The 60,151-nt window shown below is 43.7% G+C and overlaps 1 protein-coding gene and 2 pseudogenes across 2 annotated transcripts; all 3 read right to left on the bottom strand.

Moving 5' to 3' along the window:
- Positions 1-1,503: 1,503 nt before the first annotated feature.
- LOC100588324 (zinc finger protein 562) lies at positions 1,504-28,044 on the bottom strand. 2 transcript variants are annotated; one of them, XM_003275713.4, is made up of 6 exons: positions 27,958-28,044; positions 13,380-13,534; positions 12,065-12,153; positions 10,704-10,830; positions 9,260-9,366; positions 1,504-6,628 (listed from the first exon to the last, which is right to left on the bottom strand). In XM_003275713.4, the coding sequence occupies exons 2-6, from the start codon at positions 13,402-13,404 to the stop codon at positions 5,696-5,698; spliced, it is 1,281 nt and encodes a 426-aa protein (XP_003275761.1). In that variant the 5' UTR covers positions 13,405-13,534; positions 27,958-28,044; the 3' UTR covers positions 1,504-5,695. The 2 variants fall into 2 exon arrangements, with proteins under 2 accessions (XP_003275761.1, XP_012365026.1); XM_012509572.2 differs by having other exon boundaries at positions 1,504-6,625.
- A 6,880-nt stretch (positions 28,045-34,924) lies between these two features.
- LOC100584439 lies at positions 34,925-35,717 on the bottom strand (annotated as a pseudogene).
- A 5,920-nt stretch (positions 35,718-41,637) lies between these two features.
- Positions 41,638-45,339, bottom strand: LOC100584775 (annotated as a pseudogene).
- Between the last annotated feature and the right edge of the window lie 14,812 nt (positions 45,340-60,151).

Genomic DNA, 60,151 nt, shown 5'->3' with positions numbered 1-60,151 from the left:
CGGATTCTCCCTCTGTCGCCAGGCTGGAGTGCAGTGGTGCGATCTAGGCCCATTGAAACCTCCACTTCAGGGGTTCAAGAGATTCTCCTGCCTCAGCCTCCTGAGTAGCTGGGATTACAGGGGCACACAACCATGCCCAGCTAATTTTTATATTTTTAGTAAAGACGAGGTTTCAACATGTTGGCCAGGATGGTCTTGACCTCTTGACCTAGTAATCCACCTGCCTCAGCCTCCCAAAGTGGTGGGATTACAGGCATGAGCCACCATACCCAGCCTGATAACTTCTATTTTTGGCGGGGGAGAGATGGGGTCTATGTTGCCGAGATTGATCTTGAACTCCTGGCCTCAAGGAATACTTCTGACTGAGCTTCCCAATGTGCTGGGATTAAAAGTGTGAGCCACTATGACCAGCCAGAAGAGATAATTTTAACTTTTTAAAATATTACGTAGTATTGGCCAGGCATGGTGGCTCACGCCTGTAATCCCAGTACTTTGGGAGTATGAGGCATGCGGATCACCTGAGGTCAGGACTTTGAGACCAGCCTGGCCAACTTGACGAAACCGTCTCTACTAAAAATACAAAAATTAGCCAGGCAAGGTGGAGGCTGCCTGTAATCCCAGCTACTCGGGAGGCTGAGGCAGGAGAATCACTGAAACCCAGGAGGTGGAATTTGCAGTAAGTTGAGATCGCACCATTGCACTCCAGCCTGGGCAATGAGTGAAACGCCAACTCAAAAACAAAGAAACAAACCAAAAAAACGAAAATATCTTGTAGTATTTTAAAATAGAGATGTGGTCTCGCTATGTTGCCCAGGCTGGTTTGAACTCCTTGGCTCAAGGGATCCTTTTGCCTCAGCCTCCAAAAGTGCTGGGATTACAGGCCTGAGCCACTATTCCCAGCCTAGATGATTCTTATAAATTAAGAATTTAGAAAAAGTAGGAACATGCCCCACTACAGTATATGACAGTCATTATATATAAATATCACTAAGGGACAATTTAAAAAAAATCACAATGTTATTCAAACATAGCTCCATAACATATTAGTAAAGGTAATCAAGTCTTTTTAAGTGATCCATTATGTCAGTCGAGCTTATCCAGGAATACAAGGTTGATGTAACATTGGAAAAGCAATAAATACAAATACCACATTTATTTAATTTAATTTATTTATTTTTGACAGTCTCTGTCACCCAGCATGGAGTGCAGTGGTGCAATCTCGGCTCAATGCAACCTCCACCTCCCGGGTTCAAGCAATTCTGCTTCAGCCTCCCAAGTAGCTGGGATTACAGGTGCATGTCACCACACCCAGCTAATTTTTGTATTGTTAGTAGAGATGGGGTTTCACCATGTTGGCCGGGCTGGTCTCGAACTCGTGACCTCAAATGATCTGCCCATGCCCACCTCCCAAATTGCTGGGATTACAGGCATTACCCCCACACCCAGCCTGACCACATTTATTTTAGAAAAGCGCCCTTCCATGCATTCACTTCTTCAAGTTTTTTTTTTTTTTTGAGATGGGGTCTTGCTATGTTGCCTAAGCTGGTCTAGAACTCCTGGGCTCAGGCCATCCTCCCAAGTAGCTAAAACTATAGGCATGCATCACCACATCATTTCATTGAAGTATTTATTAGGTACCATCATGAGCTAGGTGCAGTTCTAGGTATTGAGTTTTATCAGTAAATAAACATGATCATCACAGAGGATGCACAGGAAGTATTTAATAAATTCAAGAGGAATTCAGCCTCATAAATTATGAAATATTGGGAAATCATTCATCATGTAAAAACTGGATATAAAGAAAAAACTTTTCCTGCAGGACATTGTTGCGGGAAGTCAGGGACCCCAAACGGAGGGACCGGCTGAAGCCATGGCAGAAGAACGTGGATTTGAAGATTTCATGGACATTCATTAGTTCCCCAAATTAATACCTTTATAATTTCTTATGCCTGTCTTTACTGCAATCTCCAAACATAAATTGTAAAGATTTCATGGACACTTATCACTTCCCCAATCACTTCCCTTGTGATTTCCTATGCCTCTCTTTAATCTCTTAATCCTGTCAGCTGAGGAGGATGTATATTGCCTCAGGACCCTGTAATAATTGCATTAACTGCACAAATTGTACAGCATGTGTTTGAGCAATATGAAATCTGGGCACCTTGAAAAAAGAACAGGATTTAACAGCAATGTTTAGGAAACAAGACAGATAACCTTAAACTCTGACCGCCGGTGAGCCGGGTGGAACAGAGCCATATTTCTCTTCTTTCACAAGCAAATGGCAGAAATATCACTGAATTCTTTTTCTCAGTGAGCAACATCCCTGAGAAAGAGAATGCGCACCTGGGTGTGGGTCTCTGAACTGGCCCCCCGGGCATAGCCGTCTCTTATGCTCCAGACTGCAGGGGTGAAACAGACCCCAGTCTTCCATAGCGCTCCCAGGCTTATCAGGAAGAGGAAATTCCCGCCTAATAAATTTTGGTCAGACTGGTTGATCTCAAAACCCTGTCTCCTGATAAGATGTTATCAATGACAATAGTGCCCAAAACTTCATTAGCAATTTTAATTTCGCCTCGGTCCTGTGATCTCACCCTGCCTCCACTTGCCTTGTGATATTCTATTAGCTTGTAAAGTACTTGATGTCTGTGACCCATACCTATTTGCACACTCCCTCCCCTTTTGAAAATCCCTAATAAAAACTAGCTGGATTTTGCAGCTTGGGGGGCATCACAGAAACTACTGACATGTGATGTCTCCTCCGGACGCACAGCTTTAAAATTTCTCTCTTTTGTACTCTGTCCCTTTATTTCTCAAGCTGGCCAACACTTAGGGAAAATAGAAAAGAACCTACATGAATATTGGGGCAGGTTCCCTGATAGGACATAACCTCTTCAAAAAATAAAAAAGAAATAAAAACCTATAGCCAAGCCAATAAAACGGAGTGCATATCTCACCAGAACTGAAAAGACAAGTATGCTGGTATTACTAATTTTAGATGGTGTGCACTGCAGGTTGAAATCAGTCCAGTAAAGCAAGAAAATATTCAGAGAGAGCTTCATCATTACATGAGTTTTGGGGGTCATTGTACAGTCCAAAGTACTTAATATGATCCTTTTCTCTTTCCACATAGAGAATTAGATAATCTGTAAATAATGACTTAGTTTTCCACTTTAGGAGTTGGGTGTATATATATATACACACATATATATATAGCGACCCCCCAAATTTCATATGAAGCTCCAAACCCCAATGTGACTGTATGTGAAAAGAGAAGGGGGTGGGGAGGGGGGAGACGGACTGACCTATTTGTTGGTCTCCATTGTGTGAAGACATGAGGAAGTGGGCACTTACATGCCAGGAAGAGAGCTCTCACTAGAGGTTGACAATGCTGGTACTCTGATCTCAGACTTCCAGCCTCCAGATATGTGAGAATATAAATTTGTGTTTTGGGCCAGATATGGTGGCTCAGGCCTGTAATCCCAGCACTTTGGGAGGCCAAGGCAGGTGGATCACCTAAGGTCAGATCTGACCAACATGGAGAAACCCTGTCTCTAATAAAAACACAAACTAAGCCAAGGTTTGTGGTGCATGCCAATAATCCCAGCTACTGAGGGTGAGGCAGGAGAATTGCTGGAACTCGGAGGCGGAGGTTGCAGTGAGCCAAGATCATCCCATTGCACTCCAGCCCAGGCAACAAGAGCGAAACTCCATCTCAAAAAAAAAAAAAAAATCTGTGTTTTTTACCTCATTGATTTAAAATTTAATTTGTAGGCCATTTGGTCTGTGGTATTCTATTATGGTTGCCTGAGCTGACTAAGGCAGATTTTGGTACTGAGAAGTGAGGTACTGCAATTAAAAACAAACAAAAAAACTAAAAATGTTAAGCAGCTTTGAAACTGACAAATGAGTAGAGGCTGGAAAAATTCTGATGTGCAAGCTGGAAATAAGGTTGGTAAGGGTGATTCTGGTGAGATGTCATTGGGGAACAAGGAACATTCTATTGAGAAATGAAGAAAAGACAACCCTTGATATAAAGTGGTGAAAAACTTGGCAGAACTGTATTCTAGCACTTTGTGGAAGATAGAGCTTGAGAGAGATAAAACTCGGTATGCATCACTAAGATCTGTAATTAAAGTGTTAAAGGACACAGGAAGCTTCATTCTTCTTGACTGCTTACAGAAAAATGTGCTGGGAACAGGCCCCCCAAATCTGGCCATAAACAGGCCATGAGAAACTGGCCATAAATAAAATCTCTGCAGCACTGTGACATGTTCGTGATGGCTATGACACCCATGCTGGAGGTTGCTGGTTTACCAGAATGAGGGCAAGGAACATCTGGCCCACCCAGGGCAGAAAACTGGAAAACTGCTCAAGGCATTCCTAAACCACAAACAATAGCATGAGTGATTTGTGCCTTAAGGACATGTTCCTGCTGCAGATAACAAGCCAGAGCCTGTCCCTTTCTTTCCTGTAAGGAATACTTTTAGCTAATCAATAATCTATAGAAATAATGCTCATCACAGGCTTACTGTCAATAAATATGTGGGTCAAACTCTGTTCAAGCTCAGCTCTGAAGGCTGTCAGCCCCGATTCCCACTCTGCACTCTATTTCTGTGTCTTTGTCTTAATTCCTCTAGAGCGGCTGGGTTAGGGTCTCCACGACCCAGCTGGTCTCGGCAAAAATGCAAAAGAGGAAACCTGAATTGCAGAAGAAATTGTTAAGGAAAAAGGAACCAGAACTTGGAGATTTGGAAAATTCTCAGCCTATCCATACTGCAAAAATTAGAAAACTTGTACTGAAGAGAATCCTCAAAGTGTGGCTGAACAATCATTTGATAAAGAGATCATGAGTGGGATTCATGGACTATATCAGCCATCTTAACAGAAATGAGAAGAGAGACTGGATTATACCAGAAGGGACACTGCCACTTACATTGTGCCACCTAAAATGGACAGAGAAGACAGAACAGAACAGGCAAGGTTGTCACACTTCTTATTTTACAAGAAGGGGACACAGAAATACTCAGCTGTGAAAGGGCATTGGCAGTTATGGATGGTTTCATTCCTGACATGCTCTGCAGGATCCATGGGAACAGAAGAGAACCTTGGAGGAGCATCTTTTTAACAATCCACCTCTGGGGCCTACATAATCTTGGCTTCTGGTAAATTTTGACATGAATGTGCCACACTGGCAGCTACTAACTAACGGGCTAGGATCAATCTGCATGATTTATCTCATGCAGAACTTGTTAATGCTAAGATCTTAGGAATCTAATCACCAAGGTGAGGCAGCCTGCAGTACCGACCTCACCATCCATGACCCTTCTTCACAGATGCCCAGACTCAGGCAACCATGAAGCTGTATTCAGAACCTGTAGGCTTAATTTCAGATGCCTCGGGATGGCATCTAAGGCCAATCCATGAGCCATTATAACCTCCGAAAGGCATTTAGGACAAATCTGATGATCTTTGCACTGCCAATAATTAAAGATGGCAACGAATGGGCTAAATGGTAACAACACGTGTATCCTTACATTCATGGGATTTCTCCCCAGTGTGAATTCTTTCATACATACTTAGGCACGAGGAAACAGCAAATGCTTTCCCACATTCTTTACATACAAAGGGTTTCTGTCTGGTATGAGTTCACAGGTGGGGTGAGGAATACAGAAATTCTTTCCCACATATCTTGCATTTACCTTTCTCCACTGTGAGTTTTCAAATGTTTACTACGATGGGAAGAAGTAATGAAGGTCTTCCCACATTCAACACATTCATAAGGCTTCTCTCCTGTGTGAATTCTTCTATGTTGAGTAAGGGTTGAGGATCTATTGAAGGCTTTCCCACATTCCTTACACTGATAGGGTTTCTCTCCAGTGTGATTTCGTATGTGTATAGCAAGGCCCGTGTATTGAGTGAAGGCTTGGCCACATTCCTTACATTCATAGGGTTTTATTCCAGTGTGAGTTCTTACATGTTGAGTAAGGTGAGTTGATCTAGTGAAGGCTTTCCCACATTCCGTACATTTGTGTGGTTTTATTCCAGTGTGAATTTGAATGTGAACATTAAAGGATGAGGAATTTCTAAAGGATCTTCCACATTCTTTACATTCAAAGGACTTCTCTCCTTTATGAGTTTTTGCATGTGCAGAAAGTTGAGAAAAATTAGTGAAGGATTTCCCACAGTTCTTAGTCTTTTCGGATTTCTTTCCAGTATGAACTGTTACATACTGCTTTAGGTGTGAGGAAGGTGTGATGGCGCTCTCACATTCCTGAAATTCACAGAGTTTCTCTCCAATGTGGATTCCCATGTGATTATCAAGGCTTGCAAAATACTTAAAGCCTTTTCCACATTCCTTACATTTGTAGGGTTGTCTTCCATTGAGAATTTCAAGATGTACACCAAGGCCTGGAGTTAAGGTGAAGACTTTTCCACATGGATTAAATTTGGAAAGTTCCTGTGCAATAGAGGCTTCCTTGTGCACACTGAGGATGTCTTTTCCATAACAATTACCCTCAAAAGTGTTCCCTCCATTCTGAGCTCTCATGTGTGTCTTAAGGCAAAACTGTTCACTGAAGACCTCACCACAATTCTCACAGAGTTTCCATCCACTGTAGCTTCTTGTCTGCTGATGAGGGGATAAAATATTTAAAATGTTTTCAGACATATTAAGAGATTTCACCCATATGAACACAAAAACATTATTCTGATGACAATTATTTTACTTTTTAATGTTTAATTTTTTTATTTTTTGAGACAGCGTCTTGTTCTATCTCCCAGTCCACAGGGCAGTGGCACAATCTCTGCTAACTGCAACCTCCACCTCCCAGGTTCAAGTGATTCTCCTGCCTCAGCCTCCCAAGTAGCTGGAAATAACAGGTGTGCGCTACCACACCAGGGAATTTTTCTATTTCTTTGTAGACACAAGTTTTGCCAAGTTGCCCAGGCTGGTATCAAACTCCTGAGTTCAGATGAACTGCCTGCCTTGGCCTCCCAAAGTGGTAAGATTACAGGCATGACCCGCCATGCACAGCATGTTTTACTTTTTTCAGAGCTAGGGTTTCACTCCATTGCCTGGTCTATAGTGCACTGCAGTGATCATGGCTCACTGTAACCACAAACGCCTGGCTGGGTTCAAGTGATCATCCTAGCTAAAAGCTGTGTAGCTAGGATGATAGGCATGCATCATCGTACCTGGCCAATCTTTTGATTTATTTATTTTATTTTTGAGATGGAGTCTCACTTTGGCTGGAGTGCAGTGTCACGTTTTTAGCTCACTGCAACCTCCGCCTCCTGGGTTCAAGCAGTTCTTCTGCCTCAGCCTGCCGAGTAGCATGTACAACCAGATCTAGCTTTTTGTATTTTTACTACAGATGGGATTTCACCATGTTGGCCAGGGTGTTCTCAAACTCCTGACCTCCTCATCCACCTGCCTAGGCCTCCCAAAGTGCTGGAATTACAGGCGTGAGCCACCGCACCCGGCCTCAATTTACTTTTATAGAGACAGGGTCTTGGTATGTAGCCTAGGCTGGCCTCGAACTCTTCAAGAAACCCCGCCTCAGCCTCCCAAACTGCTGGGATTACAGCCATGAGCTACCAAGTCAGCCTACTTTGATAACTATAATTTTTACAATTTTTCTTCCATGGTTTCATTTCCTACCTTCTTGATTTCTTGCCAGAATTCTATGCCACTGGCTCTAATTGTTCAAAAAAAACAAAAACTGTCTCTTTTTGATTGTCGGGCTGGTTTGAGACAGGGTCTCACTGTCACCCAGGCTGGGTACCATGGCACAATCACAGCTCACTGTGGCCTTAAACACCCAGGCTCAAGCCATCATCCTCCCTTAGTCTCCCGAGGAGCTTGGATTACAGGTGCATGCCAACGTGCCCGGCTAATTTTTTATTTTTTTGTAGAGACAGGGTCTCCCTGTTGCCCAGGCTGGTCTTGATCTCCTAGACTCAAACAATTCTCCTGCCTCAGCTTCCCAAAGTGCTGGGATTACAGGTGTCAGCCATTGAACCCAGCCAAATTTTGCAGATTTTCATGAAACTGTTTAAATCATCAATGTCTAGTTACATATGTGGGAATATGTACTTTTGGGTATTTTGCAGTGACAAGTTATACAAGTATGGAACATCACAAAATTCATCACATTCAGACTATCTTTGCAGAGAACCTGCTCTCTCAAGGATACAGGCTACTTCTCTCTCAAGTATCTCTCATTTGTGCTGTTTCTTTTTCACTGCCAACTCCACCTCCCGTGTTTAAGCAATTCTGCCTCAGCCTCCCATGTAACTGGGATTACAGGTGCCCACCACCAAGCCTGGCTAATTTTGTATTTTTAGTAGAGATAGAGTTTCACCATGTTGGTCAGGCTGGTCTCAAAGTGCTAACCTCAAGTGATCCACACACCTCGGCATCCCAAAGTGCTGGGATTACAGGACCCACTTTCTTTTTTTTTGAGATGGAGTCTCACTTGGTCGCCTAGGCTGGAATGCAGTGGTGCAGTGCTGGCTCACTCAGCAACCTTGGCCTCTGGGTAAGCAATTGTCCTGCCTCAGCCTCCCGAGTAACTAGGATAACAGGTGCCCACCACCACACACAGCTAATTTTGTATTTTTAGTAGAGACAGAGTTTTCACCATGTTGGCCAGGCCTGTCTCACCTGACCTCAAGTGATCCACCTATCTTTGCCTCCTAAAGTGTTAGGATTACAGGCATGAGCCACCACATCCAGCCTCTTTTTAAAATCAGAGATGGGATCTTGCTATACTGCCTAGGCTGGTCTTGAATTCCTGGGCTCAAATGATGCTCCCACCTCAGCCTCCCAAGTAGCTGGGATTACAGACGTAAACCACACCACTAACTGGGCTGATTTTTTAGAATGGAATTCTCAATCTTTTCAGAGAAGAAATTAAGAAATATCCGTCATGGCCTGGCACAGTGGCTCACCCCTGTAATCCCAGCACTTTGGGAGGTTGAGTCAGGTGGATCATGAGGTCAGGAGATGGAGACGATCCTGGCTAACACGGTGAAACCCTGTCTCTACTATAAATACAATAAATTAGCTGGGCATGGTGGCAGGTGCCTGTAGTCCCAGCTACTTGGGAGGCTGAGGCAAAAGAATCGCTTGAACCTGGGACTTGGAGGTTGTGGTGAGCTGAGATGGTGCCACTGCACTTCAGCCTGGCAGAGCAAGACTCCATCTCAAAAAAAAAAAAAAAAAGAAGAAAAAATAAATATCCCTCATGAATCTTACCATTTGTATCCCAGTGAATATCTGATTCTTCAAAAAACCCTGCTGAAGTGATGACCGTTTGGTTCTAGGTTGTATTTCCCATTCTGAAGTTAAGCAGAAAAAGAAATCTAAGGGTTTAGAGAAGAAATGTGTTAGTTTAAAATGAGTCATTTGTCCTTGTTTTCAAATTAAACACAGTATTAAAATAAAAGCCACAGGCCAGGCACGGTGGCTCAAGCCTGTAATCCCAGGACTTTGGGAGGCTGAGGCGGGTGGATCATAAGTTCAGGAGATCAAGACCATCCTGACCAACATGGTGAAACCCTATCTCTACTAAAATACAAAAAAAAAAAAAAAAAAATTAGCCAGGTGTGTTGGCATGTGCCTGTAGTCTCAGCTACTTGGGAGGCTGAGGCAGGGGAATCACTTGAACCCAAGAGGTGGAGGTTGCAGTGAACCGAAATCACACCACTGCACTCCAGCCTGGGCAACAGAACGAGACTCCATCTCAAAAAAAGAGAAAAAGAAAAAGAAAATAAAAGCAAGAGAACCTTGAGGATTTTGGTATGTCAAAAATTTGGCCATAAGGATGTGGGGCTTATTACACAACTGATGTGTTTAATAGTTTATTACAAACTGCTTCTGTGAAAATTACAACTGATGGGGAACAGAAGAGAAGATTATCAGGAAAGGAAAGTAGGAAAGATTAGGATAAAGAGCATATATCAAAATGATAAACTTAACAAAAAAACAGAACAGCTTCAGGAAGCTGTGGCAGGAGAATGGAAAGAACCCAGGAGGTGGAGCTTGCAGTGAGCAGAGATCGCACCACTGCACCCCAGCCTGGGTGACAAGAGTGAGACTCTGTCTAAAAAAAAAAAAAAAAACACACAACAAGTAGTTTTGTTTGACTAGACAGAAAATAAAAGTCAGAGATATCTGACATTCTGAGAAAAATAACTTAAATCTTCTCAGGCAAATTGGATCTTTAAAAATCTTTTTATCTTCTTTTTTTGAGTCGAAGTCTCACTCTGTCACCCAGGCTGGAGTGCAGTGGCACAATCTTGGTTCACTGCAACCTCCGCCTCCCGGATTCAAGTGATTCTACTGCCTCAGCCTCCCGAGTAACTGGGACTACAGGTGTGTGCCACCATGCCTGGCTAATTTTTTCGCACTTTTAGTAGAGACAGGGTTTCACCGTGTTAGCCAGGCTGGTCTTGATTTCCTGACCTTGTGATCTGCCTGCCTCAGCCTTCCAAAGTGCTGGGATTACAGGCGTGAACCACTGTGACCGGCCTAGTCTTTATTTTTAGAATTTTTTTTTTTTTTTAGAGATGAGGCTTCACAATGTTGCCAATGCGAGTATCAAACTCCCAGGCTCCAGCGATTCTCTCACCTCAGCCTCCCAAGTATCTGGGACTACAGGTGCAGGCCACCATGCCAAGCAAAGTGATGTTACTCTTACCCACAGAGGCCAGGTTCATGTAGTTTTCCAGCATCACATCTCTGTAGAGGTATTTCTGAGTTGTGTCCAGTAAAGCCCACTCCTCTGGGGTGAACTCCACAGCCACATCATCAAACGTCACTGAATCCTAAGTCATCAAACACATGCTGGTTTGAGCCAATGAACACTTCCACCAATATTCACTGGAGAATGAGGAAAGGGGAACCTTATACTCACTTATACGTGGTTCTCAGGTCTCCCATGATCTACTCCAGGGTTTAAAGTCTCAGGAGCTCTTGTGTCTAAACAATCAAGGTTGACCTCCTACAGGCATATGCCTTTAACAGCACTTTTTTTCTTGTGTGTGTGTGTGTGACAGAGTTTTGCTCTTTTTGCCCAGGCTGGAGTGCAATGGCACGATCTCGGCTCACTGCAACCTCCACCTCCTAAGTTCAAGTGATTCTCATGCCTCAGCCTCCCAAGTAGATGGGATTACAGGCATCCAACACCACACCCGGCTAATTTTTGTATTTTTAGTAGAAATGGGGTTTCACCATGTTGGCCAGGATGGTCTCAAACTTCTGACCTCATGTGATCCACCCACCTCGGCCTCCCAAGGTGCTGGGATTATAGGTGTGAGCCACCACACCCATCCAAACAGTACTTTTAAAAAATTTCTTAAAATCTTTTTTGTCTGATCTACTTATTTTTAATTTTCTAGTATTTTTTTAAATTTAAAGTTTTTATTTTTGATTAGAACAGTACTTCCTAAACATGAATTTTTATCTATCTAGCATCTATCTATCTATCCAATCTTTTTATTTATTTATTTATATATAAAGACAGGGACCCACTGTGTCACACAGGCACAATCACTGCTTACTGCAGCTTCGATCTCCTGGGCTGAAGTGCTCCTCCACCCCAGCCTCCTGAGTAGCTGGAATTATAGGGATGAGCCACTGCACACTGCTTACATTATCTCAGCACAACCAGGCTAGAAGCTCTTTCTGTCCCATTGGTGTCTATGCAGCACACTCCTGAGCACACTTCAGATACCTGATAAATGGTGATGAGTGAATAAATTATTTGATAAAAGGACACTTTCATCTGCTTTATCATCTGTCACCCCACCCAGCGATGAAGAAAGATGCAGTTGGCACCAAGCTTAATTAGTAATTACCGAGTTACTGGGATGATTTTCAAGTTAACACTTTATGCATAGGAGACTTCATTCCCTGGGGAAATTCATCTGGGGGCTCAGTCATTGAGTAAGACTTCATTTGCACTAAGAAAACTCTGGAGATGAGTCTGCCTAGAAGGAAATGTGTCTACCTATTGGATGTAAGTATGTCATTTTGTACAACAGTACATTTTCTGTTTACCTGGTAAGAATTTGACCGGTGGTCCTCCACCATCGTTCCTATCTTTGTCTTTTCTTCAAAAGGGCAGATTGGTTCCCTGGAAAAAAACCCTAGTGGAAAAGTAAGAAGGCATGAGAAGCCAGAGCTGCCCACATTCTCATGCCTAGAAGTCATTCCATCCTAGCTTGAAATTCCCATATGCTCCTGCACACTCGAGAAAACCGCACACACACAACACTTCCATGAAATGCCATAGTAGTCCTGCTGTGTCACCTAGACCCAGAAAAGCAGATGTGGGCTGAGCTGCCTGTTGTGTAAAGGGTGATAGTTTCATTTTTCAAGGAAACTTACACCCTGAAAAATGTGACTCTCTATCTGCCCATACTACTAACACTCATGAAGCTTATGTAGCATTTCCTAAGGCACACAAACCAGGGCTGAATTCTAAAACAGCATTCTGGCTGGGCACAGTGGCTCATGCCTGTAATCCCAACATTTTGGGAGGCCAAGGCAGGCAAATCACTCGAGGTCAGGCATTCAAGACAGCCTGGCCAACATGGGAAAACCTCACCTCTACTAAAAAAAAAAAAAAAAAAAAAAAAAAAAAAAAAAAAAAAATTACAGGATGCTGAGGCAGAGAATTGCTTGAACCTGGGAAGTGGAGGTTGCAATGAGTCAAGATCATGCAACTGCACTTCAGCCTGGCTGACAGAGTGAGACTCCGTCTCAAAAAAATAAGGATTAGCCAAACCTGGTGACGCATGCTTGTGTACTTGGGAAGCTGAGGCAAGAGAATTGCTTGAACCCAGGAGGCGGAGGTTGCAGTGAGCCGAGCTTACACCACTGCACTCCAGCCTGGGTGACAGAGCAAGATTCTGTCTCAAAAAATAAATAAATAAAAATATAAATAAAATAAAACAGCATTCTGTGTCTCACTTGAATTCCTCCTAAAAGAACTAGCAGCAGCCGGGCGCAGTGGCTCACGCCTGTAATTCCAACACTCTGGGAGGCCGAGGTGGGCAAATCACCTGAGGTAGGGAGTTCAAGACCAGCCTGACCAACATGGAGAAACCCGTCTCTACTAAAAATACAAAATTAGCCTGTGGTCCCAGTGACTTGGGCGGGTGAGGCAGCAGAATCACTTGAACCCAGGAGGTGGAATTTGCAGTGAGCTGAGATCGCGCCATTGCACCCCAGCCTGGGCAATAAGAGCAAAACTTCATCTAAAAGAAAAAAAAAAGCAGCATGCCTGTTCAGGCCCAGCTCACTGGACTCTTATGTTGTGGAGGGCGACCTAAAGCAGAATCTCTGAAAAGGAGCATCAACAAGGACTTACCAAAGGACAAGTCAATGGCTGACATCCTCTGAAGCTGATTGTGAGATGTGCCTCAATGCTCTCTTTCTTGATGCCAAGATCACCTCAAGGCAGCTTATGAATCTAGGTGGATAGAGGCAATCTGCATTCCTCTTTGTACAGGGTTATCTGAGGTCCTGTTCATACCAATCATCAAAAAACAAGCATCAAACATCAGTCATTGAACATTATGCATGAGCTTCCTCTCTGCAGGTGACAGATGTGAAGGCCACCGAAAACTGTATACTCAGTATCGCCACTAAGTAATGACAGTATTAATAACAGCAACTGACATTTACTGAGGACTAGTATGTCAGAAGTAGCTTTATATATACATGCTCACTTAATTATCATAACCATCCTTCCCAATAGCTATCATTACCTGTATCTACCTATGTATCTATCCATCTATCTATTTATTGAGATAAGGTCTCACTCTGTTGCCCAGGTTTAAGTACAATGGCACAATCATAGCTCTCTGTAGCCTAGACCTCCCGGGCTCAAGTGATCCTCCCACCTCAGCTTCCTGAATAGCTGGGACCACAGGTGTGCATCATCAAGCCTTATTATTATATTATTATTATTATTTTGAGACAGAGTCTCACTCTGTTGCCGAGGCTGAAGTGCAGTGGTATGATCTTGACTCACTGCAACCTCCACCTCCTGTGTTCAAGCGATTATCAGGCCTCAGCCTCCAGAGTAGCTGGGATTACAGGTATGCACCACCATGCCTGGCTAATTTTTATATTTTTAGTAAGGATGGGGTTGGTCAGGCACGGTGGCTCATGCCTGTAATCCCAACACTTTGGGAGGCCAAGGCAGGTGGATCACGAGGTTAGGAGTTCGAGACCAGCCTGGCCATCGCAATGAAACCCCATCTCTACTAAAAATATAAAAAATTAACTGGGTGTGGTGGTGGGCGCCTGTAATCCCAGCTACTCAGGAGGCTGAGGCAGGAGAATCGCTTGACCCCGGGAGGTGGAAGTTGCAGTGAGCCGAGATTGTGCCAATGCACTCCAGCTCAGGCAACGGTGCGAGACTCCATCTCAAACAACAACAACAAAAAAGAAATGTGTAAGGATGGGGTTTCGCCATATTGGCCAGGCTGGTCTCAAACTTTCAGCCCCCAAAGTGGCTGGGACTACAGGCGCACACCACTGGATCTAATTTTTCGCATTTTTAGTAGAAACAAGGTTTCACCAGGTTGCCCAGGCTGGTCTCAAACTCCTGGGCTCAAACAATCCTCCCGCCTTGGCCTCCCAAAGTGCTGGGATAATAAGCATGAGCCACCATGCCTGGCCCATTACCTCTATTTAATACTGAAAAGAACCTACATTCAAATAATCCTAGTAATTGGTCTGATATTTGACCCTAGAGCCTGATCTCCTGTATATGCTGTTACCCCCCAGTATGACCAGAAGACAGCCCAGACCTGCACAGAACAACTCAGTAGTCACTAGCCACATGTGTTATTGATAACTTCATTGTGTACCTAAGATGACTGAAGAACAGAATTTAAAATATTCAAAAAAAGGCCAGGCGCGGTGGCTCACACTTGTAATCTCTACTTTGGGAGGCTGAGGCAGGCAGATCACCTGAGGTCAGGAGTTCAAGACCAGCCTGGCCAACATGGCAAAACCCTGTCTCTACTAAAAGTACAAAAATTAGCCGGGCATGGTGGCACATGACTGTAATCCCAGCTACTCAGGAGGCTGAGGCAGGAGAACTGCTTGATCCCAGGAGGCAGAGGTTGCAGTGAGCTGAGATCATGCCACCGCACTGTAGCCAGGAAGACAGAGCGAGACTCCATCTCAAAAAAAAAAAAAAAAGAGAAAGAAAATATAGACAATAGGCTGGGCGAAGTGGCTCACGCCTGTAATCCCAGCACTCTGGGAGTGCCAAGGCAGGCAGATCACAAGGTTAGGAGATCGAGACCATCCTGGCTAACGTGGTGAAACCCTGTCTCTACAGGCTGGGCACGGTGGCTCACGCTTGTAATCCCAGCACTGTGGGAGGCCGAGGCGGGCGGATCACGAGGTCAGGAGATGGAGACCACGGTGAAACCCCATCTCTACTAAAAAAATACAAAAAAAATTAGCCGGGCGTGGTGGCGGGCGCCTGTGGTCCCAGCTACTCGGAGAGGCTGAGGCAGGAGAATGGCGTGAACCCCGGGGGACGGAGCCTGCAGTGAGCCAAGATCGCGCCACTGCACTCCAGCCTGGGTGAAAGAGCGAGACTCCTTCTCAAAAAAAAAAAAAAAAAAAAAAGAAACCCTGTCTCTACTAAAATACAAAAAATTAGCCAGGCATGGTGGTGGGCGCCTGTAGTCCCAGCTCCTCGGGAGGCTGAGGCAGGAGAATGGCGTGAACTTGAGGTCAGGAGTTCAAGACCAGCCTAGCCCATATGGTGAAACCTCATCTCTACTAAAAATAGAAAACTTAGCCACTCGTGGTGGCACACGCTGCAGTCCCACCTACTCAGGAGGCTAAGGCAGGAGAATCACTCGAACCCGGGAGGTGCCCGCCTTGGCCTCCCAAGGTGCTGGGATTACAGATGTGAGCCACCGCACCTGGCCAGCTGTTGTTCTAAATGTAGTATCTTTACTGAAAAGAATGAACACAACAGTTGGCACTTGGTATACAACTAATGTAGATAATGGCCTTATCTCTATGCCAATTTGAAAAAACAGCCAGAATTGGCCAGGCGTGGTGGCTCACACCTGTAATCCCAGCACTTTGGGAGGCTGAGGTGGGCGGATCACGAGGTCAGGAGATTGAGACCATCTGGCTAACGCAGTGAACCTCATCTCTACTAAAAATACAAAAAAAAAAAAAAAAATTAGCCAGGCATGGTGGCAGGCGCCTATAGTCCCAGGTACTCAGGAGGCTGAGGCAGGAGAATGGCGTGAACCCAGGAGGTGGAGCTTGCAGTAAGCGAGATTGCACCACTGCACTCCAGCCTGGGTGACAGAGTGAGACTCCATCTCAAAAAAAAAAAAAAAGGAAAAAGAAAAAAGAAAAGAAACAGCCAGAATCACTCCACACCATTGCCTCCAGACTGCATAAATTTTCCTTCCTGTTCACTTCCAAAATATAGTCCTCAAGGGTCCTGACATTCCAAAAATCATCACACTGGTTGACTGTGTAGATAGTTTTGTTTTTTTTTTGAGGTGGAGTGTTGCTCTTATCGCCCAGGCTAGACTGCAGTAGCACGATCTCCACCACTGTAGCTATTGTTCTTTTTTTTTCTTTTTTTTTTTTTTTGAGACGGAGTCTCGCTCTGTCTCCCAGGCTGGAGTGCAGTGGCGCGATCTTGGCTCACTGCAGCCGCCGCCACCGCCTCCCAGGTTCAAGCAATTTTCCTGCCTCAGCCTCTCGAGTAGCTGGGACTACAGGACTCCAGAGTAGCTGGGACTCCCTAGTTCAAGTGATTCTCCTGCCACAGCCTCCCAAGTAGCTGGGATTACAGGTGCCCGCCACCATTCCCAGCTAATTTTTTTTTTGTATTTTTAGTAGAGATGGGGTTTCACAATGACGGCCAGGCTGGTCTTGAACTCCTGACCTCAGGTGATCTGCCCACCTCGGCCTCCCAAAGTGCTGAGATTACAGGTGTGAGCCACCACACCTGGCCTATGAATTTGTTTGTTTGTTTTTAAGATGGAGTTTCACTCTTGTTGCCCAGCCAGGAGTGCAATGGTGTGATCTCAGCTCACTGCAACCTCCGCCTCTTGGTTCAAGCTATTCTCCTGCCTCAGCCTCCCGAGTAGCTGGGATTACAGGCATACATCACCACACCTGGCTAATTTTTGTGTTTTTAGTAGAGACTGGGTTTCTCCATGTTGGTCTGGCTGGTCTCGAACTCCTGACCACAGGTGGTCCACACACCCCAGCCTACAAAAGTGCTGGAATTATAGTTCACTTGTTTTAACGTTCCTTAAAGATTAATTTTCCCCAAGGAGGGACTGCACATTTTGGGTTGGATTTATTATCAGTACTTATAAAAACTATTACGTTATGGTTAAGTTGTTCCACCACTGGCCAGTGGACTGTCTTCAAGATGGCTCCTTTCCTTTTGACAAGACCCTAACAGTCACTGATTGTTTTCATACAGGGTATGTGTTCCAACATTATCTTGTACATTTCTTGCACGGTTTAGCTTATGGATGTAATCATATATGTGATCTGAGGACTTTTGGGTTTCTGCCGTTTTTGAAAAGTTTCTCAGGGCTGGATGCGGTAGCTCACACCTATAATCCCAACACTTTGGGAGGCTGATGCAGGTGGATCACCTGAGGGCAGAAGTTCGAGACCAGCCGGGCACGGTGGCTCACGCCTGTAATCCCAGCACTCTGGGAGGCCAAGGTGGGTGGATCATGAGGTCCAGCCTGGGCGACAGAGACTCTGTCACAAAAAAAGAAAAGAAAATCTCTCAAATACCACCGTTTATATAACATATTTCTATATATGCACACGTGTGCTTTATAAAACAGCTCTAGGCCAGGAGTAGCCTGTAATCCCAGCATTTTGGGAGGCCAAGGCAGGTGGATCACCTGAGGTCAGGAGTTTGAGACCAGCCTGGCCAACATGGTGAAACCCTGTCTCTACTGAAAATACAAACATTAGTCGGGTGTGGTGGCACACGCCTGAAGTCCCAGCTATTCAGGATACTGAGGTTGAAGAATCGCTTGAATCTGGGAGGTGGAGGTTGCAGTGAGCCAAGATCGTGCCACTGCACTCCAGCCTGGGGACAGAGCAAGACTCTGTCTTAAAAAAAAAAGTAGTTTCTGTGGCTACAAAGAAGTGAAAAAAACTCCAAGGAGATGGTAAGAGAATCAAATTTCCATATCCACAACACCCTTCTCCTTAATCCAGCACCAAGAATGTGGAAAATTTCTACCAATTCAGTTTCTACACTGGAAAAAACTGAGATCAAGGTGGACAACCACCTTCTCCACCATCCTTGGTTCCCTGGTAAAAGATCAGTCCTTCCCTGTCTCAACCCACAGGAAGCATCACAAGAGCCTGAAGGGAGAAATACCCTGAGGACATCCAGGGACGAAGAGGGGAGGCAGGACTACCATCCCCAGCCCTGGGAGCACCATCCTGTACGGGTATGCTACACAGGTCCCCTGGGCAGAACACACAGCCAGCCTTCCCACATTGCTGGAATATGCCCTTTAGGACTCCCCAATTCTGGATGGGCAGTATTCTTGATTGTTTGCTAGAGCAGAGGCAAACATGGGTTTAAGATTTCATCTAGTGCTGAAAAGGAGGCAGTGACCTAGGGAAATTTTAAAGAAAGGAAATCATTTCGGGAGGCCAACACAGGCGGATGGCTTGAGCTCAGGAGTTCAAGACCTGCCTGGGAAACATGATGAAAACCCATCTCTACTAAAAAGTACGAAAAGTAGCCAGGTGTGATGGCATGCACCTCACCTACGTAGGAGACAGAGGTGGGAGAATTGCTTCAGCATGGGAGGTAGAGGCTGCAGTGAGCCATGATCACACCACTGCACTCCAGGCTAGGTGACAGAGAGAGACCTTGTCTTAAAAAAAAAAAAAATCAAAAGAATTTAAGAGGCTGGGTGCTATGGCTCATGCCTATAGTCCCAACACTTTGGGAGGCTGAGGCAGGTGGATCACCTGAGGTCAGGAGTTCAAGACCAGCCTGACCAACATGGAGAAACACCATCTCTACTAAAAATACAAAATTAGCTAGACATGGTGGTGCATGCCTGTAATCCCACTGCTCGGGAGGCTGAGGCAGGAGAATCGCTTGAACCCGGGAAGCAGAGGTTGTGGTGAGCCGAGATCATGCTATTGCACTCCAGCCTGGGCAACAAGAATAAAGCTCCGTCTCAAAAAAAAAAAAAAAAAAAAATTACACAATGGAACATTGTTTTGGTTTTGGTATGCTGACAAACCAAAATCTATGGGATAAAAGCAGTACTAAGGGAGAATTTTACAGCAGTAAACGCGTACATCAAAAAAGCAGAAAAATTTAAAATAAACCTAATTATACCCCTTAAGATACTAGAAAAGCAAAAACAAACCAGATTCAAAATTAGTAGAACAAAAGAATAAAGACCAGAGCCAAAATAAACAAAATTGAAAATAAAAAACAATACAGAAGATCAATAAAACATAAAGTTGATTACTTGAAAAGATAAACAAAATTAACCTTCGGCTAGACTAAGGGAAAAAAAATGACCCAAATAAAATAAAAAATGAAAAAGAAAACGGAACAGAAACTACAGAAATACAACCAATCATTAGAAACTATTATGAAAAACTATATGCCAACAAACTGAAAAGCCTGGAAGAAATGGACAAATTCTTGGGCGCATACAACCTACCAAGACTGAACCATGAAGAAACAGAAAAAATCAACACACCAATAACAAGATTGAAGTGATAACAAAATGAATCCCGTCAAAGAAAAGCCCAGGACCTGATGACTTCACTGCTAAATCCTACCAAAAACTTAAAGAAATAATACCAATACTACTTGAACTCCTCAAACAAAATTGAAGAGGAGAGAATATTTCCAAACTTAGTCTACAAGGTGAGCATTATTCTCATATCAAAATCAGACAAGAGAACAACAACAACAACAAAATAACAGGCCAGTATCACTGATGAACATACCTGCAAAAATTCTCACCAAAATATTAGCAAACCAAATTCAACACATTAAGAAAATCATTCACCACAATCAAGTGAAATTCATCCTAGAAATACAACGATGGTTCAACATATGCAAATCAATAAATGTGATCTACCAAATTAACAGAACCAAGAATAAAAACCGTATGAGATTTCCACAGATGCCGAAACACCATTCGATAAAATTCAATATCCCTTTTTTACAAAAGTCCCCAACAAACTGTGTATAGAATGAATATACCTCAAAATAATAAAGGCCATATATGACACACCCACATCCAACATCATACCGAACAGGGAAAAATTGAAAGTCTTTCCTCTGAGATCTTGAACAGAACAAGGATGTCCACTTTTACCACTTTTATTCAACATAATACTATAAGTTCTGACCAGAGCAATTAGGCAAGAGAAACAAATAAAGGTCATCTCAACTAAAAAAGAAGTCAAATTACCCTTGTTTGCCAATGACATGACCTTTTTCTCTTTAGAAACAGGGTCTCCCTCTGTTGCCCAGGCTGGAATGCAGTTGTGATCACAGCTCACTGCAGCCTTGATCTCCTGGGCTCAAGCGATACTCCTGCTCAGCCTCCCGAGTAGCTAGAACCACAGGCATGTGTGACAATGCTAACTTTTTTTTTTTTTTTTTAGAGACTAGGGGCAGAGGGGCCCTCAGTATATTACCCAGGCTGGCCTTGAACTCCTGATTTCAAGTGATCCTCTTGCTTTGGTCTCCTAAAATGCTGGGATTACAGGCATGAGCCACCATGCTCAGCTGACATAATCTTATATTTAGAAAAACCTAAAGACTCCACCAAAAACCTGTTAGAACTGATAAACGAATTCAGTAAACGTTCAGGACACAAAATCAACATACAAATATCAGTTGCATTTATATATGCCAACGGTGAACAATCTGAAAAAGAAATTAAGGAAGTAATCACATTTACAATAGCTGCAAAGACTATAAAATGCCAGCACCAGGCATGATGACTCACAATTGTAATCCCAGAATTTTGGGAGGCTGAGGTGGGAGGATTGCTTAAGCCCAACAGTTCAAGACCAGCCTGGGCAACGTGGCATGGCTCAGTCTCTATTAAAAAAAATTAGCCAGGCATGATGGCACACACCTGTAGTCCCGGCTACTCAAAAGAGGCTGAGACAGGAGGATTCCTTGAGCCCAGGAGTTCAAGGCTGCTGCATGAGCTACAACTGCACCACTGTACTCCAGCCTGGGCAACAAAGTGAGACCCCACTTCAGAAAAAAAGAGAAAAGAAAAAGTAACCAAAAGATTGAAGGAACTATACAAGGAAAACTATAAAACACTGATGAAACAAACTGTAGAGGATACAGGAAAAAAATGGAAAGATATTCCATGCTCATGGATTAGAAGAATATTATTAAAATGACAATACCACCCAAAGCAATTTACAATTAAGAGCAACCCTTATCAAAATAGCAATGACATTCATCACAAAAATAGAAAAAAATCCTAAAATTTATATGCAACCACAAAAGACTTCAAACAGCCAAAGAAATACTGACCAAAAAGAACAAAGCTGGAATCATCACACCGCCTGACTTCAAAATGTAGTACAAAGCTATCATAACCAAATCAGCATGGTACTGACATGAAAAAAACACATAGATCAATGGAAGAGAACAGAGAACCTAAACACAAATCTACACATTTACAGACAGCTCATTTTCAACAAAGGCACCAAAAGCATACAATGGGAAAATAACAGTCTTTTCAATAAATGCTGCTGGGAAAACTGGATAACCATATGCAGAATAGAACTAGATGCCATCTCTCAGCATAAAAAAAATAAAGTCAAAACAGATTAAAGACTTACATCTAACACCTGAAACTATAAAACTAGTAGAGGAAGACACTGGGGAAACAATCCAAGACACTGGTCTGGGTAAAGATTTCTTGGGAAGACCTCAAAAGCACAGGCAACAAGAGCAAAAATAAACATATGAGATTACATCAAGCTAAAAAGCTTCTCCACAGCAAGAGAAACAATCAACAAAGTGAAGAGACAATCGACAGTATGGGAGAAAATATTTACAAACTATCCACGTGGGATTAATAATCAGAATATATAAGGAACTCAAATTTGGTAACAAAAAAAATCCAATAAAAAATTGGCAAAAGGTCAGAATAGATGTTTCTCAAAAAAAAAGACATACGAATGGCCAACAGGTGTACAAAAAACTGCTCAACATCACTAATCATCAGAGAAATACAAATCACACATAACCACAATGAGATATCATCTCACCTCATTTAGAGTGGCTTTTATAAAAAAGACAGGGAATAACAAATGCTGATGAGGATGTGGTGAAAAGATAATCCTTGTATGCAGTTGGTGGGAATATAAATTAGTACAGCCACTGTAGAGAACAATATTCAGGTGTCATGGCTCATGCCTGTAATCCCAAAACTTGAGGCTGCGGTGGGAGATCACTTGAGCCCAGGAGTTCCAGACCAGGCTGGGCAACACAGCAAGACCTGTCTGTACACACATGCACACACAAAACCTGTCTGAACCTGGCAAGACCTGTGTGCGTGCGTACACACACACACACACACACACACAACCAGTCAGGGACAGTGGCTCATGCCTGTAATCCCAGCTTTTTAGGAGGCCAAGACAGGCAGATCACTTGAGGTCAGGAGTTTGAGACCAGCCTGGTCAACATGGTGAAACTCTGTCTCTACTGAAAATTCAAAAATTAGCTGGGCATGGTGGTGTGCACTTGTAGTCCCAGCTACTCGGGAGGCTGAGGTAGGAGAATTGCTTGAACCCGGGAGGCGGACGTTGCAGTGAACCAAGATCGTGACACTGCACTCCAGCCTGAGTGACAGAGTGAGACTCTGTCTCAAAAAATCAAAAAAACAAAACAAAAAAACTTAGCCAGGTGTATTAGTGGAGGCCTCTAGTCCTGGCTACTCAGGAAGCTGAGGTGGGAGGATCACCTGAGCCCAGGAAGTCAAGGCTGCAGTGAGCCATGATTATGCCATGGTGCTCTAGCCTGGGTGACACAGCAAGACTATCTCAAAAAAAAAAAAAAAAAAAAAAAAAAAAAGCCAGTATGGGGGTTTCTCAAAAAATTAAAAATAGAACTACCATATGATCTGGAATCCCATTGGGTATATATCCAAAAGAAAGGAAATCAATATATTTGAAAAGATATATATACACTCCCTTGTTTACCACAGCACTACTCATAATAGCCAAAATACAGAATCAACCTAAGTGTCCAACAATGAAAGAATGAATAAAGAAAATATGGTATATATAGACAGTAGATTATTATTCAGCCATAAAGAAAAATGGAATTCTGTCATTTGCAGCAACTGGATAGAACTGGAGGTCATCATGGAAGTGAAATAAGCCAAGCACAGCAGACAAATACCCCATATTCTCACATGTGGGAGTTAAAAAGTGGATCTCATGAGCATAGAGTACGGATTGGTGGTTACTAGAGGCCAGAAGGGTAGGAAGGAAACGGAGATAAAGAGAGGTTGATTAGGCTGAGGTGGCTCATGCCTGTAATCCTAGCACTTTGGGAGGCCAAGGCGGGTGGATCACCTGAGATCAGGAGTTCGAGACCAACCCGTCCAATATGGTAAAACCCCGTCTCTACTAAAACTACAAAAATTAGCCGGGTGTGGTGGTGCACCCCTTAATCCTAGCTACTCGGGAGGCTGAGGCAGGAGAATCACTTGAACCCAGGAGGAGGCAGAGGTTGCAGTGAGCCAAGATCATGCCACTGCATTCCAGCCTGGGTGACAGCAAAACTCCATCTCTCAAAAAAAAAAAAAAAAAAAAAAAAAAGAGGTTGATTCAGGGGTAAAATACACAGTTAGAAGAAATAAGAACTGGTATTCAATAGATCAGTAGGGTGACTACACTTTATATGCATCTATTATACATTTCAACACAGCTAAGAGAATAACTTGATGTTCCTACAATAAAGAAAAGATAAATATTTAAGGTGACAGATATGCTACTTACTCTGATTATGTGAATGTATCAAATTATCACATGTACTCTGAAAATATGTTCATCTATTGTGAATCAAAAAAAATTTTCTGGATTGTAAAATAGGGAGTGGGAGATTCTGGGGCTTGTCTAGATCACGTAAAGACATCCCTGCAAGATGTCACTCCAAGTTACTGCACCTAATACAACCTACCACTAACAAGGAGCAATGAGCCATGATTATGCCATTGCTCTCTAGCCTCGGTGATCCGCAAGACTTTGTCTTAAAAAAAAGAAAAAAAACCCAGTATGGAAATTTCTTAAAAACTACCATCCGTAGACCTCTTGAATTTTGGAGGCAACTATACATTTGCATGTACTTTAACACCCCACACAGTTACGTGTAAGGATTCTAGTTTCAACTGTAGACAAGAGCAATTTCAGGCTGCAGTGCAAGCTTCCCAAGCACTTGGTCCACCTGATCCAGCAGACCCAGTGATACTCAACATGTCCATGTTAAATGGCATGTTATTTATTGGAAGCCTCTGGCATGCACCAACAGAAGATGTAGAGTACAGCCCTCCGGTATGGCAGAGTCAATTCATGCCCTCTTGTGCAGATTAACTGTTTTTCTTTTGAGAAACAGGCTGTGGTTTGCCACTAGCACATGACAGAGAATGAACAACTAGTCATGGGACATGAAGTAACTAAGGCAGAACTGAGTAATTTGAGACTTTCTGGTCCCCAAAGCATGAAGTACACACTGTCACCCATTATCAAACAATGGTTGTCAGCTTCTCCTCTGGACCCAAATCCAAGTTTGTAGGAAATCGCATGAAATAAAGGAATATCTACACACACCATGAGAATCCAATCAGAAATATCTGATTGTACGACTTTCTAAGAGAATGAGTGTGACTCTCTGAAAGTCAATTTAACAGACAATAATAACTGTTATAGGCAAAAAGACACTGAAGACACTAACAATTGCAATGCAAAAATCTTGAATGGATCTTAGATCCAAAAACACCCAAGAGCATACGTTGAATCAATGAGGAGAATTTTAGTTATTACGCAAAGTAGACATTAGATGACATTATTATTTTTTATTTAAGTGAAATACTAGTATTGTGGTTTTAATATGACAATGCCTTTTTTTAGGAGGTGCATTACGAAGTATTTAAAGGTCAAGCATCACGTGTACAATTTATGCTCAATTTACACTCAAATTGTTCACCATAAGATTTACCTGAGGAGAAAGAAAAAAAATGCTAAAAAAAATTAGGTAAATCTACTAGACTGGGTGTGTTAGATGTTCAAGTTTTCCTTAGGATCAACTTTTTCAGAAAAAAATGTACAAACTACACTTAGTCCAAACATGCTCTTAATAATAAGATAAATTGTACAGATACTAGATATTTTATTACACTGATACTAGAATAATATTCTGATTTTAATAGTAAATAATTCTAGTGTCAGTGTAATAAAGCCTCCATCCTTTCTTCCTGGTTCCTGGAGGCCCCTGTTTTGAAGCTCTGTGGGGAAGTACAGACCTAAGAACTTCAGACGAAGAGAATAGTTGAGTATTATTGCCTTTCTTTCTTTTTTTTTTTTTTTTTTTTTTTGAGACAGTTTCACTCTTGTCGCCCAGGCTGGAGTGCAGTGGCGGAATCTCGGCTCAATGCAACCTCCACCTCCCAGGTTAAAGTGATTCTCCTGCGTCAGCCTCTGGAGTGGCTGTGTAAGATACAATATATTTCTCTGAATTTCTCTTCAAAAGTTCAGCCTATTAACTTCCTTGTTCTTTGTTCTCAAACTCAACTTTCCTGTTCTCCATGCCTCCTTGCCTCTAGTTACTGTAAACAAACTTCCCATCAGCTCTAATCAATAACACATCTGTTCCCTTGGCTACCCATTCTGCAGCTATGCCACTCTTTGAAACTGCACATCCCACCAGCGTGACTCACACATCCCCCTACTCTTCCTTTTTTGGGGAAAATATTCACAGATAGCCAATAGGGTCAGTTTAGATTCTGTGGTCCGACTCTAACCCACCAGGGAGTGACACAGAGGTAGGGACCCAGGGTTAAAAATAAAAATCCCTTCCCCTCCCTTATTCAGTGTACTCTCACCATCACTCCATCCGCGAGACTCACCCTTCTATAGAAATAAATTGCATTGCTGAGAAAACTTTTGCCTGAGTGCTAGTTCCACTTTGCAGCACCAAGCGTTTTATTTTTTTATCTCCAACAGCTGGGATTACAGGGGCCCGCCACCAAGCCTGGCTACTTTTTGTATTTTTAGTAGAGACAGGGTTTTACCATGTTGGCTAGACTAGTCTCGAACTCCTGACCTCAGGTGATCCACCTGCCTCTGCCTCCCAAAGTGCTGGGATTACAGGTGTGAGCCAGAGCATCTGGCCTGGCTTTCTTAAGTAGAAAGGCTTGCAGCTGGTAACAATTAGAAAAAAAATAATCTGCAAGAAAATAAAAATAAAAAACTAAAGGCTTAGTCTACACGTGTTCATATTTACATACAAAAACGGGCACACCCTAAACAACTATATGTTTTTTCCATTTGAATGTAATGTGTCAAAAATAAGTGGTGGGTGGATCACTTGAGGTCAGGAGTTCGAGACCAGCCTGGCCAACATGGTGAAACCCCATCTCTACCAAAAATATAAAAAATTAGCCAGGTGTGGTGGTCCACGCCTGGAATCCCAGCTACTCAGGAGGCTGAGGCAGGTGACTCATGTTATAAATAAAGTTTTTGTGCCACAAAAAAAAATAGCACTCGAACATAACATTTTCTTTTCTCAGCAAGGCAATTTACTTCTATAGAAGGGTGTGCCCTCACAGATAGAGCAACAGTGAGCATACACCAGGACTGAGCATACACCAGGACAAGGGAGAGGAGGGGGTTCTTATTCTCGAGGAAAGTGGCCCCTGCCACTGTGTCCTTCCCTGACGGCTAGGGTTAGACCCAACAGGCTAAACCAATTCCGATTGGCTAATTTAAAGAGAGTGACGGGGTGAGTGGTTTGGTGGGGAAAATGGTTATAACAGAGCAGGAAATTGGAACGAGTCAGGGTGGAAAATGAGTCAGGGTGGAAAATGAGTCAGGGTGGAGTAAGTAATCGAAGTAAGTCTGGGTGGAGCAGGCAATCAGAATGACTCAGGGTGGAGCAGGTGATCGAAAAAGGTTGCTTTACAGAGAAGTTTAAAACTAGAAGGCAAAGAATTAAATATACTGACCTATTGATTCTTTAAAAAGAAATTTAAAACTCATATCTAACAATCACTTGAACCCGGGAGGTGAAAGTTGCAGTGAGCCAACATCGTGCCACTGCACTCCAGTGTGTGTGACAGAGTAAGACTCCAGATCAAAAAAAAAAAAAAAAAAATAGTAAAGGACATCAAGACAACGCCAGATTCTCAGATGAGACATTTTTTAGCAAATAAATGGAAGTCACAGCCCTCTTGAAACCATTTTTCTGCCGGTGCTCACCAGGAACATGCCGGAAGAGATAGGTTCCAGACGCGGGAGAATGCGGGGCCACAGCCAACCTCACCAGAACGGCAGAAATCCTTTTCCTTTCGGAAAGAAAAAAACTCAGAAAAGTTGCTTTCCAAGCTTTTCAAGAGAGGGGCACAGCGGATGAAAGTACTCAAGAAAACACCCAGCGGAGGCTGGACAAACACACTTCCCAACGCGGCTCCCGACGGGGACAGACGGAGTGTGCGGCCTCTCGGAAGTGGCCAGAGGCCGCACCAGGAGGACGGACAGCCCCTGGAAAAGCGAGTGAAACGAGGCGGATCTGAGAGCCTCCTGGGCGACCACGCCCAATCCTTCCTTTGCCGCCCCCCTGCTATCTCCTGGCCCCTCAAGCAGGTGGAACTCACCACAACCAGGGTGGACTCCACCACAATAAAGGTGAAATGGCACTGACCACGCAGAGCCACAGCCGGTAAAGATGGCGGTGGGACGCTGACGTCACTTCCGCTCCGAGCCTCCGGCCGGGTGGGGCTCCAGGGCTTGAGTTTCAGCCACGTAGGACACAGAAATTCTAGTTTCCTCCTGGGTGGGTGCGGACAGTGCCTGGGGTTGGCTCAGGGAGCGGGATGCAGAAACCGTTTCAGAGAAAAAGATGAGTTTAGAACCGGGCCTCTGGACGGAACTGTGGGAGAGGGGTGGGGCCCATACTTGGAGGCGGTTTAGAGGTGGGACCCGGCCTAGCCCGCGTTTCAGGTGGCCAGATGGGCTGGAAAGGTGGGGATGGGGGATTGGACGCACCCCAGAGGATGCTCCTCCAAAGCTTATCCTGGGCGGGCTCAGTGGCTCACGCCTGTAATTCCAGCACTTTGGGAGGCTAAGGCAGGTGGATAGCTTGAGTCCAAGAGTTCCAGACCAGCCTGAGTAAAATAGCAAGACCGTGTGGTTTTTTTTCTTTTCTTTTTCTTTCTTTTTTTTTTTCGAGACAGAGTTTCGCTCTTTTGCCCAGGCCCGTGCCCGGCTCGACCCTGTCTCTATTAAAATATATATATAAGGCCAGGCGCCAGTGGCTCACGCCTATAATCCCTGCACTTTGGAAGGCCAAGGCGGGCGGATCACCTGAGGTCGGGAGTTTGACACCAGCCTGGCCAACATGGTGAAACCCCGTCTCTACTAAAAATACAAAAAATAGCTGGGTGTGGTGGCAGGCGCTTGTAATCCCAGCTACTCAGGAGGCTGAGGCAGGAGAATCGCTTGAACCCAGGAGGCTGAGGCAGGAGAATCGCTTGAACCCAGGAGGCGGAGGTTGCGGTGAGGCCTGATGGCGCCACTGCACTCCAATCTGGGGGACAATAGCGTGACTTCGTCTCAAAAATATATATATGTGTGTGTGTGTGTGTGTGTGTGTGTGTATCTACATAAAGTCTTTTTGCATGCCGCTCCTCATGTTCCTGGAGCCTTTCCATGATTCTTCCATATTAAACCTGCCAGTAATAGACCAGTGAATGGCATGCTCTATCTCTTCCATTCGGTCATTCTTTCTGTAGGCTTTTTTTTTTTTTTTTTTTGAGACGGAGTCTCTCTCTGTCCCCCAGGCTGGAGTGCAGTGGTGCAATCTCAGCTCACTGCAAGCTCCGCTTCCTGGGTTCACACCATTCTCCTGCCTAGCCTCCCAAGTAGCTGGGACTACAGGCACCTGCGGCCACACCCAGCTAATTTTTTTGTATTTTTAGTAGAGACGGGGTTTCACGGTGTTAGCCAAGGTGGTCTTGATCTCCTGACCTCGTGATCCACCCGCCTCGGCCTCCCAAAATGCTGAGATTACAGGCGTGAGCCACCGCGCCCAGCCTATTTTTTCGTTCTTTATTTTATAGAACCTGCTGTTTCCATTGCGTTTTCTTTTTACTTTTTTTTTTTTTTTTGAGACGGAGTCTCACTCTGTCACCCAGGCTGGAGTGCAGTGGTGCAATCTCAGCTCACTGCAACCTCCGTCTCCTGAGTGCAAGTGATTCTCCTGCCTCAGACTCCTGAGTAGCTGGGATTACAGGTGGCTGCCACTACACCCAGCTAATTCTTTCTATTTTTAGTACAGAGGGCATTTCACCATGTTGGCCAAGCTGGTCTCAAACTCCTGACCTCGTGATTTCCCGTCTCAGCCTTGCAGAATGCTGGGATTATAGGTGAAGGGGGCCAGCCCCTCCACACCTGTGGGTATTTCTCATCAGGTGGGATGAGAGACTGAGAAAAGAAATAAGACACAGAGACAAAGTATAGAGAAAGAACAGTGGGCCCAGGGGACCGGCGCTTAGCATCCAGAGGACCCACACTGGCACTGGTCTCTGAGTTCCCTCGGTATTTATTGATTACTATTTTCACTATCTCAGCAAGGGGAATGTGGCAGGAGAACAGGGTGATAGTGGGGAGAAGGTCAGCAAGAAAATGTGAGCAAAGAGTCTGTGTCACAAATAAGTTCAAGGGAAGGTACTATGCCTGGATGTGCACATAGGCCAGATTTACGCTTCTCTCCACCCAAACATCTCAGTGTAGTAAAGAATAACAGAGCAGCATTGCCACTAGCATGTCTCTCCTCCAGCCACAGGGCAGTGTTCTCCTATCTCAGAAGAGAACAATGTACAACTGGGTTTTATACCAAGACATTCCGTTCCCAGGGGCATTCAGGAGACAGAGGCCTTCCTCTTATCTCAACCGCAAGAGGCCTTCCTCTTTTACTAATCCTCCTCTGCACAGACCCTTCATGGGTGTCAGGCTGGGGGATGGTCAGGTCTTTCCCATCTCATGAGGCCATATCTCAGGCTGTCTCAGTGGGGAGAAACTTTAGACAATACCTGGTTTTCCTGGGCAGAGGTCCCTGTGGCTTTCCACAGTGCATTGTGCCCCTGGTTAATCGAGAACGGAGTATGGCAATGACTTTTACCCAGCATACTGCCTGTAAACATATTGTTAACAAGGCATATCCTGCACAGCCCTAGATCCCTTAAACCTTGATTCCATACAACACGTTTTGTGAGCACAAGGTTGGGGCTAAAGTTACAGAATAACAGCATCTCAAGGCAAAACAATTGTTCAGGGTACAGATCAAAATGGAGTTTCTTATGTCTTCCTTTTCTGCATAGACACAGTAACAGTCTGATCTCTTTCTTTTCCCTACAATAGGCATGAGCAACCATGCACGGCCACATTTTCAATATAATAATACTTTCTATAAATCTTGATTTTTTTTTTCTTCATCAAGTATGTATTTCTGGCTGGGCACGTTGGCTCATACCTGTAATCTCAGCACTTTGGGAGGCCAATATGGGAGGATCATTTGAGGCCAGGAGTTGAAGACCAGCCGGGGCAACACAGCAAGACCCTGTCTCCTTAAAAAACAATAAAATTTTTTAAAAAATTCCTTCTTTCCTTTTTTTTTTTTTGAGTTGGAGTCTCGCTCTGTTGCCCAGGCTGGAGTGCATTGGCATGATCTTGGCTCACTGCAACCTCTGCTCCCTGGTTCAAGCGATTCTTCTGTCTCAGCCTCCTGAGTACCTAGGACTACAGGCCTGTGCCACCATGCCCAGCTAATTTTTGTATTTTTAGTAGAGATGTTTCACCATATTGGCTTGGCTAGTCTCGAACTCCTGACTTCATGATCCACCCACTTTGGCCCCCCAACGTGCTGGGATTACAGGCGTGAGCCACTAAGCCTGGCCAAAAATATGTATTTCTATAGTTATTTTTCTGATCTTACCACATGGGCCAGGACCACATTTCCTACATTGTAAAATAGCAGTAATACCAGACATTCTCCCCAAGTTTATTCAGAAATGTAACATAATCCTAATAAAAATAACAAAATTTTTTCTGGAGTTAGTTAGGCACATTGATATTAAAAGTTTATATGGAAAAAGAAAATCTGATAATAAGCAAGAAAACAAAAACAAGGCCGGGCACTGTGGCTCACACCTGTTATTCCAGCACTTTGGGAGGCTGAGGCAGGCAGATCACAAGGTCAGGAGATCAAGACCATCCTGGCCAACATGGTGAAACCTTGTCTCTACTAAAAATGCAAAAATTAGCTGGGCATGGTGGCATGTGCCTGTAGTCCCAACTACTTGGGAGGCTGAGGCAGGAGAATCGCTTGAACCCGGGAGGCGGAGGTTGCAGTGAGCCGAAATCACACCATTGCACCCCAGCCTGGGACAGAAGGAGACTGTGTCAAAAAAAAAAAAAAAAGGAAAACAAAAACAAAAGCAATGATGAGCAGCAGATATTAAAACATACTATTGACAGTTTTCACACAAGGCAAATAATTAAATTATTTTAAAATAAAAATAAAAAAATTCTATAAAGCCTCTATAATTAAAACTATGTGGTACTAGTGCATGAAGCAGAAGCAGACTAATAAAATATCTATAAATAGACCCAAGAACATGTAGAAATTTGGTTCATAAATGGGGTATTTTGCTGGGCGTGGTGGCTCACGCCTGTAATCCTAGCACTTTGGTAGGTCAAGGCAGGAGGATCACTTGAGGTCAGGAGTTCAAAACCAGCTTGGCCAACATGGTGAAACCCCGTCTCTACTAAAAATACAAAAAATAGACTCGGCCAATGGCTCATGCCTGTAATCCCAGTACTTTGAGAGGCCGAAGTGGGTGAATCACCTGAGGTCGGGAGTTTGAGACCAGCCTAACCAACATGGAGAAACCCCCATCTCTACTAAAAATACAAAAGTAGCCGGGTGTGGTGGCGCATGCCCGTAATCCCAGCTACTTGGGAGGCTGAGGTAGGAGAATCGCTTCAACCCAGGAAGCAGAGGTTGCAGTGAGCTGAGATCGTGCCATTGCACTCTAGCTTGGGCAATAAAAGCAAAACTCCGTCTCAAAAAAAAAAAAGTAGTGTTTCAGATCAATAGGGCAAAAAATGCCATTTGTAATGGAAAGTCTAAGACAGTTGGTTAGCCATCAGAGAAAAGATGAAATTAAATCTATACTTCATAGCATATACAATATACTCCAAATGTACTAGTGATCTAAGTGTGAAAAATAAAACCATACAAGTATGTAAGGTGTTCAAGTGATTTCTTGGCTGAGTAAGGAAAAAGATGTAACTACAAGGCGGCAATAGCATACAAGCTTCATTTGGGATGTGCTTTGACAGGTTAGCAGTTGGGGAGGTAGCAAAGAGCAAGAGAGTATCCACAGGCTTCTATCTGTGGGTCGCTTCTCAGAAATGGTGGAAAGGAAGAGAGACTCCCAGAGGAGAAAGGGAATCAAAGAGGGGGCCTACAAATAACTAAATGATGATACTCACCAGACTGGCAGCATACCTTCCAGTTAAAAAGCTCTGAAGGGCTGGGCGAGGTGGCTCACGCCTATAATCCCAGCACTTTGGGAGGCCAATCACGAGGACAGGTGTTCAAGACCAGCCTGACCAACATGGTGAAATCCCATCTCTACTAAAAGTACAAAAATTAGCCGGGTGTTGTGGCGTGTGCCTGTAATCCCAGCTACTCAGGAGGCTGAGGCAGGAGAAACACTTGAAGCCGGGAGGTGGAAGTTGCAGTGAGCTGAGATCTTGCCACTGCACTCCAGCCTGGACAACAGAGTGAGACTCCATCTCAAAAAAGAAAAAAAAAGTTCTATAGGACAGCAGGGGGATGGGATTTTCATAGCCTCTGGAGTTATCTTATCCATGGCTATCAGATATTGGACATAATTTCAGAGACTACAAAGAAGGCACACTCGAGATCGCTAAAAATAGGCTTGTTCAGGCTATGTTTCAAACAATCAAGTGTGTTAAAATTGCAGTTTGGCAGGGATTGGCTATTGTGAATACTAGTGAGATAAACATTGGTGTACAAATATTTCTTTGAGGGCTGTGCACGGTGGCTGACGCCTGTAATCCCAGCACTTTGGGAGGCCAAGGTGGGTGGATCACAAGTTCAGGAGTTCAATACCTGCCTGGCCATGATGGTGAAACCCCATCTCTACTAAAAATACAAAAAAAAAAAATTAGCCGGGCATGGTGGTGGGCGCCTGTAATCCCAGCCACTCGGGAGGCTGAGGCAGAGAATTGCTTGAACCCGGGAGGCGGAGGTTGCAGTGAGCCAAGATCGTGCCACTGCACTCCAGCCTGGGTGACAGAGCGAGACTCATCTAAAAATACATATATATTTCTTTGAGCACCTGCTCTCAACACTTTGGGATGTATATGCCAAAGTGGAATGTCTAGATCATATGGTAATTCTGTTTAATCTTTTTTGTTTGTTTGTTTGTTTGTTTGAGATAGGGTCTCACTCTGTTGTCTAGGCTGGAATGCAGTGACGTGATCATGGATCACTGCAGTCCTCAACCTACTGAGCTCAGGTAATCCTCCCACCTTAGCCTCTCGAGTAGCAGGGATTACAAGTGCATGCCACCACCATGCCTGGCTGAATTTAAAAAAATTTTTTGTAAAGATGAAATCTCACAATATGCCCAGGCTGGTCTTGAACTCCCAGTCTCAAGACATCCCCCGCCCTGAGCCTCCCAAAGTGCTGGGATTACAGGTGTGAGCCATCACATCCAGCATGGTTTTGATTTTCATTTTCATGATGTTTAGTGATGTTGAGCATCTTTTCATGAGCATCTTTTCCTGTGTTTATTGGCCATCTGTATATCTTCTTTGGTGATATTATTCAAGTCCTTTTTCTGTATTTGAATTGGGTTTTGTTGTTGTTACTCTCGGGTTCTAGAAATTTTAAAAATAAACTCTTGATATTTGTCCCCAGTCGGATACAGGACTTGAAAATATTTTCTCCCATTTGTAGATTGTCTTTTCACTCTCTTGTTATTATGATTTGATGCAAAAAATTTGTATTATTGATTAGGTTCAACTCATAATTTTTCTTGTGTTGCCTGTGTGGTTGATGTCATAACTAAGAAGTCATTTCCAATTCCAATATCATGAAGCTTTCTCACCTATGTTTTCTTCTAATAGGTTTTCAGCTCTAGCTCGTACACTACACTTAGGTTTTTGATCCATTTTTTAAAAATCATGCCACATTATTATTATCAAGATGGAAGCTTGCTCTGTCTCCAGGCTGGAGTGCAGTGGCGCGATCTCAGCTCACTGCAAACTCCACCTCCCAGGTTCAAGTGATTCTCCTGCCATTGCTTCCTGAGTAGCTGGGATTACAGGTGCACCCCACCATGCCCGGCTACTTTTTGTATTTCTTTTTAGTAAAGACAGGGCTTCACCATGTTGGTCAATCTGATCTCGAACACCTGACCTCCTGATCCACCCGCCTCGGCCTCCCAAAGTGCTGGGATTACAGGTGTGAGCCACTGTGCCCAGCCATGCCACATTATTTTTAATTACAAACAAAGATCTAAAATGTCACTCAGGGACAATTTCATCCACCACTCTGGCCACCAGTCTTTTGTCTGTCTCTTCTGCAATAGTGAGGCAGATACCCTTTCCTCAGGGAAGAGAAATCCATGGTCTGTTGCCCTTGCCAATAACAAAAATGTTGGAAAATCTAGTGGCAAAGCTGTTGCCATTGGCATCTTTTACGTGAACCACGTTGAAAGATCGAGGGTGCCGCTTTCTGTTGATCATACCAATTCTTCCCAGGTTAGCACTTCCAGACACCACACACAGGTTCCAGTGTCAATCTTGATGAAATCAGTAATCTTGCCAGTCTCTAAATCAATCTGAATGGTATCATTCACCTTGATAAGGGGATCAGGGTAGCAGATGGCGTGAGCATCAAGAGTCACCAGATGACACATTCCTTTTGTGCCCACAAAGATTTTTCTCAGTTTGCACAACATGTACTTGGCCTCCTCAGGTATAGTACGTTGTACAGCAAAGTGACCCTTGGTGTCCCAGGTCAGATGGAAATTCTCTCCCATCTTGTCAGTGTTGATGACATCCATGAACCCAGCAGGGTAGGTTATATCAGTTCGGACCTTGCCATCGATCTTAACCGCTGTGGGAAAATCTTTACTTCATCTCCTGTCAGGGCATACTTAAGTCTGTTCCTTAGAAAAATGATGAGGGATAAACACTCTCTCAACTTGTGGGGACCGGTGGATGGACGAGGAGCAAACACGCCAATCAATTTATCCAACATTCAATGCTTTGGAGCTGCTACCCGCTTCAGATGCTTCTTGGGACCATGAGCCATGGCTGTGTTAGGCAAGGAAAGAGTTTATGATTTTTCATCTTTTTTTTGTTTTTTGAGATGGAGTTTCACTCTTGTTGCCCAGGCTGGAGTGCAATGGTGTGATCCCAGCTCACTGCAACCTCCGCCTCCCCAGTTCAAGCAATTCTCCTGCCTCAGCCTCCCAAGTAGCTGAGATTACAGGTGCCCAACACCACACCTAGCTAATTTTTGTATTTTTAGTAGAGGCGGGGTCTCACCATATTGGCCAGGCTGGTCTCAAACTCCTGACCTTTTGATTCACCTGCCTTGGCCTCTCAAAGTGCTGGGATTACAGGTGTGAACCACCGTGCCTGGCCTTGATCCATTTTAAGTTCATTTTATATATGGTATAAGGTTAGGGTCTAACTCCCTTCTTATGCATGTCTATATCCAGTTTTTCTGCTAACACTTCTCCCCCACCTCCCACCACAAGCTTTATTGATACATCATTGACAAAGAAAAACTGTATATACTTAAAGTGTGCAATACGATGTTTAGTATAAATGTTGTGAAATGATTACCACTATCATAGTAATTTATGCATCCATCACTTCACAGTCACCTTTTTTACTGTGTTGAGAACACTTAAAATCTACTGTCTTAGTAAACTCCAAGTACACAATACAGTTTGTTGTGTTTTTTTTTTGAGTCGGAGTCTTTCTCTCTCACCAGGCTGGAGTGCAATGGTGTGATCTCGGTTTACTGCAACCTCTGCCTCCCAGATTCAAGCGATTCTCCTGCCCCAGCCTCCTGAGTAGCTGGGATTACAGGTGTGTGCCACCATTATGGGCTAATTTTTTGTATTTTTAGTAGAGACGGGGTTTCACCATGTTGGCCAGGAAGGTCTCCATCTCTTGACCTCTTGATCCCCCCACCTCGGCCTCCCAAAGTGCTGGGATTACAGGCGTGAGCAACCGCACCCAGCTGGACAATACAGTATTGTTAACTAAAATCTCCATGCTGTACATTAAATTCCTGAATTTCTTCATCTTGTAATTGAAAGTTTATACCCTTTGACTAATGTCTCCCCAGTCTCTCCCCATTCTCCCATTCCCTGGCAACCAAAATTCTCCACTTTTTTTTTTTCTTCAGATGGAGTATCACTCTGTGCCCAGGCTGGAGTGCAGTGGCAGGATCTTGGCCCACTGCAGCCTCTGCCTCCTGGCTTCAAAGGATTCTTGTGCCTCAGCCTCCTGAGTAGCTGGGATTACAGGCGCCCACCACCACGCCCATCTAATTTTTGTATTTTTAGAAGAGATGGAGTTTTACCACGTTGGCCAGGCTGGTCTCCAACTCCTGACCTCGTGATCCACCTACCTCAGCCTCCCAAAGTGCTGGGATTACAGGCGTGAGCCACCGCGCCCGGCCAGCATTCTCCTCTTTGCTTCTGTGAGTCAAGGACTATGTGGCTATGTTACAGCCCACATATATGTGAGATTATACAAGATTTCCTTCTTTTTAAGGCTAAATAATATTCACGTATATAATCACATTTTCTTCATTTCTAAATGTCTAGGAACTTTTAGGTTGTTTCCATATCTTGTCTATTATGAAGAAGGCTGCAATGAACGTGGGAATGCAGATATCTCTTCAAGATATTGACATCATTTCCTATGGGAATATACCCAGTAGTGGGATTACTGGATCACGATGGTATTGTTAACGGAAAGGCGTCTGGATTCAGACCCCAAGAGAGGGTTCTTGGATCTTACACAAGAAAGAATTTGGGGAGTTCATAAAGTGAAAGCAAGTTTATTAGAGAAACAAAAGAATGGCTAGTCCATAGGCAGAGCAGTGGTATGCACTGCTCTATTGAATATACTTATGGCTATTTATTGATTATATGCTAAATAAGGTGTGGGTTGTCCATAAGTTTTTCAGGAAAGGGGCAGAGATTTGCTGGAACATAGCATCCCTTCTTTTTTTTTTTTTTTTTTTTTTGAGACAGAGTCTCACTCTGTCGCCCAGGCTGGAGTGCAGTGGCGCGATCTCGGCTCACTGCAGGCTCTGCCCCCCCGGGGGTTCACGCCATTCTCCTGCCTCAGCCTCCCGCGTGGCTGGGACTACAGGCGCCTGCCACCGCGCCTGGCTAATTTTTTGTATTTTTAGTAGAGACGGGGTTTCACCGTGTTAGCCAGGATGGTCTCGATCTCCTGACCTCGTGATCCGCCCGCCTCGGCCTCCCAAAGTGCTGGGATTACAGGCGTGAGCCACTGTGCCCGGCCTTATGACCTGTATCTTGTGCCAACCTCCTATCTCTTCCTGTGACTAAGAATGCCTAACCTCCTGGGAATGCAGCCCACCAAGAAAAAAAGAAAAAAGACTGCCCTTTCTCCATTGAAGGTTCTTGGCACCATGGTCAAAAGCCATTTGATTATACCTGTGAGGGTTTATTTCTGGGCTCTCTATAACAATGGTCTCCATGTCTAGTTATGCCTATACCACATTGTTTTGATTACTATAGCTTTGTAGTACTATTTTTTCTGCTTTTTTCTTGAGACAGGGTCTTGCTCTGTTGTCCAGGCTGGAGTGCAATGGTGCAATCACAGCTCACTGCAGGTTCAACTTCCTGGGCTCAAGAGATCCCTCCTACCTCAACTCCTGAGTAGCTGGGACTACAGGCATGCACCACCATGCCAAGCTATTTTTTATTTTTATTTTTTTGTAGAGATGAAGTCTCCTTAAATTCCCCAAGCTGGCCTCAAACTCCTGGGCTCAAGCAGTTTTCCTGACTCAGCCTCCTGAATTGTTGAGATTATAGATAGGCTAGTAACTTTTGACATCACAAAGTCTGAATTTTCCAACAATCCTTTTTTTTTTCTTTTTCTGAGACTAAGTCTCACTCTGTTGCCCAGACTGGAGGGCAATGGCATGATCTTGGCTCGCTACCACAACCTCCACCTCCTGGGTTCAAATGATTCTCCTGCCTCAGCCTCCCGAGTAGCTGGGATTACAGGAGCCTGCCACCATGCCCGGCTAATTTTTGTGTTTTTAGTAGAGAGAGGGTTTCACCATATTGGCCAGGCTGGTCTCGAATGCCTGACTTCAAATGATCCGCCTGCCTTAGCTTCCCAGAGTGCTGGGATTACAGGCATGAGCCACCTTGCCCTACCCAACAAACTTCTTTTTCAAGATTGCTTTCACTGTATGGACTCCAGTGAGATTCCATATGTGTGTGGTCTTTTGTAACCCAAACTTCAGCAATGACTTAACATGATTTTTGCCACATTCTGCTAGTGACAGAGATGAAGCCTGGTACAATGTGAGAGGACTACACAAAGGTATGAGTATTGAGAAGCAGGGATTATTGGGGGACAATTTGGAGGCTGGATACTACAGAGAAGAACTTGGCCATACCCAAAAACACTACCTGTGCAATCTGGAAACTTCATTTTCTTTTTCTTTTTTTTTTTTAATTTAGAGGCAGAGTATCCCTCTGTTGCCCAGGCTGGAGTGCAGTGGCACAATCTCAACTCACTGCAACCTCCATTTCCTGGGTTCAAGCGATTCTTGTGCCTGTCTCCCTAGTAACTGGGACTACAGGAACGCACCACCACACTCAGCTAAATTTTTTTAATTTTTAGTAAAGACAGGGTTTGGCCATGTTGCCCAGCCTGGTCTCAAACTCCTGAGCTCAGGCAATCCACCCCCTCGCCCTCCCAAAGTGTTGTGATTACAAGCTGAGCCACCGTGCCTGGCCTTTTTCTTTTCCTTTTCTTTTTTTTCTTTTTTTTTTTTTTTTTTGAGAGACAGTTTTGCTGTGTCCCCCAGGCTGGAATGTGCAGTGGTGCAATCTGGGCCACCTGCAGCCTCCACCTCCCAGGTCCAAGCGATGTTCCCATCTCAACCTCCAGAGTAGCTGGGGACTACAGGCATGAGCCACCACACCCGGCTAATTTTTGTATATTTTTTAGAGATGGGTTCACCATGTTACTCAGGCTGGTCTCAAACTAAGGAGCTCAAAGTGCTGGGGTTACAGGCACAGGCCACTGTGCCTGGCCTTACAATCCTACTTTTTCTTTTTTTTTTGAGATGGAGTTTCACTCTTGTTGCCCAGGCTGGAGTGCAATGGTGTGATCTCGGCTCACTCCAACCTCCGCTTCCTGGGTTCAAGTGATTCTCCTGCCTCAAACTCCTGAGTAGCTGGGATTACAGGCATGTGTCACCACGCCCTGCTAATTTTTTGTATTTTTAGTAGAGACGGGGTTTCAGCATGTTGGCCATGCTGTTCTCGAACTCCTGACCTCAAGTGATCCACCCACCTCGGCCTCCCAAAGTATTGGGATTACAGGCATGAGCCACCATGCCTAGCCGCAATCCTACTTTCAAGAATTTTTTTTTTATACTAAGTCCAGGATTCAGTCTAAACTTCTAAGAATTTGCCTTAAAGGTAAATCTTTAACAATTCAAATAAGTTCAAGAATATTAATTGTAGCACTGTTTGTAATTTCAATTTGAATGCCTAAATGCTCTCAAGTATTACAGTATCTGAATATATGGTACATCACCAGTGGAGTATCCTGCAGCTCTAGAAATGAATGAAGATCTCTATGAACTCACATTAAGTGATTTCCAAGATACACGGTTAAGTAAAAATACAAACACCGTCTCAAAAAATAAAATTTTGTGTTTTTAACCTCATTTATTTAAAATTAAATGAATTGTAACCCATTTGGTCTGTGGTATTCTGTTATGGTTGCCTGGGCTGATTAAGGCAGATTTTGGCACTGAGAAGTGAGGCACTGCAATTAAAAACAAACAAACAAACAAACAAACTAAAAATGTGAAGCAGCTTTGAAACTGACAAATGAGTAGAGGCTGGAAAAATTCTGATGTGCAAGCCAGAAATAATAGTAAGGGTGATTCTGGTGAAGTGTCATTGGGGAATGAGGAACATGCTATTGGGAAATGAAGAAAAGACAACCCTTTATATGAAGTGGTGAAGAACTTAGCAAAACTGCATTCTAGCATTTTGTGGAAGGTAGAGCTTGAGAGAGATAAAACTGGGTATTTATCACTAAGATCTGTAATTAAAGTGTTAAAGGACACAGGAAGCTTCATTCTTCCTGACTGCTTATAGTAAAATGCAAAAAGGAGACCTCAATTGCAGAAGAAATTGTTAAAGAAAAAGAACCAGAACCTGGAGATTTGGAAAATTCTCAGCCTATCCATAATGCAAAAATTAGAAAACTTGTACTGAAAAGAATCCTGAATGTGTGGCTGAACAATCATTTGACAAAGAAATCATGAGTGGGATTCATGGACTGTATCAGCCATCTTAACAGAAGTGAGCACAAAGACTGGATTATACTAGAAGAGACACTTCCACTTAGGTTGTGCCACCTAAAATGGACAGAGAAGACAGAACAGGTAAGGCTGTCACATATCATAGATTTTACAAGAAGGGGACACAGAAATAATCAGCTGTGAAAGTGCACTGGCAGTTAAGGATGGTTTCATACCTGCTATGCTCTGCAGGATCCGTGGGAACAGAAGAGACCCTTAGAGGAGCATCTTTTAACAACCCACCTCTGGGGCCTACATCATCTTGGCTTCTGGGAAATTTTGACATGAATGTGCCAAACTGGCAGCTACTAACAGGGGCTGGGACCAATCTAGATGACTTATCTCATACAGAACGTCTTAATGCTATGATCTTAGAAATCTAATCACCAAGGTGAGGTAGCCTGCAGTACTGACCTCACCATCCATGACCCTTCTTCACACATGCCCAGACTCAGGCAACCATGAAGTTGTATTCAGAATCTGTAGGTTTAACTTCAGACCCTCGGGATGGCATCCAAGGCCAATTCATGAGCCATTACAACCTCTGCAAGGCATTAAGGACAAATCTGAATATCTTTAATATCACTGCCAATAATTACAGATGGCAACCAATTAGCTAAATGGTAACACTCATACCCTTACCTTCATAGGGTTTCTCCCCAGTGTGAATTCTTTCATATCTACTTAGGTGTGAGGAAACAGCAAGTGCTTTCCCACATTCTTTACATACGAAGGGTTTCTCTCTGGTATGAGTTCACAGGTGAACATTAAGGGGTGAGGAATACATAAATGCTTTCCCACATATCTTGCATACAAAGGGCCTTTCTCCAATGTGACTTTTCAAATATTTACTACGATCGGAAGAAGTAATGAAGGTCTTCCCACATTCAACACATTCATAAGGCTTCTCTTCTGTGTGAATTCTTTTATGTTGAGTAAGGATTGAAGATCTATTGAAGGCTTTCCCACATTCCTTACACTGATAGGGTTTCTCTCCAGTGTGATTTCATATGTGTATAGCAAGGCCCGTGTATTGAGTGAAGGCTTGGCCACATTCCTTACATTCATAGGGTTTTATTCCAGTGTGAGTTCTTACATGTTGAGTAAAGTGAGTTGATCTAGTGAAGGCTTTCCCACATTCCGTACATTTGTGTGGTTTTATTCCAGTGTGAATTTGAAAGTGAACATTAAAGGATGAGGAATTTCTAAAGGATCTTCCAGATTCTTCACATTCAAAGGACTTCTCTCCTTTATGAATTTTCACATGTGCAGAAATTTGAGAATAATTAGTGAAGGATTTCCACGTTTCTTAGTCTTTTTAGATTTCTTTCCAGTATGAAGAGTTACACACAGCTTTAGGTGTGAGGAATGTCTGATGGTCTCCTACATTCCTGAAATTCACAGAGTTTCTCTCCAATGTGGATTCCCATGTGATTATCAAGGCTCGCAAAATACTCAAAGCCTTTTTTACATTCCTTACATTTGTACGGCTGTCTTGCATTGAGAATTCCAAGATGTACAGCAAGATCTGGAGTTAAGGTGAAGACTTTTCCCATGGATTAAATTTGGAAAGTTCCTGTCCAATACAGGCTTCCTTGTGCACACTGAGGATGTCTTTTCTATAACAATTACCCTCAGAACTGTCCCCTCCATTCTGAGCTGTCATGTGTGTCTTAAGGCAAAACTGTTCACTGAAGCCTCTCCACAATTCTCACAGAGTTTCCATCCACTGTAGCGTCTTGTCTGCTGATAAAGGGATAAAGGATTTAAAATGTTTTCAGATATATTAAGAGATTTCACCCATCTGAACACAGAAACATTATTTTGGTGACAGTTATCATTTTACTTTTTAATGTTTAATTTTTTTTCATTTCCTAGCCTCTTGATTTCTTCCAGGTTGAATGATGGGATCTTTTGCTAGAATTTTATGCCACTGGCTCTAATTATTCAAAAAAAACCGTTTTTAATTGTCAGGCATGGTTTGAGACAGGGTCTCACTCTGTCATACAGGCTGGGTACCATGGCACAATCACAGCTCACTGCGGCCTTAATCTCCCAGGCTCAAGCCATCCTCCTGCCTCAGTGCCCCGAGGAGCTTGGACTACAGTTGTATGCCAACATACCTGGCTAATATTTTTTTGTAGAGACAGGGTCTCCCTGTTGCCCAGTTGGTCTTGAACTCCTAGACTCAAGTGGTTCTCCTGCCTCAGCTTCCCAAAGTGCTGGGATTACAGGCATCAGCCATTGTACCCAGCCAAATAGTGTAGATTTTCATGAAACTGTTCCAATCCTCAATGTCTAGTTACATATGTGGGAATATGTACTTGTCAGTATTTTGCAGTGACAAGTTATATAGGTATGGAACATCACAAAATTCATCACATTCAGACTATCTCTCCAGAGACCTTGCTCCCTCAGTGGTGCAGGCTACTTCTCTAATTCTCTCAAGTATCTCTCATTTGTGCTGTTTCTTTTTCATTGCAAACTCCATCTCCCGGGTTTAAGCAATTCTGCCTCAGCCTCCCAAGTAATTGGGATTACAGGTGCCCACCACCACACCTGGGTAATTTTGTATTTTTAGTAGAGATAGAGGCTAGTCTCGAAGTGCTAACCTCAAGTGATCCACCCACCTTGGCATCCCAAAGTGCTGGGATTACAGACTCAGTTTATTTATTTTCTTTCTTTCTTTTTTTTCTTTCTTTCTCTTTCTGTCTTTCTCTCTTTCTTTCTTGAGATGAAGCCTCACTCCATCGTAGACTCAGTTTATTTTCTTTCTTTCTTTCTTTCTCTCTCTTTCTTTCTCTCTCTCTCTCTTTCTTTCTTAGACGAAGTCTCACTCCATCGCCCAGGCTGGAATGAAGTGGTGCAATCTCGGCTCACTCAGTAGCCTCCATCCCTGGGTTCAAGTGATTCTCCTGCCTCAGCCTCCCGAGTAACTGGTATGACAGGTTACTCAGCTAATTTTGTATTTTTAGTAGAGACGGAGTTTCACCATGTTGGCCAGGTTAGTTTTAAACTCCTGACCTCAAGTGATCCACCCACCTCAACCTCCCATAGTGTTGGGATTACAGGCATGAGCCACCACATCCAGCCTCTTTTTAAAATCAAAGATGGGATCTTGCTATATTGTCTAGGCTGGTCTCAAACTACTGGGCTCAAGTGATCCTTCCACCTCAGCCTCCCAAGTAGCTGGGATTACAGAAGTAAGCCATAGCTCTGAACGTGCTGATTTCCTAGAATGGAATTCTCAATCTTTTCTGAGAGGAAACTAAGAAATATCACTCATCTTACCATTTGTATCCCATTGAATATTGGATTCTTCAGAAAACCCTGCTGAAGTGATGACCATTTGGTTCTAGGTCGTATTTCCCATTTTGAAGTTAAGCAGAAAAAGAAATGTAAGGGTTTATAGAAGAAATGTTTAAAATGATGAGTCATTTGTACTTGTTTTCAAATTAAACACAGTAATAAAAGATAAGCCAGAGAACTTTGAGGATTTTGGCATATCAAAAATTTGGCTATAAGGACGTGGGGTTTATTACACAACTGATGTGTTTAGATAGTTTATTACAAACTGCTTCTGTGAAAAATAAAATGATGGGGAACAGGAAGAGAAGATTATCAGGAAAGGAAAGTAGGAAAGATTGGGATAAAGAGCATGTATCAAAATGATAAACAACAAAAAAATAAGAACAGGTAGATTTGTTAGGTCATAGGAATGTTTGACTAGATGGAAAATAAAAATCAGAGCTATCTGAAATTCTGAGAAAAATAGCTTAAATCTTCTGAGGTAAAGTGGATCTTTAAAAAAAAATTTTTTTTTTTTGAGATAGAGTCTCACTCTGTCACCCAGGCTGGAGTGCAGTGATGCAGTCTCGGCTCACTGCAACTTCTGCCTCCCAGGTTCAAGCAATTCTACTGCCTCAGCCCCCTGAGTGGCTGGGACTACAGGGATGTGCCACCATACCCAGCTAATTTTCTGCATTTTTAGTAGAGATGGGGTTTTGCTGTGTTAGCCAGGCTGGTCTTGATTTCCTGACCTCATGATCTGCCCACCTTGGCATCCCAAAGTGCTGGGATTACAGGCGTGAGCCACCATGCCCGGCCTAGTCTTTATTTTTATGATTTTTTTTTAGAGATGAGGTCCCACAATATTGTCCATGCTAGTATCAAACTCCCACACTCAAGCACTTCTCCCACCTCAGCCTCCCAAGTATCTGGGACTACAGGTACAGGCCATGTTGCCAAGCAAAGTGATGTTACTCTTACCCACAGAAGCCAGGTTCATATAGTTCTCCAACATCACATCTCTGTAGAGGTATTTCTGAGTTGTGTCCAGTAAAGCCCACTCCTCTGGGGTGAACTACACAGTCATATCATCAAACGTCACTGAATCCTAAGTCATCACACAAATGCTGGTTTGAGCCAATGAACACTTCCACCAATGTTCACCGGAGAATGAAGAAGGGGAAACTTATACTCACTTATATGTGGTTCTGAGATCTCCCAAGATCTACTCCAGGGTTTAATGTCTCAGGAGCTGTTGTGTCTAAACAATCAAGGTGAACCTACTAGACGCATATGCCTTGAACAGCACTTTAAAAATTTTTTAATTCTTTTTTTGTTTGATCTATTTTTAATTTTTTAATATTTTTATTTTTAAATTTTTAATTTTTATTTTGATGGGAACAGTACTTCCTAAGCATGAACTTTTATCTATCTATCTATCTATCTATCTATCTATCTATCTATCTATCTAATCTGTTTATTTATTTCTATATAAAGACAGGGTCCCACTGTGTCACACAGGCACAGTCGTTGCTTACTGCACCTTTGATCCCCTGGGCTGAAGTGCTCCTCCCACCCCAGCCTCCTGAGTAGCTGGAATTGCAGGCATGAGCCACTGCATACTGCTTACACTTTATCTCAGCACAACCAGGTTAGGAGCTCTTTCTGTCCCATTGGTGTCTATGCAGCACATTCCTGAGCACACTGCAGACACCTGATAAATGCTGTTAAGTGAATAATTTGATAAAAGGACACTTTCAGCAGCTTTATCACCTGTCACCACACCCAGCAATGTAAGAAAGATGAAGCTGGTACCATGAAGGTCAAGCTTAAGTAGTAATTACTGAGCTACCGGAATGATTTTCAAGTTAACACTTTATGTATAGGAGACTTCATTCTCTGGGGAAATTCATCTGGGGACTCAGCCCTTGAGTAAGGCTTCATTTGCTCTAAGAAAACTCTGGAGATGAGTCTGTCTAGAAGGAAATGTGTCTACCTATTGGATGTAAGCATGTCATTTTGTACAATGGTACATTTTCTTTTTACCTGATAAGAATTTGCCAGGTAGTCCTTCACCATCGTTCCTATCTTTGTCTTTTCTTCAAAATGGCAGATTGGCTCCCTGGAAAAAAAACCTTAGTGGAAAAGTAAGAAGGCATGAGAAGCCAGAGCTGCCCATCCTTCCCACATTCTCATGCCTAGAAGTCATTCCATCCGAGCTTGAAATTCCCACATGCTCCTGCACACTCGAGAAAACCGCACACACAACACTTCCATGAAATGCCATAGTAGTCCTGTGTCACCTAGACTCAGAAAAGCAGGCATGGGCCAAACTGCCTGTTGGGTAAAGGGTAATAGTTTCATTTTTCAAGGAAACTTACACCCTGAAAAATGTGGCTCTCTATCTGCCCATAGTAGTAACACTCATGAAGATTATGTAGCATTTCCTAAGGCACACAAACCAGGGCTGAATTCTAAAACAGCATTCTGGCTGGGCACAGTGGCTCATGCCTGTAATCCCAACATTTTGGGAGGCCAAGGTAGGCAAATCACTCGAGGTCAGGCATTGAAGACCAGCCTGGCCAACATGGCGAAACCCCATCTCTACTAAAAAAAAAAAAAATTATAGGAGATTGAGGTAAAGAATTGCTTGAACCAGGGAAGCAGAGATTGCAATGAGTCGAGATCGTGCCACTGCACTACAGGCTGGGTAACAGTGTGAGACTTCATTTAACAAACAAACAATATTAGCCAAGCCTGGTGATACGTGCTTGTGGTCCCAGCTATGTGGGAGACTGAGGCAACAGAATTGCTTCAACCCAAAAGGCGGAGGTTGCAGTGAGCTGAGATTGCACCACTGCACTCCAGCCTGGGTGAGAGAGCAAGATTCTGTCTACAATAAGTAAATAAAATAAAACAGAACAAAATAGTATTCTACATCTCACTTCAATTCCTCCTAAAAGAACCAGGGGTGGCCAGGCACGGTGGCTCACACCTGTAATCCCAACACTTTGGCAGGCCAAGGCGGGCAAATCACCTGCGGTCGGGAGTTCAAGATCAGCCTGACCAACACTGAGAAACCCGTCTTTACTAAAAATACAAAATTAGCCTGTAATCCCAGCGACTTGGGAGGCTGAGGCAGGAGAATCGCTTTCACCCAGGAGGCAGAGGTTGCGGTGAGCCGAGATTGTGCCATTGCACTCTAGCTTGGGCAACAAGAGCAAAACTCCATCTCAAAAAAACAACAAAACAAAACAAAAGAAAAAACCAGTGGCATGCCTGCTCAGGCCCAGCTCACTGGACTTTTATGTTGTGGAGGATGACCTAAATCAGAATCTCTGAAAAAGGGCATCAACAAGGACTTACCACAGGACAAATCAATGACTGCCATGCTCTGAAGCTGATGGTGAGATGTGCCTCAATGCTGTCTTCCTTGATGCCAAGATTGCCTCAGGGCAACTTATGAATCTAGGTGAATAGAGGCAATCTCCATTCCTCTTTGTACAGGGTTATTTGAAGTCCTGTTTGTATCAATCATCAAACAACAAGCATCAAACATCAGTCATCGAACATTATGCATGACCTTTCTCGCTGCAGGTGACAAATGTGAAGGCCACCAAAAACTGTACACTCAGTATCATCACTCAGTAATGATACTATTAATAACAGCAACTGACATTTACTGAGGACTAGTATGTCAGAAGTAGCTCTAGTAGCTTTATATATACATGCTCACTTATCATAACCATCCTTCCCAATAGCTATCATTACCTCTATTTATCAATCTATCTATCTATCTATCTATCCATCCATCCATTCAGACGGGGTCTCACTCTGATGGCCAGGTTGAAGTGCAATGGCACTAACACAGCCCTCTGTAGCCTAGACCTCCCAGGCTCAAGTGATCCTCCCACATCAGTCTTCTGAATAGGTTGGACCACAGGTGTGCATTACCACACCTTATTATCATTATATTACTATTATTATTATGAGACAGAGTCTCACTCTGCCACCCAGGTTGGAGTGCAGTGGCACAATCTTGACTCATTGTAACCTCTGCCTCCCAGGTTCAAGTGATTATCAGGCCTCAGCCTCCTGAGTAGCTGGGATTACAGGTATGCACAAGGCCTGGCTAATTTTTGTATTTTTAGTAGAGATGGGGTTTCACCATATTGGCCAGGTTGGTCTCAAACTCCTGGCCTCAAGTGATTCTCCCACTTGAGCCCCCAAAGTGGCTAGGAATACAGGTGCACACCACTGTGTGGGGAAAAGAAAGAGAGATCAGATTGTTACTGTGTCTATGTAGAAAAGGAAGACATAAGAAACTCCATTTTGATCCATGCTAAGAAATATTGTTTCTGCTCTTAGATGCTGTTAACCTGTAACTTTAGCCCCAACACTGTGCTCACAGAAACATGTGCTATAATGAACCAAAGTTTAATGGATTTAGGGCTGTGCAGGATGTGCCTTGTTAACAATGTTTGCAGGCAGTATGCTTGGTAAAAGTCATCGCCATTCTCCATTCTCGACTAACCAGGGACACAATGCACTGCGGAAAGCTGCAAGGACCTCTGCCCATGAAAGCCTGGGTATTGTCCAAGGTTTCCCACAACTGAAACAGTCTGAGATATGGCCTCATGGGAAAGGAAAGACCTTACCATCTCCCAGCCCAACACCCATAAAGGGTCTGTGCTGAGGAATAGTGAAAGAGGGAGGCCTCTTTGCAGTTAAGAGGAAGGCTTCTGTCTCCTGCCTATCCCTGGGAATGGAATGTCTCAGTGTAAAGCTGACTATTCCCATTCATTCTATTCTGATAGGAGAAAACTGCCCTGTGGCTGGAGGTGAGATAAGCTGGCAGCAATACTGCTCTGTTACTCTTTGCTACACTGGGATGTCTGGGTAAAGAGAAACATAAATCTAGCCTATATGCACATCCAGGCACAGTACCTTTCCTTGAACTTATTCATGATACAGATTCCTTTGCTCACATATTTCCCCACTGACCTTCTCCCCACCTGTTGCCCTGCTAAACTTCCCTCCCTAAGATAGTAAAAATAATAATCAATAAATGCTGAAGGAACTCAGAGGCCGGCGCCGGTGCAGGTCCTCCTTATGCTGAGCGCTAGTCCCCTGGGCCCACTGTTCTTTCTCTATACTTTGTCTCTATGTCTTATTTCTTTTCTCAGTCTCTCATCTCACCTGATGAGAAATACCCACAGGTGTGGAGGGGCTGGCCCCCTTCACCACTGGGTCTAATTTTTTTGTATTTTTAATAGAGACAAGGTTTCATCAGGTTGCCCAGGCTGGTCTCAAACTCCTGGGCTCAAACAATCCTCCTGCTTTGTCCTCCCAACGTGCTGGGATAATAAGCATGAGCCACCATGCCTGGCTCATTACCTCTGTTTAATACAGAAAAAATCCTACATTCAAATAACCCTAATAATTAGTCTGATATTTGTCCTTAGAGCCTGATCTCCTGTGTATGCTGTTACCCCCTAATACAACCAGAAGGCAGTCCAGACCTGCACAGAAAAATTAGGTAGTCATCAGCCACGTGTGTTACTGCTAACTTCATTATGTAGCTAAGATGACTGAAGAACAGAATTTAAAATATTCAAAAGAAGGCCAGGCGCGGTGGCTCACACCTGTAATCCAGCACTTTGGGAGGCTGAGGCGGGCAGATCACCTGAGGTCAGGAGTTCAAGACCAGCCTGGCAAACATGGCAAAACGCCATCTCCATGGCAAAACCCTGTTTCACCATGTTGGCGAGGCTAGTCTTGAACTCCTGACCTCAGGTGATCCACCTGCCTCAGCCTCCCAAAGTGTTGGGATTACAGATGTGAGCCAGCGCATCTGGCATGCCTTCCTTAAGTAGAAAGGCTTGTAGCTGGTAACAACTAGAAAACAAATAACGTCCAAGAAAATAAAAATAAAAAACGAAAGGCTTACAGTCTACACGTGTTCATATTTACATACAGAAATAGGCACACCCTAAACAACTATATGTTTTTTCCATCCAAATATAATGTGTCAAAAATAAGTAAAGGACACCAAGGCAATGACAGATTCTCAGATAGACATTTTTTAGCAAATAAATGGAAGTCAGAGCCCTCTTGAAACCAGTTTAATGCCAGTGCTCACCAAGAACCCGACAGAATCGCCAGGTTCCTGATGCGGGAGGATGCGGGGCCAAAGCCAACCTCACTAGAATGGCAGAAATCTTTTTCCTTTCAGAAAGAAAAAATTCACAAAGGTTGCTTTAGAAGCTTTTGAAAAGGGGAGCACAGAGGATGAAAGCACTCCAGAAAACATCCCGCGGACGGGGGACAAACACACTTCCCGGTGCAGCTCCTGACGTGGACGACTGAGCCTGCGGCCTCTGGGAACTGGCCACGCTGGGAGGACCAACAACCCCTGGAGAAGCTAGTGAAACGGGCAGGATCCGAGAGGCTCCTGCGCGACCGCGCCTAATCCTTCCTTTGCCGTCCCCCCGCTGTCTCCGGGACCCCCAAGCAGGCGGAACTCACCACAGCTGGGGTGGACTCCACCAGGATAAAGGTGAAACAGCACTGACCATGGGCAGCCAGTGAGGGAAAAGATGGTGGCGGTGCGCTGATGTCACTTCCGCTACAAGCCTTGGGAAGGACGGGGCTTCTGGGATCCAGTTTCAGCTCATAGGACCAGGTTGTTAGAAATGCTTGTTCCCTGGTGCCTTAAAGAAATAGCACTTGAACATAAATTTAATTTCCTCAGCAAGCCCATTTTACTTTCGGGAGAACAGGTACACTCGCCAGCAGTTTTGCCACTAGAGTACACTAAACAAAGGAAACAGGGTCCTTTCCTTTGATGCGTCCACCCTACTGCGGTGTCCAGTTTCCATTGGCTGGAATGGAACATCACATTCTGTATTTGACCTGATTGGCTACCAAGTCAGAACTTTTTAAAAGAGGCAAAGGCAGAGGAGAACAAATGAAGGAGGAAGTAACTTGTGGAATGCTGAGAAAGATAAAAACACATTTAAATAAGGAAGAGGAACAGGCTATGACCTAATGCTTGCTTGGACCAGTATAAGCATGCCAGGGCAAATATTTAGGCTACATTGTGAGAGCTAAGAACATAAAGTACATTGATTTCTTTATTACAGTTAACAGATATTTAAGAATGTTAGCACAGGTCTTTGAATGCATTTTGCTTCTGAGAGAAGTTACTATTTATTTCTAATTAGATGGAGAGGAAAGTCACTTTGAAGAGGAAACTCTACTTTACTTTTTACAGAGTCGAACACAGAAATTCTAGTTTCCTCCTGGGTGGGTGCGGACAGGGCCTGGGTTGGCTCAGAGAGTGGGATGCAGAAACAGGTTCAGAGAAAAGGTGAGGTTACAACCGCGCCTCTGGATGGAACCGTGGGTACAGGGTTGGGCCCCGTACTCAGAGGCGGCTTAGAGGTTGGACCCAGCCTAGCCCCTGCTACAGGTGGACAGACGGGCTGGAAAGGCTGGGATAGGGGATGGGACACACCCCAGGGGATGCTTCTCCAAAACTTTTCCCCAGTGGGTGCAGTTTCGCTCTTGTTGCCCAGGCCTGCACCTGGCACGACCCTGTCTCTATTAAAATATATATATATATATATGGCTGGGCGTGGTGGCTCACGCCTGTAAAAACAAATAAATAAAATGTGTGTGTGTGTGTATCTATATAAAACTTTTTGTATGCCTCTCCTTATGTGCCTAGAGCCTTTCCATGAGTCTTTCATATTGACAAACCTGCCCATGAATGGCATGGTCTATCTCTTCCATTCAGTCAGGCTTTCTGTAGGCCTTTGTTTCTTCATTCTTTATTTTTTAGAACCTGCTGATTCCATTGCGTTTTCTTTTTTTTTTTTTTTTTTGAGACGGAGTCTCACTCTGCCACTGAGAGAAGAGGGATAGACCCTCTCATGTTGTTTTACATTGTTTTATACTCAGAGAAAGAAAGAAAAGCAAAACTAAAGGCAGGTAGCCTGGCGCCAAGGAACTAGACCCAAAACCAGGCCTGGGTGTGCCTGACCTAAACCTGGTAGTTAAAGATCAACCCCTGACCTAACCGGTTATGCTATCTATAGATTCCAGACATTGTATGTTACGGCATTGTAAAACTTCCCGGTCTGTTCGGTTTCACTCTGACCACAGGTACATACAGCCCCTATCACGTACCCACTGCTTGCTCAATCAATCACGACCCTCTCAAGTGGACCCCCTTAGAGTTGTGAGCCCTTAAAACGGACAGGAATTGCTCACTCAGGGAGCTGGGCTCTGGAGACAGAAGTCCTGCCCATGCTCCCAGCCAAATAAACCTCTTCCTTCTTTAACTCGGTGTCTGAGGAGTTTTGTCTGTGGCTTGTCCTGCTACATTTCTTGGTTCCCTGACTGGGAAGTGAGGTGACTGGTGGATGATCAAGGCAGCTCTTTAGGTGGCTTAAGCCTGCCCTGTGGAACATCCCTGTGGGGGACTCTGACCAGTCTGAGCGACACGGATCCTGAGAGCTCTCCTGGGTAGGCATTTGCCCTGGTGGGATGCCTCGCCAGAGCAGTGTGTGGCAGGCCCCCATGGAGGATCAACGCAGTGGCTGAACACCGGGAAGGAACAGGCACCTGAAGTCTGGACATCTAAAACTTGGTAAGGCTAGTCTTTGGAACTTGCCCCCTCCGTTTTAGTGGAAGCGTGGCCTGATCACCCACGGCGTGCCTGTACTGGCACTTTAGTTTTGGTTTTGACTTGGTTTGAATTGCTTGACGGGACTGGTTTTGGGAACTTGCCCACTCCATTTGAGTGGAAGCATGGCCTGATCACCCACGGTGTGCCTGTAATGGCACTTTGGTTTTTGTTTTTGACTTGACTTGGATTGCTTGATACTTTGGTTTTGGTTTTGATCTGGCTTGGATTTCTGGATACTCTGATTTTGGTTTTGATTTTGGTTTAGTGTAAACTACAAAAGTGTGTGTGTGCCCTTTTTACCCGTTCTTTGTTTTGTGGTGTGCATGTGGTGTGAGCGTGGTGTTTAGTCTCAAGGAAACATGGGTGAGGCAAAATTAAGCCACCCCACTAGGAACTATGTGAAAATTAAAAAAAAAAAAGGATTTAGAGGAGACTATGGAGTACTATGACACCAGGAAAACTTAAAACTTTGTGTAAGACAGACTGGCCAGCATTAGAAGTAGGTTGACCACTAGAAGGAAGCCTGGACAGGTCTCTTGTTTCAAAGTTATGGCACAAGGTAACCTGTAAGCCAGGGCACCCAGACCAGCTCCCGTACATATAGACACTTGGTTACAGCTGGTTTTAGAGCCTCTTCCCCCAACACACAGTGGTTAAGAGAAGAGCAGCATAAGCGGCTAGCAGAGGCAAGGAAAGGCCAGCAGAGAGAGAGAAAGGAAAGAGACAGAGAGAAAAAGAGGCAAAGAGAGAGAGAGAAAGAGACAGAGAGGAAGAGACAGACAAAGAGGGAGTCAAGGAGAGAGAGAGAAAGAGAGAGGCAGAGAGAGAGAGAGGAAGAGACAGAGGCAAAAGGAAAGTCAAAGAGAGAGAGACAAAGTCAAAGAGAGAAAAAAGAGAAAGAGATAGACAAGTAGTTAAGGAAAAAAAAGCCTGTTTTTTTAATTCTAAGTTAATTTAGACAAAACAAGGTCTTATTAATAGCAAAGGATAATTAAAATACCAAACTTACAAGGTTTTCAACAAAAGTCAAATTTGCTAAAAGTTAACAGTGTAATATGTATTATAGTAACTTCTATTCTTGTGGCCTTAGTCTAGTCCACAGACATTAAAAAAAAAAAGGTTCGCTTCAGAAGAGAATGGTTATCATTTTCAAAAAAAAGTTATAAAAAAAAGTGTGTTAGAAAAGAATTTATGCAAGAAATGTTGTATAATTTAAAAGAAATTAGGCCTCCTAAATGTAAAACTATTGAAGAGACAGTTTATGTGCAAGGTGTATAAGGAAAGTAAAGTATACCTTCAGTAAAAGGATTATAAGGAGGCATAAGAATGTGGATTTTTACCTACATTAAAAGGTTAAAAATATGTATACTTTGTTAGAGGTTTAAGCAAATTTTAAATGTTAATTGGGTGTAAATACTGTGTGTAAACATATTAGCTAAAGAGGTATCATCTAGTTTTTCTGTAAACTGGACATTAAAATAAAAGCATAACAGGTTTTTCTTAAAGCACCAACCTGCTCTTTAGCAAAATTTTTAAAAGGTTAAAAAGAGTCTATAAAATCTTACCTTATGGTCAAACATTACAAATTAGATAAACATGTCTAAAAGTTTTTATTAAAATTAAGTTTAACATTAATAACACACTAATATGAAGATAAAATTTAGCTTATCTGGTATAAAAATCATACAAAAAGCATTATTAAATATAAAATGGTGTTTAGCTTTCTTTGGTCTAAAAACTAATAAAAATAGGTGCTAAAGGAAATTTCTCAGTAAAAAGGCACTAAGGACTATAAAGTCCACTGCCAAGGCCCCACATTTAAAACAAAAGGTCAATTTCTTAGACATTTTATACTTGATTTATCTTCCACTTTCCTTGCCCTCAAAACTAAAAGTCTTTTAGCACATGTACCACCCCTAGAATTTCCAGTAAACCAGCACCAGCCTGAAGATCATGTTCTCATTGAAAGGTGGAAAGAAGAAAAACTCGAGCCAGCCTGGGAAGGACCCTGCATTGTGCTGCTAACCACCAAAACTGCTGTTTGTACAGCAAAAAAGGATGGACTCATCACACCTGAGTCAAGAAAGCACCACCCCTTCCAGATTCATAGGCCATAATCCCAGAGGAAAACCCTACCAAACTAAAGCTAAGAAAAATTTAACTCTTTTTCATCTATTCTATTACTCTTTCTTCTTTCTGTGCTCTATTACTGACCATCGAGTTATTAACAAAACCAAGTCAATTTTGCCTCAAACTATTGCATTTAATGCTTGCCTTGTTATACCCTGTGGGGACTTGCCAAGTCAAAGACAGCTCCCTACTTCAGAAAAGTACTTCTGTCCCTCCTGACTCGTCTCAGACTGGGCATTAGTAAACTAGGACCATTTAATCTGGGGAGATTTCAATAAAGACCCCAGTGACAATCAAGAGTCTTGCCCCCCGATGTAGAGCTTTCATACCATAGTTGGTCCAACGTTCTGTGGATGACTAAAGAGCAAGGATGGACTGCCCCAACCAGTTTTTGTAATATCCTAAAACCATACATTCATTTTACTAGAGGATCATAGAAGTTAAAGACTTAAAACAAACTTTAGCAATTAAGACAGGATACCAAGATGTAAATGCCTGGTTAAAATGGATCAAATATTCCATCTGCATGTTAAACAAAAGCAATTGTTATGCTTGTGCACGTGGCAGGCCAGAGGTCCAGATTGTCCCTCTTCCACTAAGGTGGTCCTCTAGTTGACCAGGTGTAGGCTGCATGGTACATACCAAGGCATGAAAACTGCGGGGGCAGTGAAGTATTCCTTGCTCAGGGTATCTTGGAAGTTACAAGTGTATGAATGAGATGCATAATTGAGTGCAAAATGAGTGTTAAGTCTAGATCTGTGGTTCTGTGGTCACCTCATATGGCTTAGGGTGGCCCTCCTGCAAAGAGTCCAGGTTGGGGGTTTGTACCAACCCACCAATGCCAAGAGGGACCTAACATGGCTAGAGAAGGATGAAGTGAAAGAAGAGGCAAAAAATTCCCAGTGGGGGGATTAAGCCTCACAGAAACCTCCAGTAGTAAGGAAGGCAAGAAATTTCCAGTAGGGGAAATTGAGCCTCACCCCAAAAGGCAAGAAATCTCCAGTAGGGGAGATTGAGCCTCACCCCCCAAAACCATCAAGATGGGAAATACCCCAAGCAAGGTAAGAAAAAGGATAAAGCTAGCAACAATAATATTCCCCTGAGAGTCCACTAGGCCTAATGTTAAAATATTAGAAGAATAATGAAAAGGCCTTAGATAAATGATAATTAAAAGAATTCAAGAGTCTGTACCCTGTATCCAAAACATTACAAAAGCTTCCAATACACAATAACAACAACAAAAAATGACCTATAAAATTCCTAAAAAGACTCAAAGAGCAACTGGAGAAATACACAAGTCTAGAATTAGAAGACTCCCTTGGATGATAGATGTTAAATCTTCATTTTGTAACTAATAGTTGCCCAGATATTAACAAAATATTACAAAAAATAGAGAACCAGATAGACCTATAGAAGAGCTTCTTTAAAAAGCCCAAAAAAGGCCAGTGCAGTGGCTCAGGCCTGAAATCTCAGCACTTTGGGAGGCCAGGACGGGCAGATCACCTGAGGTCAGGAGTTCAAGACCAGCCTAACCAACATGGAGAAACCCCGTCTCTACTAAGGATACAAAATTAGCCAGGTGTGGTGGCACTTGCCTGTAATCCCAGCTACTCTGGAGGCTGAGGCAGGAAAATCGCTTGAACCCAGGAGGCGGAAGTTGCAGTGAGCCAAGAACACACCATTGCACTCCAGCCGAGCGATGAGTGAAACTCTGTCAAAAAAAAAAAAATCCCAAGGCCGGGCGCGGTGGCTCACGCCTGTAATCCCAGCACTTTGGGAGGCCGAGGCGGGCGGATCACGAGGTCAGGAGATCGAGACCATCCTGGCTAACACGGTGAAACCCCGTCTCTACTAAAAAAAATACAAAAAGTTAGCCAGGCATGGTGGCGGGCGCCTGTAGTCCCAGCTACTCGGGAGGCTGAGGCAGGAGAATGGCGTGAACCCCAGGGGGCGGAGCCTGCAGTGAGCCGAGATCCTGCCACTGCACTCCAGCCTGGGTGACAGCAAGACTCCATCTCAAAAAAAAAAAAATCCCAAAAATTATATGTAAGAAGAGGAAAAACAAAAGCAAAAGGCAAAAATCTTGCTGTCCACCATGCAACAATGTACCCAGGGAGCCAGACATATAAAGAACCTAGACCACCACTGTCCAGGTGATATAAAAGGTATGAAAGAGTAAAGCCAGGAGACTCAAAGGAAGAAAAAAAAAAAAGACAGAAAGAATGTTTCAAATGTGGAAAATTAGGTCACTTTAAAAGACAATGTCCTGGCCGGGCGCGGTGGTTCACGCCTGTAATCCCAGCATTTTGGGAGGCCGAGGAGGGAGGATCACAAGGTCAGGAGATCGAGACCATCCTGGCTAACACAATGAAACCCCGTCTCTACTAAAAATACCAAAAAATTAGCCAGGTGTGGTGGTGGGCACCTGTAGTCCCAGCTACTTGGGAGGCTGAGGAAGGAGAATGGTGTGAACCCGGGAGGTGGAGCTTGCAGTGAGCTGAGATTGCACCACTGCACTCCAGCCTGGGCGACAGAGCAGGACTCCATCTCAAAAAAAAAAAAAAAAAAAAGACAATGTCCCAAATGGGAAAGAGGAATACACTGAGTGTGAGGGAGAGAGGAAACAGGGGATGGCAGAGAGAGAGACAGAAAGAAAGAAAAAGAGAGCACGAATGAGATAGAGACTTAAAAAAAATGCTGTGAGTCTAAAAATAAAAAATTTAGAGAGAAACAAAAAAATTAGAGACAGAGATAGAAGCAGAGAATGAGTGAGAAAGAGACTAAAAGAGACAGAGATCTGAGAGGGACATAGAAAGTGAGACTAAGGAGAGAAATAGTGTAGAAGAGAGAGGAAAAGATGGGAGACAAACAGACAAAAAGTGAGTGAGCAGGTGAGGAGAGAGATTGAGAACTATGAGAGACAGCAACTAGTAGACAAAGGAGGTGGGAGACTGGATGCCACAGCACCCACACCGTTCTCTTGCCCCCTGTCATTTGGACCCCACAGCTGACCCTTTATAGAGGAGAGCTGACCTTGCAGCAGCCTGAGCCTGGGCAGCAGAGCCTCCACCATCTCTCCACTCAGCAGCCTAAGTCCAAGCTATATGTGATGCAATTCTCAGAGTCTATGGATGTATAAAAATTTATACTCTGGCAAACAAGTTACAGATAGTTGCCACATATATATATATATACACACACATATATATATGCTAACAAGCAGACTCTAAGAAGGTCACCCGTTGGAGGAAGGGAGCCAGGATTAAGGCCATTCCAAAGTGTCCAAATTGATTACGCCAAAATGGCCCCAAATCGGTTGCCTAAAGTACCTGCTAGTAATAGTAAATCACCTTACTCACTAGGTAGAGGCTATTCCCTTTTCAAGTGCAACTGCCAGTAATGTAGTTAAAGCATTAATTGAAAATATTATACCCAAGTTTTGATTAATAGAAAATATTGATTCAGATAATAAAACTCATTTCACTGCACATGCCATTAAAAAATTAGCCCAAGTACTAAACATAACATAAAAATACCATACCCCCTGGCACCCACCTTCATCAGGAAGAGTATAAAAAAAAAAACTCTAAACATTCACCTAACCAAATTAGTTTTAGAGATTTGGTTACTAAAGACTAAATGCCTCCCCGTTGCCTTGTTAAAAGTCAAGACTGCCCCTCAGAAAGATGTTGGCTTATCCCCTTATGAAATTCTATATGGGTTGCCTTCTTTACACTTCACTGCTGACATTCCTACATTCAAAACAAACAAACAAAAAATCAGTTTTGCAAAAACTATATACTTGGTCTACCTTCCACTCTCTCTTTCCCCAGAACTAAAGACCTTTTAGCACAGGCACCACCCCTGGAGTTCCCAGCACACCTGCATCAACCTGGAGATCACGTTTTCATTAAGAGCTAGAGGGAAGCAAAACTCAAACCCGCTGCGGGAAGGACCCTTCCTAGTGCTTCTAACCACTGAGACCACAGTTGAAACAGCAGAGGATGGCCGGGCGCGGTGGCTCACGCTTGTAATCCCAGCACTTTGGGAGGCTGAGGTGGGCGGATCACGAGGTCAGGAGATCGAGACCACGGTGAAACCCCATCTCTACTAAAAATACAAAAAATTAGCCGGGCGTGGTGGCGGGCGCCTGTAGTCCCAGCTACTCGGAGAGGCTGAGGCAGGAGAATGGCGTGAACCCGGGAGGCGGAGTTTGCAGTGAGCCGAGATCGTGCCACTGCACTCCAGCCTGGGTGGCAGAGCGAGACTCCCTCTCAAAAAAAAAAAAAAAGAAAAAAAAGAAACAGCAGAGGATGGACCCATCACACCGAGGTCAAAAAAGCACCACCCCCTCCAGAATCATGGACAGTTATTCCAGGGCCGACTCCAAACAAGCTAAAGCTAACCGGGTTTAATCCTCTTATGTTGCAACTCTTTCTTTTCCCCTTCTATTACTAGTCCTCTCTTTATTAATGTAACTAAGTCAAGTTCACCCCAAACTATTACTTTTAATGCTTGCCTTTTGATGCTCTGTGGAGATTTACCAAGCCAGAGGCAACACTCCACTTCAGAAAAGTATGTTTGTCCTTCCTAGCTCTCCTCGGACTAAAAATCTGTTAGCTAGAATAAGTCAGTTTAAAAACAGTTTGACGAAGATTCCAGTATAAACTGGAATCTTGTCCTCCTAGAGCAGAGCTAATCTGCCAAAGTTGGTCCAATGCTCTATAAAATACTAAAGAACAAGGATAGATTGCCCTAACTAGTACTTGCAGTTTCTTAAAACCATATATTTATTTTACTAAAGCAGTTACCCCTCCCAATTGTCAGCTGAACCAACATAATCCAGTACAGATTACCATCTCTGCTCCCCAGAGTTCTTCCCCTTCATTAAGCCGTTTCTATAGTATAACAGCAGAAGTATCAGGGAAGGACCCTTTAGGATCCTTTCAAATGCACTTCACTGCTTCCCCAGCTCCTCCACCGCCTTCTCCCTCTCCAAAGTTCTCTGCTAGTCAAA

The sequence above is a fragment of the Nomascus leucogenys genome, chromosome 10, assembly GCF_006542625.1.
Source record: "Nomascus leucogenys isolate Asia chromosome 10, Asia_NLE_v1, whole genome shotgun sequence".
Taxonomy (NCBI): Eukaryota; Metazoa; Chordata; class Mammalia; order Primates; family Hylobatidae; genus Nomascus; species Nomascus leucogenys.
The sequence above is the reverse complement of the archived record's forward strand: the minus strand, read 5'-3'. Positions and strand labels throughout refer to the sequence as shown.

Coding starts and splice junctions, on each gene's coding strand:
- LOC100588324 (XM_003275713.4), bottom strand. CDS start 13,404: ATGTCAGCCATTGACTTGTCCTTTG. Junction 10,831..12,064: donor ACCGGTCAAATTCTTACCAG/GTAAACAGAAAA, acceptor TTGATGACTTAG/GATTCAGTGACGTTTGATGA. Junction 9,367..10,703: donor CATGAACCTGGCCTCTGTGG/GTAAGAGTAACA, acceptor CTAAACCCTTAG/ATTTCTTTTTCTGCTTAACT.